General features: G+C 36.3%; 4 protein-coding genes and 1 long non-coding RNA gene across 6 annotated transcripts; 2 read left to right on the forward strand and 3 right to left on the reverse strand.

The window, feature by feature from the left end:
• Nucleotides 1-4,273: 4,273 nt before the first annotated feature.
• Nucleotides 4,274-5,541, reverse strand: LOC143616460 (uncharacterized). 2 transcript variants are annotated; one of them, XR_013150666.1, is made up of 4 exons: nucleotides 5,340-5,541; nucleotides 4,938-5,010; nucleotides 4,443-4,521; nucleotides 4,274-4,345 (listed from the first exon to the last, which is right to left on the reverse strand). It is a non-coding gene; the product is annotated as an uncharacterized LOC143616460 (long non-coding RNA). The 2 variants fall into 2 exon arrangements; XR_013150665.1 differs by having other exon boundaries at nucleotides 4,938-5,541.
• A 96-nt stretch (nucleotides 5,542-5,637) lies between these two features.
• Nucleotides 5,638-24,670, reverse strand: LOC143616461 (proteasome activator subunit 4-like). Its single transcript, XM_077089281.1, has 6 exons — nucleotides 24,453-24,670; nucleotides 6,383-6,464; nucleotides 6,173-6,297; nucleotides 5,995-6,087; nucleotides 5,754-5,907; nucleotides 5,638-5,679 (listed from the first exon to the last, which is right to left on the reverse strand). The coding sequence occupies exons 1-6, from the start codon at nucleotides 24,668-24,670 to the stop codon at nucleotides 5,638-5,640; spliced, it is 714 nt and encodes a 237-aa protein (XP_076945396.1).
• A 12-nt stretch (nucleotides 24,671-24,682) lies between these two features.
• On the reverse strand, nucleotides 24,683-29,359 carry LOC143616456 (uncharacterized). The gene is made up of 4 exons (XM_077089278.1): nucleotides 29,349-29,359; nucleotides 28,680-28,854; nucleotides 26,321-26,676; nucleotides 24,683-25,125 (listed from the first exon to the last, which is right to left on the reverse strand). The coding sequence occupies exons 1-4, from the start codon at nucleotides 29,357-29,359 to the stop codon at nucleotides 24,810-24,812; spliced, it is 858 nt and encodes a 285-aa protein (XP_076945393.1). The 3' UTR covers nucleotides 24,683-24,809.
• Nucleotides 29,360-29,418: 59 nt separating this feature from the next.
• On the forward strand, nucleotides 29,419-30,584 carry LOC143616457 (protein FAR1-RELATED SEQUENCE 5-like). The gene is made up of 2 exons (XM_077089279.1): nucleotides 29,419-29,425; nucleotides 29,926-30,584. Exons 1-2 carry the CDS (start codon nucleotides 29,419-29,421, stop codon nucleotides 30,582-30,584), a joined length of 666 nt encoding a protein of 221 aa, XP_076945394.1.
• Nucleotides 30,584-31,082, forward strand: LOC143616458 (protein FAR1-RELATED SEQUENCE 4-like). Its single transcript, XM_077089280.1, has 2 exons — nucleotides 30,584-30,741; nucleotides 30,830-31,082. The coding sequence occupies exons 1-2, from the start codon at nucleotides 30,584-30,586 to the stop codon at nucleotides 31,080-31,082; spliced, it is 411 nt and encodes a 136-aa protein (XP_076945395.1).
• The last annotated feature ends 41,007 nt before the right edge of the window (nucleotides 31,083-72,089 follow it).

The following is a 72,089-nucleotide window of genomic DNA, read 5'->3' on the forward strand; positions in this document are numbered from 1 at the left end:
TATATTATGTCAACTAATAGCAACATATATGAGCAAAGTTTTCGAGCCGAGGGTCTCACCGGAAGCAGCCTCTCTATCCCTATGGGGTAAAGGTAAGGCTGTCTACATCTTACCCTCCTCAGACCCTACTATAGCTTTGCTATTGGTGGGATATACTGAGTACGATGATGATGATGATGAGCAAAGTTTTTATAAGTGGACCGATTGTTTTACCGGTCTACTGGTCAGACCGGTTGAATCAGTTGAATGTGTTTGTTTAGAGTTGCATGTTTCATCGTGTAACACCCCGTAACCGCAGCGGAAACGTAAACGGGATGTAACAGACACCTCTGATATCAACCACATTGTTTATAAAGAAAACTGAATGCATTAATATACTTCAAAATTACATTATCTCGTATTTCATTACCGTCTAGGTGATACACACATCATACAATACGATACATAATTCTATTTATTATAATGTGTCCTAGCATTCCGCACGCAAATCTTACACACATCAAGCACTTAGCACGTAAGCAATCACTTCATCTTAGTTGTACCTGAAAAGCATGTGAGAAAACGGGTCAACTACGAATAGTTGGTGAGTTTCACAATTTGAGTAAACCATGATAAATCCATATCAAAATATAATATTATCTGGGGACACTGTTAACCCAGTACTGTACTCATTCCGGGGGCAATGTTAACCCAGAATTACGATGTAATTATGCTGAGCCCACAAGTGAAACCTCTGACTATCACACACAATCCCCGTGGCATATCCCCCGCCCACGACCCGTGGCATATCCCCCGCCCACGAACTGCCCCAAACCGCTATGTCTAACATTATATAGCAAAATATATATAACACCCAAAATAGACATGTGTAACTGGCTGGGAAACATCAGCAAATCCATGCCGGACCAGTTGGGTTTGTCAGACCAATAGTACTATCCACACTCTACCGGCTTTCAGTTAATCACTCGTGTTCCGGGGCCTTAGAATGTTAGCAACTCAGACAATTACCATCTTAGTACATTTCCGTACGATTCCCGTACAATAAAACATATATAAATCCACGCAAATTCATGCGTTCAGTATGTACTTGAACATTTCAATAAAAACATGCTTCCGCCCCAAGAAAATATTCGAAAACAGTTCAGAAAAGGGGGCTCGTGAAACTCACCTTAGCACATGCAAGCAGGTAATAACAATCATTATCAATTAACACGTCCAATCTGTAATATGATCCCTACGATCGTTATTATACACTTATTGTTTATATAATCTTTTAACCGTATCAACCGGTACATCTGGGGACACTGTTAACCCAGTACTGTACCCGAAATACTTCTCCGGACTCAGATTGTGATATCGTTTAGAGTTCCATGGTCACAATTACTATTAGTCGTTTTTCTCGTTTTGCGTGCCTAGCACGGTTATCCGTTTTTATGTTTCAAAAATGAGTTTGGTCACACACGACCCGAAAATAGTGGTTGACTGATAATTTAATTAAATATGTGAAATTATAGCTCGGTTTAGACGTCCCGATTGGCCGCGGGACCCGTTTCCGTCTTTGGCGTACCGGAAACTGTTAAAATAGGTTAAAATTACTCAAATCATCCGAATTATTTTCGGATGATTCATTTTTACTTGTTTAACTCATTTATATGAAAATAGTCCATTTTTAGGGTTTTTATACACCAGTCAGCTCGCTTAAGCGAACTTTACCGGTTCACTCGTTTTAAGCTTTAAAAGTTTGTTTTTGCACAAATAATTATCCGTTTAATCTCGGATCTTGAAATTTTGCACAAAAGACTTTTTGACAGTGGGAATTTTATAAAAATATTTCAGAATTAATTTTTATATTTAAAATTTATTTATCTATTTTTAAACACCATTAAACACTAAATATGTCGTAAATCCAAACGATCTTAGAAAAATCCCAAATTTCTCCTGGATGTCCCCTGCCATCCACTAGTCCCCTGTAATTTTTCCAGAACCAAAATCTTCTTTTACATGCCATTTTCACTAAAACCGAGCTAGAAAACCTAGAACTCGTTTAACCGAAAAGCCTACTTAGACTTCTCCAACTGACCTCAAATTTTTTGTGTGACTTATACATGATATAAAAAGCTTATCTGCAATTTTCCAGAATTTTTCATAATACTTAACTACTTTTCACAATTTTTGGCCAAAACCGAGCATTAAATTCACCAAATATTCATCATTTATCCAAAAATTACCAAAAATTCACGAAACTCATATTTTCATGTATCTAACACCTCTGTAAAATTTCATGAGCTAACTCTACACGTATCACAATCTGTCCAAATATCCCAAAACCGAACATAACCGAATATACCTTTCGTTTTCCGCCACTACAAGCTACAAACTCGTCTTTCCGCCTTATCTACCACTAAATACAGAACCTACAACCAACATACCACAATACCAAGCAAGTTACACTCACGATCAAGCCTCTTACACTATAGTTTCGGTTATGATTCAAAAACAAAGATTTAAACCGTAAAAATTCGTTTTTGGTCCGTTTAACTCCTTTCTTGTACCAAGATCCCTTGTATAACCCGTATACATCACTTGATCATGCAAGAATCGGTTTTCATCTTTGAAACCTCATTTTCTTGCAAATGAACTCAAGAAACGAAGATGGAAACGTGATTAACTCGATTCTTTACCTTGTTTTCTTGCTACAAACTTCGGTTTTAGATCATGATCTTGAAGAGGTTGATGAATGTTGAGAGTTTTGATGAGAAAAAAGAAAATGGAATGGGGAATGACCCCCTTGGGTCCGATCGGTTAGATAGGGGGTGGGGTGGGACCCACTTCTCTATTTTTAGCCACACAATTGGATTCCCGTAATCCGGATAATGTTTTGGATAATCTGGTTCAGTTCGTTTTTCGGTTAAATGTCTGATTCGGCTTAAAACGAGGTTAAAACGGTCGTTTTTCGGCTTCAAAATGAAATTTATATAAAACCGATTTAAAAACTTTAAAAACTTAAACCATGACATTTAATAACTTAAAACGTCATATTATTAATAATTGCTCATCTTTTTCGGCTTGATCGATCGTCTCTTGCTTGGTTTGGTATTAAAGGTTTCGTTTAACGCACCGACGTACTATTAAATCGAAATTCTTTTTCTGTGCTTTAATCCACTTATCCCGAAGCTTTAATACTTCGTAACATCACTAAATATCAATATCTCGTCTATAATTGAACCCTCGATTCGTTCGGGTTTCAATAACTATCGATCGATTGATCGCATATTCAATACGGTGAATTATATATTCACGTACAATCAATACAATGAACCATGTATCCTCGTATAATTACTATGGTAATTCATGTACCCGACATTAAATAAAACGTAACTATTGTCTACCGGTTAGGGTATACTTGGTTTCGTCGGAATCGTTACACATCGATAATCAGCGCATCATCTTCTTCACCATCATCTTCATCCTTGAGCCCGTAAGACGGTTTAGGTGGCGAACCTTGCTGACCATTGCTTTTGGTAAAGTTGAAATGTTAATCTTTTTGATATGGGCCCATTTAAAAGAAGCTTTCATAAGATAAAACCAATATGTACTGAAATGAAGAGACATTATTTTTAATTGCAGTCATTGCATAAAAATGAGCACAAATCACACAAATATATAATAAAGACGACGTAGAGATATCTAGGCATATTAACGAAGCAAACGTTAAACCGTTCTCTTACGTTTGTTTATGTTTGTTAGACCCGTTATAATTTAGTCTAGCTTTATGAAAATAAAGTATCATCAATTATATTTTTTTTCTAGTTTTATTTAGTTATTAGTCCGAACATATTAATGTTCATGTTTATTTTTAGTTAGTGTTTGCTCAATTATGGTCATCTATGTTCGGTTACGTGCATAAACTGTTCGTTTACGTTTGTGTAACGTTTGCTTATACTACTTACAAACAAACATGAGTATACTCATTTAATAAACGAACGAACACCACATACAAGAAAATCCATTCGTTTATTTGTTCGCTTTCGATAGTTTGTTCTGTTAAATTAAAGTTAAATGAACGAACACAAACACCATTTTTTAAACAAGTGGGCATAGACAAGTGACTCTATTCGTTTAATTTGTGTACAATTAAAGTCAAATAAACGAACACGAAAATGCCTTGTTCGTGTCCATTTGGTTAGTGTACATGGCTAGAGATATCTCTTGTTAAGTCAGCTGATTTAGTGACCCCAAAACAAAATAAATCATAATATTCACTTACAAAGTTGTTTAGTGGTTGAAGTTATTGGATCTGGAAGTCTACTTGACAAGAAGTTCTAAGTAATGAAGTATAAATAGCCTGCAATCATATGTATTCTCATGTTTTGGTACCAATAAAATCAAAAGTACAAGGTAAAAATACAAACTCCTAAGATTTTTTTTATATGTAAAATAACTACCTCGTGATGAATGAACCGCAAATACTTGAACTTTGCTGGAATATCTTGAGAAACACCATTATTCCTTTATGAAATGCTAAACAAAGAAATTTATTTCTTTAGATGCTATACGTACGAACCAGATGCTGAAAAGATCTCATGTGCTTAATTACTTAAGCATCAAGCCACTAACACACTCAAAAAACAAACAATATAATAACTACTTCATAAGATCTTTAAATATTTTTTTGGTACATTCAAGAATTGAAGAACAAAAAATAACTCTTTATAAAGAACGACCTAGTGTCTGAGCTCTGAAAAACAGCTCCCAAAATAAGTCGTTTCTAAAGAACTTGGTTGACTCTCAAAAATCAAACATGACATCGTCATCTTTTTCTATTAAGTGGTGGCCGGTTAGCTTTCATTTTTCAGTCTTTTACAGGGTTATCACATATTAATGTTAAAAAATTAAAATACAAATAATTATAATTTTGTGGCATAAAAAAGGTTCACCTTTACTGTGTGCAGGTGCACTTTTAGCAACTCTTAGAGCTTGCCCATACTGCTTCAACACCCGAGCACGCAACTGAAAATCAAAGGAAACAACCATAACCAATGCACCGTTGCAATTATCAAAACTCATCCTTCCAAGGTGTTTTAATAAGAAAACTTGCATCGGTTTATTAATAATAGGTTTGTAGTTATATTTAATATATTAACTAATAGCCGACCTGATTACTCGAACCATATACCTGGAAAATTTTAACGTTCATTTAGTAGTATTCTTACATGACCGATAAACATTATAAAAATTAACATAAATTTGTAAGACTATTTTACATGCTAACAATTTAACATAGTAGTTGCAACAATCATATATAAACATTATAAGATTTTAAATTTTGATGTGCTTACCATAAATGCAATCAACGACATACCCAAAAACATTGTTGTTTAGAAACGCCACTCACATCAACGGTTTCATGAGCCACAATTTCATTAAATTCAGACATTAGCTGCTGAACCTGTAAATTGTTTAAAAAAAAGGTATACAGTTTTAAAGTAAACAATTATTGGCTTAAATTAAGTGAAAAAAAAATTAACATAAATCAGGTCCAAACAGTTATTAAACAAGATCAAGCATTGCCATTGCCACCATCTTAAGCCTAACATTCTTAAAACTAAACTTTAGATCAAAATCTAAAACTCAAATTCAAGCAAAATAAGATGAAGAAGATGATGTATCCACCAACACCTGCAAGCATAAACCATAATTTTAGAAAATATTTTATTGGATTTTCTTTTTAAGAAGAATGTTTAAAATGTTACCTCAAGCTGTTCATCAGAGAATGAATCTTTCTGGACACTCCACGTGTCTGCGTGGGTCCGGCGAAACTCTGCAACTGCTTTTGTAACGGTTGATTTAACAGGTGATGGTTCGCCAACAAAACGCGCCAGTAAGGTGGCATGCTCAGGCAACCAACTAAAACAAAAAAATAAAATAATCTTTAAGAAAACATTTATTTATATATTATAAAAATACCATAAAAAAGTATGTTGAAGAGGGTACCTGGGCATATCATAAGGAACCGATAACACACAAGCAGCAAGAGCAAGAACACGACCATGTATGGAAGCTACAGAAGAACCACCACTCGAGCTTCTGCAATTTACAATAACAATTAAAACATAAATACATTTTGAAACAAAAAGAAGTAATAAAAATGATTTTAAAAAAGCAGAAAAACCTATGTCTTCGTCTTTTTTGAAGCTTCATAGCCTCGGTGTAAGCTCGTTCACGGAAGTCCTTTGATAATTCTCCATCCTCACCTTTCATTAGGCCTGCTAAAACCGCTACTGCATGCTCCCTCACCTGTAACAAAACAAATTATTTAATAACATAAATCACATGCTAAAACCGCTGCTGCATGAATTAGATCATCACATGTTAACAGTACCTCCACTTGGTTATCTGTAAGTAGCTTCTCAACTGTTTTCCATATTTTTTGTTTCTCATCATTCGAAAGTATGAATGTATGCCTGTGAAAATTAATAGTAGAACATTTTTACTATTAATACAAATATTAGATGATGAAAGTTAAAGTTACATTCAGATTCTGGTATCATACCATAACTGTTACCGGTTAATATGTTCTCACCTTGACTTGAACCATATAATAAAGTAAACTCAAACACATACGTAGCAAAAACATAACCTAAGCCAGCAACAATTTCAAAATACATAATTCAAATAGAATGATCGAAACCCTAATTGAAATCAAATCAATTCCAATTTAAACAGAAAAGGAATTAAGTGATTTTGGTTTGCGATGATTATGTTCTTCATAGGAATTGAATTGAAGTTTAATTGAATAATGTAATATAGATAAAAAGAAATTGAAGGCCGTAGATGATTAAGAGAAAACTGATGATAATTTACTGCAATTGAAGGTAGGCAAACATCACTTGCAACCTCGCTGGACTTCAGTTGAGGAAGCTGATAATTGATTGCACATATGATTATTGAACGCACGAAAGGTATTGTTCGGAAGGATGGCCGGTGGGATGAAAGGTTACCACCATCGATCGTTGTCGGTTAAGCAATTTCTAATTGAAATTGTTGATGAGCTTAATTAATCATTAATTTGAAGTTTTCGTCGATCAATTTTGAGTTTTGAGTTCTGGGTTTTGACATTGAACGTATTAACATTAAGTTTATACGATCTGCTTATACGTTCTGTTTAAACATATTATACGTTCTGTTTAAACGTTCAGAACATAATCAATTAAACTTTAAAAGTTCAGTACAAAAAGTTTATACGTTCTGTTTATACGTTTTTAAATAATGTTGTTTATAAGTTCAGTACAAATATTGTGTTTAAACGTTCTGAAACAAAACGGAATACCTTTAAACGTTCTGACCAAAAAAGAACATCTTTAAACGTTCTAATACATTCAAAGAAGATTTGGGTGTTCAAAAAAGTATTGAAGTTCTGATAAAGTTTAGAAGTTCTGTGTGTTCAAACTGGTAAAGTTTAGAAGTTCTAAGACGTTCTGTGTGTTCAAAACTGATAAAGTTTAGAAGTTCTAAGAAGTTCTGGGTGTTCAGAACTTCTAAAACTAACAAAAAAAAAATAAACACCTGTAAACATGAAATTGAACATTGAAATCACTTCATATAATCTCATAATCATCAAACAATCGCCAATCGACCGTTAATTTGATCATTGATTCGATCATATGAACAAAAATGGAACGTCTGCAACTGGGTTTACTCAAAACTCAAAATTGATTAATTGAAACTTCAAATTGATGATTAATTGGACCAATTTCAAAGTTTAATTGATCAATTAGTTCAACAATTTCAATTTTAATTGGTCAATTTTATCAACTGACCTGTGAAAATGGCGTGACGAGGAAGATGGTGTTCACGACAGTACCGTCGACGGTCGCGACGGTAGATGCAATCATTGGACGGTGACGGTGAAGGCGTACGGAATCGATGGAGCAGTGGAGCAGAGGATCAGAAACGGTCACGTGTTTTTTGAAAATCGATGGTGAAGAAACTCGCGTATCTATTGTATGATAAGGGATTATTGTATTCGATCCTTTATCTAGAGTTTATAATCTAAAAGTAAATATTTGAACACATGCGATTGTTATAAATACACTAGTTGTATGTAGGTATACATATATATAAAATAAAAGAATTTAAGGGTAAAGTGAAACTTGCGTGTGTATGGAGAGGTTTTATGCTTCGAATGGTGAATGATTTGGAAATTTGGTGAAGGGTGAGTATGTTTCGGTTGGCTTGTGTAGTTGGGTTTTCTTGAGTTTGATTTATGAGGTTTGTTGAGTTTAGGTCGTTTGAGTGGTTTAGGCTTGGATGCTTGTGTGAGTAGTGGTTGGGCTAATAGGTGAGGTTTTGCTTATTTGAGCTCGGGTTAAGTTTATAGGTTGGATAATTTTGATCTTGGCTAGTTTGGGTTGAGATTTGGTTTATACATGTATTTTATAAGGAGTGTTTGGGTTGCTATTTTGATATCAAACTCTATGGTTGGATGGGAAATATTGTGGCGATATGGTTTGTGACTCGACGTAGCATGGGTGGAAGGGTTTTGAGTCATAGTTGGGTCAACTTTGGTTTGTATATGTTTCAAGCATTCGTAAGTGTGTTTGTCGGTGTCTTTGAAGCATTAGGATGGTGAGTTTGATAGTTTTTTTGGCGTAGAAGTGTCGGTAGTTAGGGTCTTTTGTTGGGTTGATTTTTGTATATCTTGGACTTGCATGTGGTTTGGGTAGGTGAGGGTATACTTTTGGATGTCTAGATTTCGTTCATATTGAGGAAATATTTGAGTGCGCAGAAAAACTTTTGAAGTGTAAGGATGGTTTGATTTGAGGAGGTAGTTTGAGATGTGATACGGGTGTTTGGGAACTTGTGGTTGTGTTTAGGGAAATTTTGACTAATAGTATGTATTAAATTGAAAATATCATAATTTATAAATAATGTCTGAAATGTCCATGAAAATTTTGATAATTAAAATTACAAGTTAATATATATATATATATATATATATATATATATGAATATATATGTAAATATTATATAAATAGAATTTTTTTTTCTGAGATCCGAGCGTGTGAACCACACAAAATAATATTTTTTAAAAAGATTACAATAAATTTTTTTGTAAACGAGTTCACAAAATAAATATAATAATATTATTGCTAATAATAAATGATAAGAAATATAATTTTAATAAATAATAATAATATGATCTTTAATAATAATATTAACAACTTTAATAATTATAAGGAAATGATAATAATAATCATATTAGAAATGAATACATATAATAGTATATTAAAACATAATAATACTAATAATAATCTTTATGTAGTGGTATTAATATTAGTAGTAACAATAAATTTGTTAAGTATATAAAAATAATATCAAAACCGGTCTAGGATGAGACTCGAACCCGAGACCTCTAGTTTAATAACTAACGTACAAACCAAACGAACCAAGGTAATTAAACTCATAAGAACTTAATATGTCAATTACCCGATCGTTTATCTTTTACCCAAAACAAACCACTCCATACTCATCCAACCCGCTTCAAAAATATAACCAATAACAAAAACCATTATTAACAATTTAGATTCTGAACAATTTATAAGCGAAAACCGATAGCACAAACGCCCAAAATTAATTTACCTATTAGTCGTACACGAGTCGTGGCTCTATACCGAGGAATGAAACGAGTCGCACCTGCCGGAGACGGAAACCGCAACCAGAGTGAGAGGGAGAGAGAGAGAGCAGAGAGAGTGAGAGAGACGGTGAGAGAGAGAGAGAGCCGAGGGAGATAGAGAGTTAGAGGCACGGTTTTCCGGTCGCCGGATGTAACGATTCCGGCAAATCCAGGTATACCCTAGCCGGTATATACTATTTACGTGTTATTTAATATTGATTATATGAGTTATAGCACATTGATACGAGTATATATGGTTCACAGTATGAATCATACTCAATTATATAGTGAATCGTATTGGAATTACAATTAATCAATGATCGGTTATTGAAACCCGAACGGATCGGGAACTACATTATAGACGAAGTATATAATGTTTAGTGATGTTTACGAAGTATTAATGCTTCGGGATAAGTGAATTATAGCACAGAAAAAGGATCTCGATTTAATGGTACGTCGGTACGCTAAACGAAACCTTTAACACCAAACCAAGCAAGAGACGATCAATCAAGCCGAAAAAGATGCGTAATTATTAATAATATGATGTTTTAATGTCATGGGTTAAGTTTTTAAAGTTTTTAAATCAGTTTTATGTAAATTTTATTTTAACCCGGGAAAACGACCATTTTATGCTCGTTTTAAGCCGAATTACGAGTTTAAACGAGAAACGAACTGAACCAGACTATCCACAACATTATCTGGATTGTGTAATCCAAATATGTGGCCATGGTTTGAGATGTGGGCCCCCCACACCACCACTTAGGCCGGCCACCCCCTTTCACACACATTATACATTTCATTTTTTTTTAACATCAATTCTCTCCCAAAACTCTCTCAAACTCTTTCAAATCTTCAAACATCCATCCAATTCCTTGATTTCTAACAAGATTTTGAAGGTAAAAACATGGTTTAGTTGGTTAAATCATAGTATTGATTTCTTTATTTTGAGTTGTTTTGCAAGAACAAGAGGTTCCAAGTGAAATATGGGTGAAAACCCGAGATGGAACCGGTTCTCGTGTGATCAAGGGATGTATACAAGTTATACAAAGGATCTTGATCCAAGTGTTGAGTTAAAAGTGTTTAGAACGAAGTTTTACGGTTGAAATCGTGTAAAATGAGTTTTCCATGTGAAAGACGGGTAAAAGTCCGAGATGAAACCGACTCTTGCATAATCAAGAGATGTATACATGTTATACAAGGGATCTTGGTCCAAGAAATGAGTAAAAAGAGTCGAGAACGGATTTTTACGGTTAAAACCTTTGTTTTTACTAAAAAACCGACACTTTGAAAGAAATGGTTTGATTGTTGGTATAGTTTGCTTGGTATAGTGCTATTGTGCTTGTAAGTGTTGTATCTAGCGGCTAGCAAAGGCTAGAAACCGAGATCCTTGCGATCTAAAGCTAGAAAACACAAGATAGTTCGGTTTTCGTGTGTATATGAAATTTGGACAGATTTTCGTGTTCTTAGAGTCGGGTCACGAAATTTCACGGAGATGATCTACACATAAAAATATGAGATCTGTGAATTTTGGGTAATTTTTGGATAAAAGATGAATATTTGGTGAATTTAATGCTCGGTTTTGGCCAAAAATAGTGAAAAATAGCTAAACATGATGAAAAATTCTGGAAAATTTAAGATAAGCTTTTAATAACATATAAAAGTCACCCACAAAATTTTAGCTCAGTTGGAAAAGTCTAAATAGGCTTTTCGGTGAAACGCGTTCTAGGGCTTCCTAGCTCGGTTTTGGGTGAAAATGGCTTGAAAAATGAGTTTTAAAATCTGGAAAAATTCCAGGAAGTTATGAGGATGACAGAGATCATCCCAGAAAAATTTGGGATTTTTCTAAAGTGTTTTGGTATTTTTGACATATTTAGTGTTTTAATAAGATTTAAAAATAGATAAATAAATGTAAATATAGGAAAATAAATCTGGAAAAATTCCAGGAAGTTATGAGGATGACAGAGATCATCCCAGAAAAATTTGGGATTTTTCTAAAGTGTTTTGGTATTTTTGACATATTTAGTGTTTTAATAAGATTTAAAAATAGATAAATAAATGTAAATATAGGAAAATAAATCTGGAAAAATTCCAGGAAGTTATGAGGATGACAGAGATCATCCCAGAAAAATTTGGGATTTTCCTAAAGTGTTTTGGTATTTTTGACATATTTAGTGTTTTAATAAGATTTAAAAATAGATAAATAAATGTAAATATAAGAAAATAAATCTGGAAAAATTTTGTAAAATTTTCTTTCTGTCAAAATAAGTTTTGTGCAAAATTTCAAGACCCGAGACTAAACGGGTAATTATTTGTGCTAAAAAGAACGTAAAAACAAATATTTAAAGCTTAAAACGTGGTAAACCGGCAAAGTTCGCATAAGCGAGCTGACTGGTACACGAAAACTTTAAAAATGGACTATTTTCATAAATCTAAGTAAATTAAGTAAAAATAAATCATCCGAAAATAATTCGGATGATTTGGGTAATTTTACCCGATTTTACCGTTTCCGGCACCGAAATACCGGAAACGGGCCCCGCGGCAAACGGGGTGTCAAACCGAGCTATAATTTCATCACTTTAACTAAATTGACTGTCAAACTCTAAGCAATGTTACCATCTGAGTCCTTAGAAGTGTCGCGGGGTTAACGTTGTCCCCGGATCGAGTACAGTACTGGGTTAACAATGTCCCCAGATGTACCGATTAATACGGATTTAGTTTATGGGAATTATATAGTAACGACTAGATATTATATTACAGATCCAGGCACGTAGCTGTTCATTGTATTACCCACAGACTCACAAAAAGGTGAGTTTTCACGAGCCCCTTTTAATGAACTGTTTTAAATATTTTCCCGGGGCGGAAAGCATGATTGTGTTAAATTATCTAAGTACATACCGATCGTATGGAAACACTTGTATATTTATATATATATATATATATGGTATGATGCATAGAATAGATAATTTGTTTATCGGGTGGAATTGTTCTGGGGTAACTTAGTTCCCAGAGGGTTATTGGATATATTTCTGGGTTAACAGTGTTCCCAGAGGGTATTGGATATGTTTCTGGGTTAACAGTGTCCCCAGAGGTTACTGGATATGGTTCTGGGTTAACAGTGTCCCCAGAGGTTATTGGATATGGTTCTGGGTTAACAGTGTCCCCAGAGGGTATTTGATATGCGCTGGGTTAACAGTGTCCCCAGGGGTTATTTGATATGTACTGGGTTAACAGTGTCCCCAGGGGTTATTGGATATGTTCTGGGTTAACAGTGTCCCCAGGGGTCATTTAATGTGTTTTTGGGTTAATAGAGTTTTCATTAACGGGCTTAGCATAATTTCATCATTAACATATGATTTTTATACTGATCTATGGTTTATTTAAATTAGTGAAACTCACCAACTATTCGTAGTTGACCCGTTTTTCTTTACATGCTTTCTAGGTATGCCCAGGTTGGAATGATTGATATGTGCTTAACTATCTGTGCTACCTGTTGGAAGCTTGCTGCTCTGTATTTTGTAATGAATATATATTAATGTCTTATTGGTAATATATGTGTGTAACACCTAGACAGTAACGCAACTCGCAACAATGTAATATGTTATAAATTAATGTAGTGGTATTTTTTTTATAAGCAATGCTGTTGATATCAGATGTGTCTGTTGCATCCCGTGTACGTTTCCGCTGCGGTTACGGGGTGTTACAGAACTTGGTATCAGAGCCATTGGTTATAAAGATTTAGGATGTCTTTAAAAGATACCTAAAATATAACCAGTAGCTCAAGTATTATAGGATCTGAATATCAACTAATAATATATTGTGACGAGATCGGGATGAACTTGGATGGACAAGTGGGTTATTATGGTCCGGAACATAATGACAGACTTGTCTGCACGAGGGAATTCAAGGGAAGTCACGGGGGACTTAAATAGGTAAAATTGGCAACATATGTGTAAATGTATAATAATATTATTATGTGGCAAAATTGTATAAGTAAGTGCATGTTAATTTGATTATGAATTACACTATGAAAAGGGACTATATGTTTGTTAACTTGTGTGCAGGTAAAAATGGCAAGAACACCTAGTGTGTCGACGGAAGAGGACCCGGAAGAGGTCAGTTCCGGGGCCTCTGGAAGCCCAAGTTTAGCACCCAGCTCCGAGCCTTCAGAGGCTAGTCATAGTGCCTCTAGACAGACCACCCCAGCTAGGAGTGCTAGTTTACCCTCCCCTGCTAGGGTTACCAGATCTCCTACACCACCCGCACCACAGACCGCCCCGATTCCCCCCAGACACGGTCCCCGCCTCACGGCGCGGATCAGTGTCCCGTATGTTCCGCCCACTGTTACCCCACCCAGATCCACTTACCATAGGGGCGAGTCCTCCCGCCCCCAGCCCGAGCCTGCGACCCTACCTGTGTGGGGTCTTCCGAGGCAGGAACGGGACTTGGCGGCTTGGCTACGTGTTCTCACCGAACAGGTGAACGAGCACTCTGCCGCCCTGGTCGTGGGGGTACAGAGGCGGGCGTACCTCGGGGACAGCATACTGGACCACCAGTATGCTATTAACCAGTTAAAGAGGGAGTGCTCATACTCCCACTGGTTGATCGGCCAGATGGAAACCCGAATCCGGGTTATGGTGGCGGTGTTGGTGGTGCTGGTGGCGGTGTTGGTGGGGTTGGTTTACCACCATGTGTAGATGTGTTAGATGGTAGAATCTTGAACCGCTTTTTGATACTCCATGTGAGCAGTTAGTGGTGATGCTAACATGGAGTGAATCTTGTTTAGTTATGATACAACCACTGGCCCATAGGGGGTCTCTTTTAGGGCATATCATTATCGATACTTTTGGGTATCATTCAAGCACTGACCCATTGCGGGTTATGTCGAGATGATACCGACATAGGGCCCTTGTAATAAAACTTAGTTATGTAATGTTGACTGGAAAGTATGTAAACTGATGTTTGTGTAATATGTATCCATGTTTACTAATGAATGAAATATGTATTGTGTTTTATGATTTGAGATGGTATTGATTATATGTATTTCTTTGATGATTGTGTAGAATGGCACCGAAACGATCAACGAAAATATCGGAAGTAGATGTGAGCCGTTTGATTGCTCAACAGTTGGAGGCGGCGATACCGGATATAGTATCGCGCATCGCCGCCAGTATTAATAATTCATCTAATCCAACCCCTCCGAGCAATCAAACGCCCATAAATAATGGCGGGGAACATAATGCTAATCCTCCACCTACCGATAACACGATTCCGAGTAATGACGCACCGCCTACGGTGGTCGCTACCGACAGTAATGGCCCTATACCTACTGTAGAGACCAACCGCACTGGACCATCCAGGGGTTGTTCAATCAAGGACTTTATGTTATGCAAGCCTTTAGAGTTTAACGGGTCGGAAGGACCGAATGGGTTAGTGAAATGGTTAGAGAAAATAGAGTCAGTGGTGAATATCAGCAACTGTTCCGAGGATTGTGTCGTTAAGTACGCCACCTGTACGTTCACAGACCATGCCTTGACATGGTGGAACACCATAGTACAGACTCGAGGTCAGGCGGCGACAAACCGCATGACCTGGACAGAGCTTAAGGATCTTGTTTTGAAACATTTCTGCCCAAAGAATGAATTGCAGAAACTGGAACATGAGTTGTGGAACCTAGAGATGCATGGGGCGGACCACTTGGGATATACCAACCGGTTTAATGAACTGTCACGATTAGTGCCGTGGTTGGTCACCCCAGAGTCAAAGAGGGTGGAACGTTATATTTGGGGACTTACTCCAGTAGTGAGGAGTATAGTTAACGCGGGAGGACACCAGATGTATGAGGGTGCAGTGACACAGGCTGGTATTGTCACGTATGATTTCTTAAGGAGTGGATCGCTAAAGGCGACAGGAGAGTCGGCTGGAGGAAAGCGAGGTACGTATGACAATAGGATCCGGGAGAAGCAGCAAGGTAAACGTGCTAGACCCACTGCCCAGAACTACGCCATGACTAGTTCGGGCGGAAGGCAAGAACCGCAGAGGGGAACGTTTCCTAAATGTGGGAAATGTGGTTACCACCATGGTGGCGTGTGCAAAGAGGTGGTGTGCCACCGGTGTGGCAGGATTGGGCACTACGCACCCAGTTGTAGGACAAACTTGAACAACCTGAACCGTCAACCGCAACCTATCCGTGCGCAATCATTTAGGAACCAACCAACCCAACAGCAAAACCCCCAAGGAAACCAATTGGTGACCACCAGCCGTGCTTGCTACGAATGCGGTAGCACAGATCACTTCAAGAAAAACTGTCCGAAGCTGAATCAAGGAAGAAATGGGCGGCAACCCGCGGGTCAGGCATCGTCGTCCAACCCGGCGAGAAGCCGAGCTTTTGTGATAGGGACGAGCGAAGCACGTCAGGACCCCAGCGTAGTGACAGGTACATTCCTTGTTTCTGACCATTACGCTTCTGTATTATTTGATACGGGTGCTGATAGAAGTTTCGTCTCCGTTAAATTCCTGTCATTAGCAAACATGCCGGTTAGTGAATCCATAGAACCCTATACCGTAGAAGTTGCTAACGGTAAGACCATGATAGTCAATCAAATTGTTCGGAATTGTCCTTTCATTCTAAACGAACAATCCTTCCTGATTGACTTGTTACCAGTAGAACTGGGTAGTTTTGATGTGATAGTGGGAATGGATTGGTTAGCACGCAACAAGGTAGAAATATATTGTGAAAAGAAACTCGTCAAAATCCGGGTGTCGGATGACGAAGAAGTATTAGTGCAGGGTGATAAGTCGGGCAATATGATGCCATTTATATCTCACCTCAAGGCGCTAAAATATATGCGTCAGGGATGTGTGGCGTATCTAGCGAGCCTGACGGCCACTGATTCTGAGGAAAAACGAGTGGACGATATTCCCGTGGTACGCGAATTTCCACAAGTTTTCCCAGAAGAACTTCCTGGATTACCGCCAACCCGACAAGTCGAATTCAGAATCGACTTATTACCTCAAGCCGGCCCTGTTGCTAAGGCCCCTTACAGACTTGCACCGTCCGAGATGCAAGAATTATCCAACCAGTTGCAGGAATTGTTGGATAAGGGATTTATACGTCCCAGTTATTCCCCGTGGGGTGCACCTGTACTATTTGTGAAAAAGAAGGACGGAAGCCTTCGAATGTGCATTGACTACAGGGAATTGAACAAATTAACCATCAAAAATAGGTATCCTCTTCCCCGAATCGATGATTTGTTCGACCAACTACAAGGTGCGAGCTATTTCTCAAAAATTGATCTTAGATCGGGATACCACCAAGTTAGAATTCAAGAGGAGGATGTCCCGAAAACCGCGTTTCGGACTCGCTACGGCCACTACGAATTTCTAGTTATGCCTTTTGGGCTAACAAATGCGCCAGCGGTGTTCATGGATCTCATGAACCGAGTCTGTAAACCCTACCTCGACAAATTCGTCATTGTATTTATTGACGATATTTTGATATATTCAAAAAGTAAAGAAGAACATGAGCGACATTTGAGGTTAATTTTGGAACTTTTGGATCAGGAGAAGTTATATGCAAAATTCTCCAAGTGTAACTTCTGGTTACAAGAGGTGCAATTCCTCGGTCACGTTATAAACCACCAAGGAATACACGTTAATTCGAGTAAAGTTGAAGCAATTAAGGATTGGCAAGTGCCTAAATCTCCGAAGGAAATCCGCCAATTCTTAGGCTTAGCTGGATACTATCGTCGATTTATAGAGAACTTTTCCAGCATCGCCCAACCTTTAACCCTCCTGACTTAAAAGGATCGGAAATATGAATGGGGTGAAGAGCAGGAAACGGCGTTTCAAACGCTAAAGCAAAGGTTGTGTCAAGCACCAATCTTAAGTCTCCTCGACGGAGACGATGGATTTGTTGTATATTGTGACGCATCCCGTAAAGGGTTAGGATGCGTGTTAATGCAAAATAAAAAGGTCATAGCCTATGCGTCTCGACAGTTAAAAGTTCATGAGAAAAACTACACTACTCATGACTTGGAACTGGGAGCAGTCATCTTTGCACTTAAAATCTGGAGACACTATCTCTACGGTACAAAGTGCACCATATTCACTGATCATAAAAGTTTGCAACACATATTCGATCAGAAGGAACTGAATATGAGGCAACGAAGATGGGTCGAGTTGCTGAGTGACTATGACTGTGACATTCGATATCACCCCGGCAAGGCTAACGTCGTAGCCGATGCCTTGAGTAGGAAGGATCGGGTTAAACCATTGCGAGTGCGGGCGTTGGGGATGATAGTCCAGTCAAACCTTTCGGATTTGATTCGAGTCGCTCAACGCGAGGCGTTGAAAGAGGACCAATTGGATAAAGAAGGACTTTACGGGAATGAGAAGAATTTCGAACAGCGTGTGGACGAAATTCTCTATTTCAAAAGTCGGATTTGGATTCCGACCCTCCATGACCTTCGTGATTTGATCATGGATGAAGCGCATAAATCGAAATATTCCATACATCCGGGATCAGATAAAATGTACAAGGATGTGAAAGAATTTTACTGGTGGCCGGGTATGAAAAAGGATATAGCCACCTACGTCGGCAAGTGTACGACGTGTGCGAGGGTTAAGGCGGAACACCAGAAACCCTCGGGGATGTTACAACAACCGGAGATTCCCGAATGGAAATGGGAGCAAATCACAATGGATTTCGTGACACACCTCCCTAAGACATCCCGGGGAAATGATGCAATTTGGGTAATCGTGGATAGATTAACCAAATCGGCACATTTTATTCCGATTAGAAACAATTATAACACCGAGAGACTTGCGCAAATTTATATAAATGAAATAGTGTCTCGTCATGGCATCCCCATCTCGATCATCTCCGATAGGGATAGCCATTTCACCTCCAAACTTTGGCAAGCTGTTCAAGAAGCATTGGGAACACGTATTGACCTAAGCACGGCTTACCACCCTCAGACCGATGGTCAGTCTGAGAGGACCATTCAAACTTTGGAGGATTTGCTTCGTGCCTGCGTACTGGACTTTAAGGGAAATTGGGATCAACATCTCCCACTCGTTGAATTTTCCTATAATAACAGTTACCATAGCAGTATAAAGGCAGCACCTTATGAAGCATTGTATGGGCGGAAGTGCCGATCACCACTTTGCTGGTCTGAAGTGGGTGACTCGCAGGTCATTAGATCGGATCTGGTCCAGGAGACGACCAGCAAGATTCTTGAAATTAAGAACAACTTGAAAGTCGCGCGGGATCGACAGAAGAGTTATGCCGATACCCGTAGAAAACCGTTATCATTCGAGAAAGGTGATAAAGTGTTTTTGAAAGTATCACCGTGGAAGGGTGTGGTTAGATTTGGCAAGGCGGGGATGTTAGCCCCGAGATATATTGGACCATTTGATATTATTGCAAAAATCGGTCCTGTAGCTTACCGATTAGAACTGCCTGATGAACTAAGTGCAGTTCATAATGTGTTTCATGTGTCAAATTTGAAAAGATGTCTGGCGGATGAGACATCGGTGTTACCCTTAGAGGGTGTTCAAATAAATGATAAGCTCAACTTCGTAGAGGAGCCCATTGAAATAGTGGACGGTAAGATCAAGCAACTTAGACACAATAAGATCTCGTTGGTCAAAGTTAGATGGAATTCACAACGAGGCCCAGAATTTACTTGGGAACGAAAGGATGAATTTCGGAAGAAATACCCCCACCTATTTCCTCAAAAGGAAGTAGTTGACGCGTAAAATTTCGAGGACGAAATTTTTATAACGGGGGGAGAATGTAACGATTCCGGCAAATCCAGGTATACCATAGCCGGTATATACTATTTACGTGTTATTTAATATTGATTATATGAGTTATAGCACATTGATACGAGTATATATGGTTCACAGTATGAATCATACTCAATTATATAGTGAATCGTATTGGAATTACAATTAATCAATGATCGGTTATTGAAACCCGAACGGATCGGGAACTACATTATAGACGAAGTATATAATGTTTAGTGATGTTTACGAAGTATTAATGCTTCGGGATAAGTGAATTATAGCACAGAAAAAGGATCTCGATTTAATGGTACGTCGGTACGCTAAACGAAACCTTTAACACCAAACCAAGCAAGAGACGATCAATCAAGCCGAAAAAGATGCGTAATTATTAATAATATGATGTTTTAATGTCATGGGTTAAGTTTTTAAAGTTTTTAAATCAGTTTTATGTAAATTTTATTTTAACCCGGAAAACGACCATTTTATGCTCGTTTTAAGCCGAATTACGAGTTTAAACGAGAAACGAACTGAACCAGACTATCCACAACATTAACCGGATTGTGTAATCCAAATATGTGGCCATGGTTTGAGATGTGGGCCCCCCACACCACCACTTAGGCCGGCCACCCCCTTTCACACACATTATACATTTCATTTTTTTTTAACATCAATTCTCTCCCAAAACTCTCTCAAACTCTTTCAAATCTTCAAACATCCATCCAATTCCTTGATTTCTAACAAGATTTTGAAGGTAAAAACATGGTTTAGTTGGTTAAATCATAGTATTGATTTCTTTATTTTGAGTTGTTTTGCAAGAACAAGAGGTTCCAAGTGAAATATGGGTGAAAACCCGAGATGGAACCGGTTCTCGTGTGATCAAGGGATGTATACAAGTTATACAAAGGATCTTGATCCAAGTGTTGAGTTAAAAGTGTTTAGAACGAAGTTTTACGGTTGAAATCGTGTAAAATGAGTTTTCCATGTGAAAGACGGGTAAAAGTCCGAGATGAAACCGACTCTTGCATAATCAAGAGATGTATACATGTTATACAAGGGATCTTGGTCCAAGAAATGAGTAAAAAGAGTCGAGAACGGATTTTTACGGTTAAAACCTTTGTTTTTACTTAAAAACCGACACTTTGAAAGAAATGGTTTGATTGTTGGTATAGTTTGCTTGGTATAGTGCTATTGTGCTTGTAAGTGTTGTATCTAGCGGCTAGCAAAGGCTAGAAACCGAGATCCTTGCGATCTAAAGCTAGAAAACACAAGATAGTTCGGTTTTCGTGTGTATATGAAATTTGGACAGATTTTCGTGTGCTTAGAGTCGGGTCACGAAATTTCACGGAGATGATCTACACATAAAAATATGAGATCTGTGAATTTCTGGTAATTTTTGGATAAAAGATGAATATTTGGTGAATTTAATGCTCGGTTTTGGCCAAAAATAGTGAAAAATAGCTAAACATGATGAAAAATTCTGGAAAATTTAAGATAAGCTTTTTATAACATATAAAAGTCACCCACAAAATTTGAGATCAGTTGGAAAAGTCTAAGTAGGCTTTTCGGTGAAACGCGTTCTAGGGCTTCCTAGCTCGGTTTTGGGTGAAAATGGCTTGAAAAATGAGTTTTAAAATCTGGAAAAATTCCAGGAAGTTATGAGGATGACAGAGATCATCCCAGAAAAATTTGGGATTTTTCTAAAGTGTTTTGGTATTTTTGACATATTTAGTGTTTTAATAAGATTTAAAAATAGATAAATAAATGTAAATATAGGAAAATAAATCTGGAAAAATTCCAGGAAGTTATGAGGATGATATAGATCATCCCAGAAAAATTTGGGATTTTTCTAAAGTGTTTTGGTATTTTTGACATATTTAGTGTTTTAATAAGATTTAAAAATAGATAAATAAATGTAAATATAGGAAAATAAATCTGGAAAAATTCCAGGAAGTTATGAGGATGACAGAGATCATCCCAGAAAAATTTGGGATTTTCCTAAAGTGTTTTGGTATTTTTGACATATTTAGTGTTTTAATAAGATTTAAAAATAGATAAATAAATGTAAATTTAAGAAAATAAATCTGGAAAAATTTTGTAAAATTTTCTTTCTGTCAAAATAAGTTTTGTGCAAAATTTCAAGACCCGAGACTAAACGTGTAATTATTTGTGCTAAAAAGAACGTAAAAACAAATATTTAAAGCTTAAAACGTGTAAACCGGCAAAGTTCGCATAAGCGAGCTGACTGGTACACGAAAACTTTAAAAATGGACTATTTTCATAAATCTAAGTAAATTAAGTAAAAATAAATCATCCGAAAATAATTCGGATGATTTGGGTAATTTTACCCGATTTTACCGTTTCCGGCACCGAAATACCGGAAACGGGCCCCGCGGCCAAACGGGGTGTCAAACCGAGCTATAATTTCATCACTTTAACTAAATTGACTGTCAAACTCTAAGCAATGTTACCATCTGAGTCCTTAGAAGTGTCGCGGGGTTAACGTTGTCCCCGGATCGAGTACAGTACTGGGTTAACAATGTCCCCAGATGTACCGATTAATACGGATTTAGTTTATGGGAATTATATAGTAACGACTAGATATTATATTACAGATCCAGGCACGTAGCTGTTCATTGTATTACCCACAGACTCACAAAAAGGTGAGTTTTCACGAGCCCCTTTTAATGAACTGTTTTAAATATTTTCCCGGGGCGGAAAGCATGATTGTGTTAAATTATCTAAGTACATACCGATCGTATGGAAACACTTGTATATTTTTATATATATATATGGTATGATGCATAGAATAGATAATTTGTTTATCGGGTGGAATTGTTCTGGGGTAACTTAGTTCCCAGAGGGTTATTGGATATATTTCTGGGTTAACAGTGTTCCCAGAGGGTATTGGATATGTTTCTGGGTTAACAGTGTCCCCAGAGGTTACTGGATATGGTTCTGGGTTAACAGTGTCCCCAGAGGTTATTGGATATGGTTCTGGGTTAACAGTGTCCCCAGAGGGTATTTGATATGCGCTGGGTTAACAGTGTCCCCAGGGGTTATTTGATATGTACTGGGTTAACAGTGTCCCCAGGGGTTATTGGATATGTTCTGGGTTAACAGTGTCCCCAGGGGTCATTTAATGTGTTTTTGGGTTAATAGAGTTTTCATTAACGGGCTTAGCATAATTTCATCATTAACATATGATTTTTATACTGATCTATGGTTTATTTAAATTAGTGAAACTCACCAACTATTCGTAGTTGACCCGTTTTTCTTTACATGCTTTCTAGGTATGCCCAGGTTGGAATGATTGATATGTGCTTAACTATCTGTGCTACCTGTTGGAAGCTTGCTGCTCTGTATTTTGTAATGAATATATATTAATGTCTTATTGGTAATATATGTGTGTAACACCTAGACAGTAACGCAACTCGCAACAATGTAATATGTTATAAATTAATGTAGTGGTATTTTTTTTATAAGCAATGCTGTTGATATCAGATGTGTCTGTTGCATCCCGTGTACGTTTCCGCTGCGGTTACGGGGTGTTACACCGGAAAAGCGACCGGAGAGGGAAAGAGAGAGAGCGGCTAGGTTAGGGTCGCCGGAAAAAAGAGGAAGGGAAAGAAAGGGGTAGCTGCGGGTTCCAGTGATGTTAGGGGCGGCTGAGATGGTGGTGGTACAGTGGGAGGTGGTGGCCGGCAGAGTGGCGGCGGCCGGAAAGAGGAAGGAGAAGATGGGGGTGGGATGTGGTGATGATGTTTATTAGGTTTAGGGTTTTATGTTTGTGTTTATATATATAATATATATTTTCAAAATACCCCCCTCAAGTTTCATCAAAGCTTAAAACGAGTTTAAAGGTTCGTAAAAACTTATAACAACTTTACGAAAAAATCGTTTTGAACCATTTATGTTTTTCTTAACGACGCTATAATATGGCAAACATCAATTTATTGATGATCGAGATCTATAATAATATTATATAATAATTAAATAAAGTTCTAAAAATGTTGAGTCGGTTTTACAAAATAAAATGTTACAAAACGAATACAACTCGAGATCTGAATTTGACGAATGTCACACAGTAAATCTCACAAATAGACTAGCTATGGTAGGGTCTGAAAAGAGTAAGATGTAAACAGTCTTACCTCTAACCCATAGGAATAGAGAGGCTGCTTCCGGTGAGATCCCCGGCTCGAATTAATATATTAGAAAATTTATTTAAATAATAGGCTTGTTAACCAGTTCAAGCTTGACAAGTGAATCTTGACTCAACTCGATTCAAGCTTTTAACCGACCGACCTCAAATAGCTCACAAACAACTTGGCTCGTTCACATGCCTAATAATTGGTGTAATAACCACTAAACAAAGAAGACTGAAGTTAAAAATAAAATATTTATCATGGGTAATTAAATCATAATAAATTTTAGAATACAAACATACTGAAATAATGAGTTTTTTCCCAAAAGAATGTTGAGAGAAAAAATACTTACCAATATAGTGTTCCTTTAAAACTATTTACCCAGAAAGTGTTACTGAAAAAAAAGGTATATTTCCCACTCCTAATTTAATTGGTTAACCTATATCAATAAAATAAAGCATAATAAAAAAAAAATACACACTATCATTAACAACCACCTATGAAGTTTTAATATTTTGAAAAATGTTTTATATTTGTGGTCGGTAAATATAAAAAAACTCCTGAAATAATGTTCAACAAATATATTCATCTGACTTTGGGCCTATAAAAAGCCTTGATGATAGTCACAAAAAGTAGATTTATGCATCTACAATCACCAACCACACATCAACTTCAAAAAAAGGATGCTACCGTGTTTACTTAAAATGTACACAAAACAAGGCATGCTTAGCATCCAAAACTCCCAATCAAAAACAGATGAACAATGTTTTGGTTAGCACTATATATTATGAAGCCCGATATTGAGATCCGAGGATATGGAAATGAGGAGAGGTAGAGATTGGTGCCAGGCAGCTTTGAAAACACGTTTTTTGTGAGCTTTAATGAACTGCGAGGGTTGACTACCATTGTATCTGATGTCAAAGATGTGGATCATCGGGTCTGCAGAACCCGATGTCAGGTACAAACCATCAGGGGACCAAGCTTGATTTATCAAAGCCGACTGTGACGTGCTGCTTTCTTGATTCCACCCGAATTCATGAACTTGTGACGCCTTCAGCCTCATGTCAAACTACAATCACCAACCACACATCAACTTCAAAAAAAGGATGCTACCGTGTTTACTTAAAATGTACACAAAACAAGGCATGCTTATGCATCCAAAACTCCCAATCAAAAACAGATGAACAATGTTTTGGTTAGCACTATATATTATGAAGCCCGATATTGAGATCCGAGGATATGGAAATGAGGAGAGGTAGAGATTGGTGCCAGGCAGCTTTGAAAACACGTTTTTTGTGAGCTTTAATGAACTGCGAGGGTTGACTACCATTGTATCTGATGTCAAAGATGTGGATCATCGGGTCTGCAGAACCCGATGTCAGGTACAAACCATCAGGGGACCAAGCTTGATTTATCAAAGCCGACTGTGACGTGCTGCTTTCTTGATTCCACCCGAATTCATGAACTTGTGACGCCTTCAGCCTCATGTCAAACAGTCGCAGCTGCCTTTGCGGAGCACTAATTGCAAAAATATATCAACAAATTGTAAGGTATTTGTTATAACAAATTATTTGTATGTAAGATAATAGTTAAATAATAACCAAGTTTAATTTTTGTTCCATTTTGGGATCCCTAACTTTGAAAAAAGTTCAACACATGTGAGTGACTTTAAGGAACACTAAAGAAAAAGGAGTACTTAAAATTAATATTTATCCAACAAAAACTATAATTATCATATATACTAAACTTTCTTATATTTTTACTTGATGGCCATTCTACACTTATCATTATATTTGTTTAAACCCAATTTTTATATGGCTTTTTAGTTAACATAAGCAAGCAAAACAAACCATCATTTTTCTTGTTTTTTCTCTCGATGGCAGATGATCGAATCAGGTATCATCACATGATAATCAAACGAAAGCAATCTAACATTTTGAGAAAACTATTGTTTATGGGCAAAAAAAAGAGGGTAAAAATGAGATTCAAGCTAAAAATGGGCAAATAAAAAGATTTTTATGTGAAAGATAGGCATATATGAAATATTAAAGTAATAGTAAACAAGGGTGAAACGGTCATTTATTAACTTGTTTTAATGAATTGGGTATAATTTATATATCAACTTTGTAGTACATATGACATTTTTTTATTTTACATGGGAATATGTGATATTTTCCAAGTTTGTAAATTCATATGTATGTAATTTACATGGGTATAATTTATTATATCAACCACTTCGTAGCTCCCAAGATATTTGATTATTTGGTGGAATTAAAGGTGTAATCGAGCCAAGGCCAACTGTTAGCTACTTGAGATCGGCTTGTTAAAAACTTTACTCGAGCCAAGCTTAAGCGAGCTTGAGCTTTTACTAAAGCTCATTTAATAAACAAGCTTGATCCGGCACACAAGCCTACACGAGTTTTTTATTTATATAATCTGTATTTAATATATTTATATAATAACTATTATTATATAAACATGTAATAAAAATAATTAAATAACTATATATATATATATATATATATGAAATAATTTATTATTAATACATAAATAATAAATGACCCGAGCTCGAGCTTTAGAAATACAGCTCTAAACAAGTAAAGCTCGTTATTAGCCGTTTACACCCCTAGGTGGAATATTCCCTATCGTTTACATCCCTAGGTGGAATATTCCCTAAAAATAAAATATAAAAAGCTAGGTTAGGTTAGGTTACCGGGTCTGAATCATGAAAAGATTCGAGTCACGAGGATTTGGTAAAACACTCATACACTTGCTTTCTATCAGATGCTGGTAGGCTGCAGTTTGAGACTCTACATCAAAACCGATAATCCTCTTGTCCGAGCCAACAAAAATCACCATACGTTTTTGTTGCATACCAGCTACTCCCATAACAGCCGAAGAATGCAAAGTTGCATGCAGCATTGTCGGTTTCCAAGAACCATGTTTTGAAGTCCAAAGAACAACAAGATGATCATTCCCACAAGTACTGAAACATGTGTCGCCCCATGGCATGAACATTACATTGTTAATCACTCCCTTAGTGTGAGGTTTATCTTCTAAGTAAACCACCTGTTCACACCAACATTGTTAACATCATATCTATCTAAATGAAAATAAAAGTTGAATGAAAAAAGTGCACAAATAGCCCCCATGGTTTAAGCTATTGCAAGTTTGGTCCCCCAGATTTTATAATTTGCAAACTTAGTCCAAACATCTGTGAGAGGGTTGGTTTTGATTAGGGGTGTACATGAGAAACCAAAAAAACGATCTGACACGGAAAAAACCGAACAGAAACAAACACCGACAGTTCGATTTTATGTTTTCATAAAAACCGAACTTACATTTCGGTTTTGGTTTTGCATGAAATTAAAACCGAACTGATCCGAACTTATAAAAAAAACCACACGAATTTATAGAATTTCATTTTTTATTTTATTCTTTTAAGTATTTTTTTAATAATTTAACCGAACAGAAACAAACACCGACAGTTCGATTTTATGTTTTCATAAAAACCGAACTTACATTTCGGTTTTGGTTTTGCATGAAATTAAAACCGAACTGATCCGAACTTATAAAAAAAACCACACGAATTTATAGAATTTCATTTTTTATTTTATTCTTTTAAGTATTTTTTTAATAATTTAACCGAACAGAAACAAACACCGACAGTTCGATTTTATGTTTTCATAAAAACCGAACTTACATTTCGGTTTTGGTTTTGCATGAAATTAAAACCGAACTGATCCGAACTTATAAAAAAAACCACACGAATTTATAGAATTTCATTTTTTATTTTATTCTTTAAGTATTTTTTTAATAATTTAATATATAGTATCACCCAAATATTTTGACCTAAATGTATAATTGTTAACGGGCACAGTTTTGGCTAACTTGTTTTTCGGCCCAAATGGTTAAACCTAAAAAAAACCGAACTGAACCCAAACCAAAAACGAACAATTTTCAAAAACTCAATTTGGTTTGGTCTTAATCCCAAAACCGACCCATGCACTGATGCACATCCCTAACTTTGATTTTAAAAAAAAAAAGCAAAAATGTTTTGGCTTTTGGTTTTTGAAAACTATTCATTTTGGTTTAAACGAGGTTTCGACTCGGTCTCTTTTTTCGATTTTGTGATTTAAGGTTAAAATATTTTAGGCGAAAAACAAATAGGTCAGAATAATAGAATTAGAACCAAAAACTTTAGCTCTAATTATTTTCATTATATAGTATTTACATGTTATGTCTTAAAATATTTTTTGCAGCATCTTTTATTATTTTTTAAAACTTACTTAACCTATAAAAAGTATGCTTGTGATCATTTGTGCAATTTTCTCAAGTTAAATGGTTAAGGGGTGGCGAACAAGAAACGTTGTGTTTCGCGAGAGATTAGAGGTGGCGAACATAGCAGACAAGATAAGAGAGTGGAGATTGAGATGGTTTGGACATGTAAAGAGAAGACAGACGACGAATCCTGTTAGATCCGTAGAAAACATTACTATAGAGGGGAGGAGGGGTAGAGGACGACCGAAATTGACTTGGGATGAGAGGATTCGGCATGATTTGATAGACCTAAACCTCTCCGAGGACATGGTTGAGGATAGGAATTCGTGGAGAAGTAGAATTAAAGTTAAGGATTTTTAGAGAGAATTGAATACCTTAGGGCTTAGACTTAACTTATTTAGGTCACAAACCATAATGGTATTTCCCTTACATATATTATTATTATTATTATTATTATTATTATTATTATTATTATTATTATTATTATTATTATTATTATTATTATTATTAGCTTTTATATAGCTGTTAAACTGTGACCTTATTATTAATATTATTATAATTAGTAGTAGTTTTTATATAACTGTTAAACTTTGATTTCCTTTATTTTGCTTCATACACATGTACTTAGAGCCGAGGGTCTCTCTGGAAGCCACCTCTTTATTCCTTTGGATAGAGGTACGGTGTGCCTACATCCCACCCTCCCCAGACCCTACCTATAGCTTTGCTGTCGGTGGGATTTTACTGGGTATGATTGATTGATTGATTGATCTCAAGTTAAATGGTCTACTCACCTCTTTTTCTTTGTTATTGAGGTTTAAGACTGCTAACTGAGATTGCCCGGAATCTGCTGTGTACACTGATATCAAGCTGTTTCCATGAGGATGCCAGGCAATATCTTCGGGCCATCTCCTTTGTGTAGATGCAGCATTGATCGAACTAACAAGATTTGCATCTGACCTGATCCATCTCAAATTACCAAGTAATCATATTAATTACTTACCATTGTAAAATAGATAGAAACTGGTTGGAAATATAACAAAAGTACAAAAACATAATTAGTAAAAGATGTGCAATCTAACATCTCCGCAAGTGTATGGTATTTAGTAAAAGATTTTCATGCTTTATATGTCATGTGATGACAGTTGAGTATTTATAAATACCACATTTGTAGTTAATCAACTTACGAAGCAAGTATGTGTGTGTGTGTGTAGGGGAGGTTCATTAGAGAACCACAAAAAAGTGGAGTAAAAACCTCATAAATCCCTTAAATCTTTCACTTTGACCATTCTTATCCAATTCTTCAAAAATAAAAATAAATTTGTAAGAATGGTGAGAACTAATAAAATGTTGACACATAACATTGTTTTATATTTAATATAAATGGTAGTTTGGTAAATTTAACAATCCATTAAAATTTAAGAAAATCGGTTTCTTTCCTAATAAATAGATAAAATTGTAACTGTCTACCCATCTTCAATTTTGTTTACGTGACGACGCTTTTCAAAACCCTAAACAAGCATGAATTCGATGATGGATGGTGAAAATAATAAATCTTTTATGTAATGTTTGTTTGCAATTTGCCATTGTTAGCACTAATTAATATTTGCCAAGGCATACAAAGTGGCTTTTGAATTCCGATCGCATTCTAGGGTTATTCAACAAAAAACACAAATACTGTTACCCATTAGATATGTCGATATTGTTAAAGGGTTATTTTAATATTATTTCAATTTGACCTTATTATTTAAGCTGGCATAGTTGGAGGCATTTTTAGTTCGGTACTTTATAAATTAAACAAATGAAAAGATATATTATGTTATTTTTTAATGAATGTCGATGGCAAATTGAATTTGTGGTGTGTTTTTTTGCTTGATATAATCATGTTATTTCTTGCTATAGTGCAATAGGGAATTTTTTTGTTACTCAAGTATTGTTTTTTTATTTCCATATTCAAAGTACTGTTCTTTATGTTAATATATTACTCTTTGGCAATCTCATTAATTTGTGTTTGTTAAACTACTAATTGTTTTTATACAGATGGTATTGCATACCAACCAGTTGGCATTGAACACATTTCGCCTATATCAGGAAAGAAGTCTTACTATCCAGAATGTGGTGCATCAATTAAACCTATTGAAGATATGATATTTGACAACCTAGAGTTTGCACAAGCATTCTACAATAGATATGCTCTAGCTTGTGGTTTTTCAATAAGGAAAACAACTCAGTGGAAGTCTCGGGGTATCATTCAATGTAAGTATTTCGTTTGCACAAAAGAAGGTCAAAAGGCGGTTAAGGAAGTTGATACGTTAGATGAAGAACACCAGACCAAACAAAAAAGGAGGAAACCTTCACAACGTACAGGATGTGAAACACGGATTAGGTTAGAGTTAACGACTGATGTTAAATATCAAGTATATAATTTTATAGAGGCACACAACCACCCTTTCGTTGTAGAGGATGATATGCACTTTATTAGTGCTGCTCGCAATCTGTCGTTTACCAAGAAGACACTTATGAGTGATTTTTCTAACATTAATATTGGACCGGTTAGAGCGTTCAATATAATGAGGACTATTTTTGGTGGGTTCGACCAAGTGGGGGCAACAAAGGTTGAGTTTGAGTGCAAATTTTTAAGAGAGACCAAAATCTCTATATTAGTGAGTATGATGCAGAAATGGTGGTTCAACGACTAATGAGGAAAAAAGAGTATCTGCCAAATTTTTCATGTGAATATTCTACTACTCCGGATAGTGTTTTGAAGGGGTTATTTTGGGGAGACGAAGATGCTAAGAGGAACTTCTACACATTTGGAGATGTTGTATCCTTTGATGCCACGTACCGACACAACAAGTAAGTTATATATGTATTTTTCTTTACTCACCAATAATTCAAAGTTTAGCTAGTCTCATAATACTAAAACTACATATCATTTTTTTAGATACAAGATGGTGTTTGTACCCTTTACCGGCATTGACAACCATAATTGTAACGTTACCCTTGGTGCTGCTCTGCTTGGCAACGAAACGGCAGAAACATACACCTGGTTATTGAAGTGTTTTAAAGATGCATTTGGGTATGGACCTAAATTTTTTGTCACTGATCAGGACCCTGCGATGAAGAGGGCGATTGGAGACATTTTTCCTGACACTAGACATAGATTGTGCATGTGGCACATAATGGATAAGCTTTGAGGAAAGGTAAATACATTGTTTTTTAACAATAAACAAAGTTAATTTTTAGTATATTTTTTTATTCAAAATTTTCCATTACTATGTAATGTTAACATCAGGTTGGATCAAAGATATGCAACGAAACCGATTTTAAAGAACGGTTGTGTGACATAGTTTGGACAGATCAGATAACCACTGATCATTTTGAACAAAAGTGGGCCCGTATTATGCATGATTTTCATCTAACCGAACATGAATGGTTGACCGATATTTACCAACTTAGAAGCTCATGGATTCCTGCATTATATCGCGAGGAAGACATGTCTGGGTTGATGCGTACCTCATCCAGATCTGAAAGCGAGAACCATTTTTTTGGTAAGTTTTTCAACCCACGTTGTACTCTGGTAGAATTTTTGCTCACTTTGATTCTGCAATTGAACATCAACGACACGAGCATAGGAGAAATAATCACGACAGTAGGTACAAAGCTCCGGGAATATGGAGTAGATTCCCTCTAGAGAAGCAGGCTGCTGATATTTTTTTTGCAGTTGTAAAAGGTTTGAGCAATTTGGTCTACTATGTCGAAATATTTTTTTTGTGCTTCAAATGGGAGAGGTGAGTGTTTGTCCTCGGCAATACATACTCAGGAGGTGGACAAAAGATGCTGTTGCTAATAGTCCGCTACATGTTCTGTAACATCGAGAAAATTTTGAGTTCAAAATGTCAACTTTCCAAAGTTAAGGGAGTAAATATGACAATTCCAAACCTTAGGGTTTAAAATGAAAATTCTGAATTCTTGTCATCTCGCGATACGCGAAGGGACAAAAGACAAGCCCATCGCGTATCGCGATGGGGCTTGGTCAAAGTTTATGGAAGAAGTCAACAGCGATACGCGATCGTTGTTGACCTAACGTCATCGCGTATCGCGATGACGTGGTCTGACACGTTTTGACACGTGTGCCACGTGGCACACGGTGGTACTATGTGCTGCCACGTGTCACCACGTGGCAACACTGCTGCCACGTGTCGCCACGTGGCAGGCCTACTCTGTGACTCATCTGACCTATATCGCGCTACGCGATAGGTCAGTCTAAGGACCCATCGCGTATCGCGATGGGATCCAAAATTTTGTCTATAAATAGCAACCTCCGGGATTTCATTTGATGCACACCAAAACTCACACACATTACTCTCTCTAGCTTCTCTCTAAATCCCGACAATCGTATACTCGATCCACCTCGATAATTGTGCCATAATTCCTCGATTTGCGTGCCCGATCAATCGATTTCCGTGTCGATGTTTTCTCAAAGTTTGTGACACCCTCCACACACATCGAACCAAGAAGGTGTTGTTATTATGGCGATGAGTCTCGAGAAACGTGCCAACGAGTGTTGAAGAATTGGTGATATCGTTTGGCGATAAGGAGATACGTTGATCAAGACAACGAAGGAAACCAAGCGGCGTTGGAGTGCTGCTCAAGTTCATAGGGTTTCCAATACGCCAATAAAGGTTAGGCGTAACGACAAATCAATATAATATAATATTATATTCAAGGCTTAAGCCTAAAGTCGAGGTTATACTCGATACCTCGATAAAAGAGATATGAACATAACGAAGAAAAGAATAAAAGATAGAATTGTAAATATGTATATATGTCTGTAAGTATATATGTATATTCTTTGTTATGAAATTATTATTTAAGCAATAATGAGTATTCTTAAATAATAAAATAAAAAGAATACGTTTCTTAAGAAGAAGAAACGTCGGGTTTTTATATAAACTAAAGGTTTATAACTACTTTTAAACTAAAGGTTTTCAAGTAAATGAGATATATGAACTAAAGGTTCATCGAGATATAGAACAAGACTAAAGGTCTTAAGCCGGATTGTATATCCGACTAACAAATGGTTATACTCGTACTATAGGTGCGAGATAGCAAGGGAAAGACCCTCGGACGGTGTTTGAAGCCGATCCCAAAGTGATAAGGTGAATACGCCCCCAAACTTTTATAAACTTGTTTTTTTCAAATAAGTCAAATATGTTATATGAAAATTGTTTACAAGGAACTATGTGTTCCTAAAATCGTTATAAATAAGAGTATAAACCTAGCCCTCAGGCTGTGGTATACGTGTGTCTGGATCCTTACATAGGTGGTACTACGCGGTGGGCACACTGCACCACCCTTGGTCGCAGGACGCTCTCCTGCAGGGAGTACGACCGTTGTGTATATTTACGGGTACTTAACTAAGTCGAACGCTGCGGTGTTTGCTGAGGTGACCTAGAGTAGAGACTCGAGTTTATAATGTGTTGTTTGACTTTGTTATTCCTAAGCCACGTTGGGCCGAGGCGGGCATAGTCTCGAGGGGTAATAAAGTAAAAGAAATTATTTTAGCGTCAGCGTGTTCACCAGCATTCGTTGCTGACGAATTTTATTTACATTTTGCAGGTGAACAAGATTAGCGCTTGGATGTGTCGAAGTGCTATATTTAAATCCGATGGCTTGGATCTTTTGTTAAAAACTTTAATATGTAAATGGTGGTGGTTTTGTAATGTAAAACAAATAATCTTTTGAACTAGTTCGGGAATCTTTTATAATCCCGACTTTTGTATTGTAAATATTTACATCTTTAATCTACAAGTTTTATAAGACTTCCGCTAAATTTACGTAACTCTGATTTATTACAAATGTGGTACCAACATATGTGTCACGCTCCTAGGCCATGTTTTGGGGTGTGACAAGTGTTGGTATTAGAGCCATCGATTTTAGCGAATTGGGTTTTATAAAACAATACCCAAGCTTTGATCCAAGTATAGGAAATAAATGTTTATTTGTTTTTAGGGATAAGATAGGCTGGTAACCTTTCTTTCCCTCTCTACATTCTAAACCACCCATAATATTAGATGTCATTCAAAGCTCATATAGAAGACTTTGTGCGCAAGGCAAAAGAGGCTGGAATCGCCGAACCTTACCCCGAGGATAACATGAGTGATGGATACTATGAAGCGTACTTTGACCAAGATGTGGAACATGACTTGACCAAACCTGTATACTATCCCGGATCCAAACACTACCCAATAGACGTTCCTGATAGTCCACCAAAACAAAGGATTGAGCCACCAAGGCACTCAAGTTACCATCCACCAACAATGCCGCTGTATCATCCTTCTGAAGTACCGACGTACCATCCATCGGAGATCCCTACTTACCAACCCTCGGAGATACCGCAATACTACCCAACAGGATACCTACCACCAAACCCTCACCCATCCTATGCCTTCCTTTCCAACCTACCCATCAAAGAAGAACCAAGATCCCCATCCTCTGACTGGATGCAATGCCACTCCGATCAACGGCGATGGCATACCGGAAGCTCCGCTTTCAATGAAGTCAACTCCCAACCAAACAACGGTGAAGTACCATCCCATAAACCTAGAATGAGGGTGTTGATGCCCTGTGAAATTTTCCAGATGCCTCCAATAAACAATGAAACCACACAACCCATGGATGAAGATGAACCGGAAGAAGAAGAACCAAAAGAAGAGGAGGATCCCGAAGAAGAAGAGGACCCCGAAGAAAAAGAGGATCCTGAGGAGGAATCCGAACCGGAAGAAGAGCATCCTGATAATCCCAACGAGACATCAACATCAATGGATGGATCACTCACTTCCCACAACCCAAGTTACGGTTATGTTGATCCATATGTCCAGTATCTCGAGAAACTCAAAACCAAGCTTCATCAAGTTTTTCGCCGTTCCAAGGCATGATCCCATCAATTGAGGAGCAAGTTAATGAGATTCGAGAACAGAACCAAGCTGCTAAAACTTTCCTCTACCTTGCATCCGATATGACTTACGTTCCGTATCCAGAACCAAGAAATCACTATGAGATGGTGACATTGGGTTACCGCGACCCACCTCCACAATATGGATACCCCAACATAGTTCCACAATCATACTAAGAACACTTAGACCGTGCTCTGCATGAGACAAATTATTGGAGGAAGAAGATATCCATTGAGGGAGAAAAGAAGAAGAAAATTGGGAAGACACTTCTTCACAAATGCAACAAGTTAACGAAAGTGGTGAAGAAGTTTTTGAAGGATTAAAGATAGTGAAGGAAGATGAGATGTGGAAGTATATGTGTATAATGTAATTAATTGTGTTATGTGTTGAATAAAGAACGTATGAAACGTTCTCATGTAATGATAGGATGATCAATATATATGTATCCATCAAAACGATATATATATATATATGTATTGTAAAATAAAATATATATATCATTTGTGATATATATATTAATGTGAAATAAAGATATATGTTTAATATAAGAAATTTGTTAAATTTCAGTTAAAGACATAATTAAAAGAAAATGTCAGAGCAAACTAATAATGAGAATGCTCGAAAAGAAAAAGAAATAAAAGACAAGGGGAAAGGCCTCGAGAATGAACGAGAGGAAGAAATTCCCGAGAAATATATGAATAAAATACAAAAGATGATTAAGGATGCGGTTAGGGAAGAATCCATGAATAGAACCCATTCTAGACAATCTAGAAATTCTCGATCTGTTAATCCTTCCAAATCTGTTAAATCCCGTCCAAACCCATCTCGTGTCGAGGAGAGCGTTCATGAGTCTAACGCTGATGGTGAAGTTAGGCGAGAGTTCAAGAAACTTAAGATTAGTGGGTGTTCGTTTAAGGACTTCAAATACTATGGACCGAAAGAGTTCCACGGAGACAAAGGAGCCATCACAACCGTGAGGTGGCTTGAGGAAATGGAAACAATTATGATTACAAGTAAGTGTTCTGATGAAGAGAAGATTCAGTATTCCGCCCTGATGTTTAAAGGAGAGGCACTTGAGTGGTGGAATGCCTTGTTGATGAGCAAAGGGAGAGAGGTGATGTATGGCTTAAGTTGGGAAGAGTTTAAAGCGTTGTTGATGGCAAAGTTTTGTCCAATGCATGAAACTGACCAGATCCAAACGAAATTTCTAAATCTTAAGGTCGTGGGGACGAACCTTCGTGAATACAATACCAAATTCCATGAGTACTGTCGCCTTGTTCCCCAGCTGGTTAACCCTGAGTCTAGCAAAGTCACACGATACATTTGGGGATTACCGCGGGAAATCCGCGACATGGTGAGGTCTCATTTACCTCAAACCGCCGACTCCGCGATGGAGTTAGCTGGTTATTTGATGGGCGGCATGGTTCGTAACAAAGAGGAAGATAAGAAGGTCACAACAACAACAACTCAAGGAAGAACGAGTGGAGGAAACAATCGATTCAAAGGCAAAGACGTAAATCAAAACCGATTCAATTCAAACGCCACGCCATGCAAGATTTGTAGGAGATATCACAAGGGACGATGTAATTTCGCTCCGCCTCCTAAAGTTTGTGAATCATGCAATCGCACGGGTCATGATGCTGCTGATTGCTGGAAGAAAAAGATGACTTGCTACAACTCCAAGGAGATGGGCCATCTGAGTTTCGAATGCCTAAAGAACAAACCCACTGCTGGTGGTGTGGGTGGAAGTGGCAAGGACAAGAAAGGAAACGCTCGAGTCTTCATACTCGACACAAAGAAAGCCGCTGACATGCCAGAAACCATCACCGGTACGTTTCTAGTCAACGACACCTATGCTAGAGTTTTATTTGATTCGGGTGCCAACTTGAGTTTTATAGATTATAGTTTTTATAGTCTATTAAACGAACCATTAACAAAATTAGATAAAACTCTAAGCGTCGAGACTGCTAGTGGCGAAATCGTTAAAATCTCCGAAGCCCTTGAAAACGGAAAAATCCTTCTAGCTGGTTATATTTTGCCTATATGTTTGTTGCCTATGAGTCTAGCTGGTTTTGATATTGTACTTGGTATGGATTGGTTATCCGATAACCATGCCCGTATCATTTGCAATAGCAAAACTGTTGAACTCCAAGCCCCTGATAAATAAACAATTCGAATTGAAGGGGACAAAGATGCTGGCCAAGTTAGCATAATTTCTATGATTAGGGCTAACAAATGTTTAAATCAAGGATGCTTAGCATTCATGGCCTACGTCACTGAAGAATCAAAGCTAAAGGAGATAAAGGACATACCTATAGTCTCCGACTTTTCTGATGTCTTTCCTGATGAACTTCCCGGAATTCCTCCCGATCGCGAAGTAGAGTTTAGGATCGATCTCATTCCCGGTACTGCTCCGATCGCCAAAGCTCCGTATCGCTTAGCGCCAACTGAAATGAAGGAGTTGAAGAAACAACTCGATGAGCTTTTGGAGAAAGGCTTCATTCGACCAAGTTCATCACCTTGGGGAGCGCCAATTCTATTCGTCAAGAAGAAGGATGGATCTATGCGAATGTGTATCGATTATCGTGCGTTAAACAAAGTCACAATAAAAAATCTTTATCCACTCCCTCAAATCGATGATCTTTTCGACTAACTTCAAGGTGCTAGCTTCTTTTCTAAAATCGATCTTCGTTCCGGCTATCACCAACTCAAAGTCCAATCCAAGGATATTCCAAAGACGGCTTTTTGAACAAGGTATGGACATTATGAGTTCACGGTCATGCCGTTCGGACTTACTAATGCTCCAGCTACGTTCATGGACATGATGAATCGTATTTGCAAGCCTTACTTGGATAAATTTGTTATCGTATTCATCGACGACATACTTATTTATTCTAAGTCAAAAGCTGATTATGAAGTCTATCTTTGAACTTTGCTTGAAATTCTTAGAACCGAGAAGTTGTACGCCAAGTTCTCGAAATACGAGTTCTGGTTACACGAGGTGCAATTTCTTGGTCACATCATTAACGTCAACGGTATTCAAGTGGACCCCGCTAAGATTGAAGCTATCTCTAAGTGGGAGGTCCCGAAGTCGCCAATCGAGATTCGAAGTTTCTTAGGTTTGGCAGGCTATTACCGTAGATTCATTGAAAATTTCTCTCATATCGTCGTTCCCCTAACTTCCTTAACTCATAAGAACATCAAGTATGAATGGGGAACGAAGCAACAAGAGGCGTTCGATATACTCAAACAAAATCTTACTCAAGCACCTATACTGGCCTTGCCAGAAGGTACTGAGGATTTTGTTGTCTTTAGTGACGCATGTCACTTCGGCTTGGGATGTGTACTAATGCAACGTAAGAAAGTAATCGCTTACGCCTCTCGTCAACTCAAAGTACACGAGAAGAACTACACGACTCACGATCTAGAGTTAGGCGCCATAATCTTTGCACTTAAGATATGGAGGCACTATCTCTATGGAGTAAGATTATCGTGTACACCGATCATAAAAGCTTAAAACACATTTTCGATCAAAAATAGCTTAATATGCGCCAACGACGCTGGATGGAAACTATTAACGACTACGAATGTGAGATCGTTTATCACGAGGGTAAATCCAACGTTGTGGCTGATGCCTTGAGTCGTAAAGAGCACGAAAAGCCAAAAAGAGTCCGAGCGTTAAGGCTAGAACTTCAAATCGATCTTATTGACCAAATCAAATCTGCCCAAGTTCAAGCGATCAACGAAAACAAGATCTTCTATGAAAAACGTAACGATACTATTGACTCGTTAGTCAAAGGTGACGATGGTATCCTTAGAATGGGAAACCGGATTTGGGTACCAATCATTGGGGACTTGCTTGAAAAGATTTTAAATGAAGCTCACAAATCTAAGTACATGATGCATCCCGGAAGTGATAAAATGTACCACAATCTCAAAGAAAACTATTGGTGGAATGGAATTAAAAGGGATGTCGCTTCGCATGTTAATGTTTGACATGTTTGAAAGTCAAGGCTGAACACCAAAAGCCTTCGGGATTGCTTCAACAACCCAAACTTCCCGTATGGAAGTGGGAGTTAATAACCATGGATTTTATTACCAAACTCCTAAAGATGACTCGACAACACAATGCTATTTGGATAATTGTGGATCGATTGACAAAATACGCACACTTTATACCCATCAATGAGTCGTACTCAATGGATAGACTAGCGCGTATTTATGTGAACAACATCGTTGCTTTGCATGGAGTACCGTTATCTATAATCTCTGATCGAGACAGTCGTTTTACGTCTCACTTTTGGAAAAGCTTCCAACAAGCACTCGGTACAAAGCTAAACCTTAGCACCGCCTATCATCCACAAACTGATGGGTAAAGCGAAAGGACAATTCAAACGTTGGAAGACATGCTTCGGGCTTGTGTGATTGATTTAGGTGGAAGTTGGGATGACCACTTACCCCTAATGGAATTCTTGTACAATAATAGCTATCACACAAGTATCAAGCCGCACCATTTGAGGCGTTATATGGTCGTAAGTGTAGGACGCCCGTGTGTTGGTCTGAAACCGGAGATAATCAATTATATGGACCCGAGATAGTCCAAGAAACCACCGACAAGATTCTCGAAATCCGAGAACGACTTAAGACGGCACGTGATCGCCACAAGAGTTACGTCGATGTCCGTCGTAAGCCGTTAGAGTTTAATATTGGTGACAAAGTGTTATTAAAAGTCTCGCCTTGGAGAGGCGTTATTCGCTTCGGTAAGAAAGGAAAGTTAAGTCCTAGATTCGTTGGACCCTTCGAGGTACTTGAACGAATCGGCACTGTTGCATACCGTTTGCGAGTGCCCGAGGAAATGCAAGGGATACACGATGTATTCCATGTTTCGAATCTGCGTAAATGCTTGACTGATGAATCTTTGGCTAAGCCATTAAAAGACGTCGAAATAAATGAAAACTTAAAATTCGTAGAATGTCCAATTCAAATTGAAGATTCGAAAACAAAGAAGTTGAAAAGAAGAACGTTAAAAATTGTGAAAGTAAAATGGGACTCGCGTAGAGGGCCCGAATATACTTGGGAACTCGAATCGGAAATGAGAAAGAAATACCCCCACTTGTTTTTGTAAAGCAATTTCGAGGACGAGATTTGTTTCAAGGTGGGGAGGATGTAACATCGAGAAAATTTCGAGTTCAAAATATCAACTTTCCAAAGTTAAGGGACTAAATATGCCAATTCCAAACCTTAGGGTTTAAAATAAAATTCTTAATTCCCATCGCGTATCGCGATGGGGCTTGGTCAAAGTTTCTGGAAAAAGTCAACAGCGATACGCGATCGCTGTTGACCTAACGTCATCGTGTATCGCGATGACGTGGTCTGACACGTTTTGACACGTGTGCCACGTGGCACACGGTGGCACTATGTGCTGCCACGTGTCACCACGTGGCAACACTGCTGCCACGTGTCTCTACGTGGCGCAACGACTGCCACGTGTCGCCACGTGGCAGACCTACTTTATGACTCATCTGACCTATATCGCGCTACGCGATAGGTCAGTCTAAGGACCCATCGCGTATCGCGATGGGATCCAAAATTTTGTCTATAAATAGCAACCTCCGGGTTTCATTTGATGCACACCAAAACTCACACAAATTACTCTCTCTAAATCCCAACAATCGTATACTCGATCCACCTCGATAATCGTGCCACAATTCTTCGATTTGCGTGCCCGATCCCTCGATTTCCGTGTCGACGTTTTCTCGAAGTTTGTGCCACCCTCCACCCACATCGAACCAAGAAGGTGTTGTTATTATGGCGATGAGTCTCGAGAAACGTGCCAACGAGTGTTGAAGAATTGGTGATATCGTTTGACGATAAGGAGATACGTTGATCAAGACAACGAAGGAAACCAAGCAGCGTTGGAGTGCTGCTCAAGTTCCTCGGGTTTCCAATACGCCAATAAAGGTTAGGCGTAACGACAAATCAATATAATATAATATTATATTCAAGGCTTAAGCCTAAAGTCGAGGTTATACTCGATACCTCGATAAAAGAGATATGAACATAACAAAGAAAAGAATAAAAGATAGAATTGTAAATATGTATATATGTCTGTAAGTATATATGTATATTCTTTGTTATGAAATTATTATTTAAGCAATAATGAGTATTCTTAAATAATAAAAGAAAAATAATACGTTTCTTAAGAAGAAGAAACGTCGGGTTTTTATATAAACTAAAGGTTTATAATTACTTTTAAACTAAAGGTTTTCAAGTAAATGAGATATATGAACTCAGGCTGTGGTGTACATGTGTCTGGATCCTTACATAGGTGGTACTACGCGGTGGGAACACCGCACCACCCTTGGTCGTAGGATGCTCTCCTACAGGGAGTACGGCCGTTGTGTATATTTACGGGTACTTAACTAAGTCGAACGCTGCGGTGTTTGCTGAGGTGACCTAAAGTAGAGACTCGGGTTTATAATGTGTTGTTTGACTTTGTTATTCCTAATCCACGTTGGGCCGAGGTGGGCGTAGTCTCGAGGGGTAATAAAGTAAAAGAAATTATTTTAGCGTCAGCGTGTTCACCAACATTTGTTGCTGACGTATTTTATTTACATTGTGCAGGTGAACAAGATTAGCGCTTGGATGTGTCGAAGTGCTATATTTAAATCCGATGGCTCGGATCTTTTGTTAAAATTTAATATGTAAATGGTGGTGGTTTTGTAATGTAAAACAAATAATCTTTTGAACTAGTTCGGGAATCTTTTATAATCCCGACTTTTGTATTGTAAATATTTACATCTTTAATCTACAAGTTTTATAAGACTTCCGCTAAATTTACGTAACTCTGATTTATTTACAAATGTGGTACCAACATATGTGTCACGCTCCTAGGCCGTGTTTTGGGGTGTGACATGTTCCATCTTATAATCATGTTGATGCTGCTGGTAATAACGATGTTTACTCCGTTGTTCGACAAATGAACAAGGCGAATGACCATGTTATAAATCAGTTGGTTGGTGACATGGAGAAGTTAAGCCATTATGCTGAGTATATTAACAATTATAAAGCTAAAGTTGACGAGATACAGATTATTGCCCCACCACCTAGCAAAAAAGATATGTTTGCTGACATGCTTAACACCACTCAACCCACGCATGTTAATATTCATGCTCCTACGGATATAAGGAACAAAGGTTGTGGTGTTCACAATCGAATAAGATCACAACGCGAGCAAGCAATTAGCCAAGCTGGGAAGCCACGTAATCATTGCAAAATTTGTGGTGAGGCTGGCCACGATTCACGTAATCATTACAAGATTCACCCTGAGGATGCTTCGTCTAAACGTCGTACGCCTCCACAAAATGAAGAATAGTAATCGATTTGTATTATTTTGTTTTTTTCCGTAGTTGTTGGCGTAGAACTAAAACATTTTGGCATGATTTGTTATCTGTTTTGACTATTTCTTATTACTTTCTACTTGTTGGATTATCATATTTGTGACTTTTTTTACATTCATGTTTGTAACATAAAGTTGTTTCTTTTGTTCGCTTGTATATTATGTCATTTGCTACCAATTCATTTTTTTCACCATCTTCATTGAACATCAAAAATAATATAATGTCTCACTTTAGTTTAAATTAGGGGTGTTCATGTAACACCCCGGCTAAAGTGGAAACGCATGAGTGTGACGTACAGATTGCTCAAAACACACGTAACACTATTAAGTGACAATATTATCATTAATTAATTTAAACATCAAGTACACAAGTTTGTAACATGAAATACATGAAAAAAATATAAGAACAATTTAACAACTTGTCTATTTATTGAAATACCCTAAGTTCTAATGTCTTTTTCTTGTTTCAACTTCGAATAAATGTACCTGTAGCATATATATAAAATAATATCAACTAAATGAATAGTTGGTGAGTTCACACAAGTTTTGATATACGTACAAAAAATCATACAATTCCATGAACAAACGTAAATGAGCAAGTAATGTCATTTCCAACTGGGATTGTGCACCAGCGTACTCAGATAAGCGCAAGTAAGGTCCTTTCCAGTTGGGATTGTGCACCAACGTACTCGGATAATGAGGCCATTTTCCACTCATAACAACAAATGTATTGAGCGCAAAGGGGGACGTATAATCATACTATCTTGAAGTAATCCATGAGCAAGTAATTTGTAGCAAGTAATAAGTAAACACACAAGTCCATGTAGCGAATTGTAGTTTGTAAATAATAAATAAACGAAATTGTAATTTGGATAGGATATATATGCTACCCCCAAAAGTAGTAAAAGAGTAAAAAGGGGGTGTGAGAAACTCACCTTGAAGTTGAAAACAAACTTGAAATACAACCGAAAGTGCATAAATGAAACCGAAGCAATTGAACTTCACGAACTAAAATTAAAAGTACAAAATAAATATTAACTAACGACTTATAACAAGTAGACAAATCGGGATGTCGGGATTTAGGAGTATTGAATGTCCATTTTATTATGGAGTTGAATATTATAGTATTATTTTATGCATTAACGAATTTTAACGAATTAATATTTTAATATTAATTTTCGAGATTAATATCGAGTTTGGATATTATAACGTTTATGGGATTTTGATGTCAACGGCATATTTTATTTTGACAATAAATATGTTAACAAAGTTTATAGTTACGAACAAAAGTATATTTAAATAAAATATGTTTTACGAGTTTTAAACAAGGCTTGACGAGTTTGAAAATCTATAGTGATCATGAATTATGGATCTTTAATGAAATTTTATGTAGAAATAATTTCGTTGTCGTGTTATAAAGTTTAACGCAATAATGATTATTTGTAACATTAATCGGGTTTTCTAACGAGACTTATCAGAAACGAAAGTCGGGTTTTTATGTGAAATATGATAAATATAACTTAAAACTAATTTTTATTTAATATAAAGAACTTTATATGATTTATTGTAATTCGTATAAAATATATATATTTTTATAAGTTTTGTTTTGGCTATTATATAAAAGAAATGATTAAAAAGAAATTGAAAAACAAAAACGGGCTGACCCGGGTCCTTCTGCCCACAATCCCATGAACTAACCAGTAGACCAGTTTTGTTTGTTTGTTAAAAGATCATAAAAGAAAATATTTAAATCAATATAAATGTTCATCCTCTTCACCAAACAAACCCTAGGATTAAATCCTTCAACTCCATTCCATGTCTGCCCGATTTGTGTTAGGGGTTTTATCATACGCTTGTAAACAATAAGATTTCATATAACCATTACCTCCAGATGTTACAGATTGACGGAGAACGGGGCTCGCCGGAACACGAACTTAGGTGAACGGATTATAGATCATGGAGAGTTTGTTTGTGATAATTTCTGTTTATAAAAAGTTTAAACGAAGATTTGCGTTCTATTTATAGTTTCAATTGGGTTATTTGATGTTTAATTCGAGTTATTAAGTTTTTAATTAATTCCGACGGTTTGGTGATTAAACGAGTTAATTAGGTCAGTAAATGGTAATATAATTCACGTAATAATGCTTATCTATTAATGATAAACAAGATATTAGAATACATTGAAACGACAAACTGAGTCAGTTTGACGAATATAAATACCAAAAACCTATACATAAATGAAACGAAACTTAGGACATATATAATATATATATATATATATATATATATATATATATATATATATATATATATATATATATAAAACAAAACCGAAAATCTAAAATGGGTCGGGTTTTCGGGTTTGAAAAGTAACAAATGTTACAGTTCATGGTTTGGTTTGAAACCGTGAAACCGTCCAAACTGGTCGTCGGTTCGGTTTTATGGTTGGTTTTTTATCTTAATTTTCGGTCGGTCGGTTTCAAATATTTCAAACCGTAATGAACGGTTTGGTTTACGGTTTATATAAAAAAACCCGTGTAAAACCGGACCGGATCGTTTGAATTAGATATACTAAATATTTTAATTATTATATATACATATATATATAACTAAGTTTACGTTGTTGGTGTAAACAGACACAGCCAATACTAATCTGTTTTAATTACTAAATAATAAGGGGTTAAGCCAAATTCCAAACGCAAATGCACCTTTACCTTTCTTTAAAATTGAACCACCAACCATACAATTAATTTATACAGTCTCGTCACTCCTGTTATGTCGTCTGTATCAAACCCTTATTCGATTTTTCTTCCATAATTTCGTGTATTAAATCCTAGTTTACATGTCAGTTGATTACTTGAACTCTTGATGAACACCTAACAACTCTTAATATCTGAACTTATATTATGTTAATTGTTAAAATTGCTTATGTTAATTCTATAAAAGTCCAACAAGCCAATCCGTGAAACCGAACCGGAACCAAACCATTAGTAACGGTTTGGTTCGGTTCGATTTAAGAGTTGTACAGTTTGGTTTTGGTTTACTTTAGACCCACCAGTGAGAAACAAATACAAAAATATATATCATAAAAAAATCACAGGAAGGTCAAGAAAAACAAACAAAAACCACAACATCCATCACACCACATCATATGTGCAGACTTGTCTATAAACAAAAATAAAAAATAATTAAAAGAAATTGATTGTCCCAAAAATCAATTCACACAAACTGTCTAAAAACAAAAACATCCATTATTTCAAACACACCACAGAAAATTGTTTGACTAAAAACAGAACAAAATCAAACTTCTTGCTAGTCAACATCTGTCAAACGAATCTTTATCATGTTCAATGCGTTGTTAAACAAGGCGACTTTATCAGATGAAGGTAAAGCATCAAATATTAATGTGCGACGAACAACGTCATCTTTTACCTCATTGATGTTACTTAACAAGATCTTTGCAACGTATTTTCTTCGTAACTCATCAAGCTCCATTTGTTGCTTTGTACAATATAGCCCTTAAACTCTTTTAACAGATTGCAACAAGCTTCCCATTCTTTCATGCTGCCACCCGTGTACGTTTCCATGTGACGCATTGCAAAAACTCCACAGTCTACAAAGTTTTTTTGTGTTCTCCAAGGCATATCAACAACTACCAACTTGGAATCCTTAATCATGGCTGCCCCCCGATGTTTAACCGAATGTAGGTACGCTGCAAAAGTATCACGTTGCAGCGAACACAAGATAATGATTAACAATAAGTTTAAAAAAATATTAATATACATAGTTAACATGAATACGCATACCATTACAACAGGCCAGTTGTCGTATAGGTCTTCGAAAATTGCATCGCACTTTATGTTATCAAGCAGTTCAATCTTCCCAGTTTTCAAGTTGAACACCATAAGATAGTAGTGTGAACGAACCGGGTAAAGAATTGGTATGAACACCAAATCTACTCCCTTTATATTTGGAAGACCTTGTTGTTTCAGCACCGACGCCATGTTTGATGTAAAGTGATTGAGCCTTGTTGCTTCGTCCATTGCGTAGTGATCGGGGACTGTGTGTTGTAAATTTAATTAACTAATATGTGTCACACCCCAACCTACGACAAAAATGTCGGGGCGCGAACTGATTGTCACAGCTCTCAAGGTTACTATCATGCACCATATAAGTTTCAATATCTATTTAATTATTTCAAACAGTATTCATGTATATCAAAGTTTTAAATAAACAATTACATTAAACATCCAAAATTAAGTTCTTGTATCTTTTTTCTAACATGCATCCTAAGTCTCTTCAAACAATCTTGATAATCATGTCACACGATAACCTGCATATGCGTTGAAAATAATATAGTTTGTCAACACAAGGTTGAGTGAGCAACACACCAGTTTAAATGTACATATAGTATATAACAAAAATATGTAGTTGCAACATGTCAGATGAGAATAACAAATTAACCAAATGAGCAAGTATAGCTGAGATGTCCAGAAGCACAAAGGCTAACGACTGGCGTATGATCATACTGACTGAGATTATGTTGGACCTCTCCGAATGCGGAAGCATACGAAGCAAATAAGCACATAAACAAGTAAGGTATAAGTTGTTAACACATAAGACAAAGTTGCAGTTTTGTGTATAAGTATATATGAAAAGTATATTTACGCATATGTCCCCAAAACGTGAGAAAACAAGTAAAATAGGGGAATGTGGTACTCACCTCGATAGACGAACAAAAGTGAAAAGATAATACTAAGAACGACGAAAGCGGATCACACCTTGACGATATAGCCTAAGAAGGAAAATAGCATGCGGATACGCTAAGTTAATGAACTAGATTGATAAGAAAGCTCGATATTTATTATTATTATTATTAAGTCAAATTTTATTTTTTTTACTCATAATTAATATAATATTTTATTTTATTTAAAGAATTTATATGTAAAATTATTAGTTTATTAATCCGTTTAAAAATATTATATGAACAAATTACATCTTAAAAAAAACTATAAGTTTGTTAAAGTATATAAATATATTTATAAAGTTTACTCGTGGTATATATACATATATTAAATCATAAATATTAGTTTGCGTGATGTTATATATATATACGTATATGTTTGCATATACGGACAAAAAATGAGAAAAACACAAGTTCAATAATCGGCTTTAACAAAAATATATTTTAATTACTGATTTATTATTTTAATTATATATTAAAAATTATTAAAAATAACAAGTTATTTTTTTTAACCAAAAAAATCCATAAATTCCATTATAATTTACTATAAAATGATTACAATAGAGTGGCAGGCAAACGGGCAACAAGCTGCGTCGCAACCCCCCTTTTGAATAGCAAAGCCAATCCTGCTAAAAATGAAGTTTTGGGACCTAGAAGCTGAAGAGGTTCCGTGTACGACGCGCTGAACCCTACTCAAAAATTTCACAGCCTCTGGGGCCAGGAAACCAAATGTATCAAAGGAAAATGGTAGAAAGACATGTTGATTATCTAAACAAGTTTTCTCGTGTTTAACAACTTTGCCCGATTCAGCCTTCAACGCAGCCTGACCCACAACAAACCCACGGTCTCTGAGCCCAACAAGATGAGACACTCCTGTAAGATCCACACATGTGTGTTTCCCCCCTGTCCACCCGAACATAAGAATATCAGCTGGTCGTAAAGTGGACCTCCCTTCAAGAGGATCCGTGAGAAAGTTAACAGGGGCCTCATTTTTAGCAGAAATCCCTGCCCGTTTAAGAACATCACACAGAACATCCCTAACCAAATCATGTCTGTATTTAAAGCCAGACAATTCTTTGCAATGCACCGCATGGTCACCAAAAGAATCCAAACAGACCTTGCGACAAATTGGGCAAGGTTCATCAGTCGGGAACATAGGGATCATTAACCGGTACTTAAGGATAGTCCGATACTCCAAACCCGACATACGTTGGCCTAATCCTTCAATGGGGATGGCCGTTAGAAAATCCTGAGCCCGAGGAGCCCGAAGGCATTCAAACACCGCCTTTTGGATAGGGGATAGATCAAACTTCACTTCTAAACTCTTGACGATTCCACTAAATAAGGCACTCGCCACAACATGTTGGGATTTGGGGGGGGGGGGGGGGGGGCGGTGTCCTTATTAGAGAACCTGCTAAGATCAAAATCTGGAAGTGAAGTACATAAACGATCTATCGCACACCCATAATCAGAGTCCAACCCATAAATATCACAACCCCGAAGAATATGGTCTTGCAAACACCACGACTGTGCTCTCGAAGCCACAAAAGCATATGTAGATACATCCTCGGCCGAACAGAGACCCAAACCCCCATAACGGGTCGGAAGTGATGCCAACCTCCATTGGAGATCCCCAAAGAACGGACCTCCACAAACCACGATGTCCTCAATCGCCCTTTGAAGACCATTGTCAAATATAGAAACAGCTTCCCCCACATACATAGGTTGGCAAGTTCTCAAACCGAACAAAAGCTTGGCGACTCCCATACATGAGCGAAGCAAAAGAAGCTCGCATTGAGGATCCCGAAGTCTTGGGAGACAGCTCATCAGTTCCACAGCGCTAGATGCCCTTTTCATAGCCAAACTGCTGATAAACCCCGCATCCCAGCTTACAGCACCACCAAGGAGTTTCACGCCAATCACCGGCCTTCCAATCCCGCAAGGGAACAACCCCTCCTGAACCTTCACCCCATTGCATGTTGGCCAAAATAACTCTGTTTTCTTAACGTTTAATTCAAGACCCAAATGAGGCCCCTCAGACCTGATAATATCTAATGCTTTCGCCACTTCTCTAGTATCCCTGATAATCGTGCCATCATCCAAGTACCAAGCATGAAAGAGAAGCTTGCACCGATCTCTGATTTGGTGAACAAGTGGGTGCAAAACTAAGGCAAAAAGGAGAGGCCCAAGAGGGTCCCCCTGTTGAACCCCAGTGGTGGATTTAATGTAAGTATCACCCACATATAACCTAGCCGACTGCCCATATAAAAAATCCACCCAAAGAGAAATGGAAGGACATCGACTCCGTACCTCGTGTAGAAGGGTCGTCATATCTACCAAGTTGAAGGCATTGGAGAAATCAACAGTTTGCATAGCCAATGACCCATCCGAATGAAACTGATTCAGAAACCTGTTCGTGTTATGGAGCACGGCCTCAGACCCACTGGGGACTCCCACCCCAAATTGAAAGTCACCGAGGTATTTAGCCATCTCCTTCCCGACACCCCTCATAGCCACCTTTGAGACCAATCGCCTCCAAATGGCCCCAACGGCAATAGGTCTAATCCAATTGTCCGGTTTAAGCAACGACGTAAGTGGGGCAGACGCAACAAACTCTGCCAACACCTTAGGACACCTTCCCCCCAAAAACAAATTAACCACCGCAGAGATAGCCTTGAGCAAACCATCCGCAATCGGAGACCCCTCTCCGCACAACGCATCTAAAATGTGTTGGGCTCGCAAACCGTCCCGCCCACACGAAGTCCCTTTAGGGAAAGATTTAATGCACCCAAGCACACTATTAACGTCCACGACAAGGGGAGACTCAGAAAGCAAGGAAACAGGCATAATCGGAGGTGCCATGATGGGATGCTTACAAAGCGTTCAAAGTATCCTTACCGAAAGGTGCAACCCCTGAAGAGCATAATACCTTGACCGCAGCAGTGAAATGCCCGTCCGCAACTTTCCGCAAACATTGTTTAACATTGGCGCCCCACCCGGCGTTGTCAGACTCAGGAAAAAAAACATCACCACCCGGGGCATCCCCAAGGGGTTGGTCAAAAAGCGATATAAGGAGCTCAAAGAAACCGTCACGGTCACCCCAAGCGGATAGCGACCGTTGAATAATTCGGCATTGCTCAGACTTTCTATTTCCAGACCTGCGTTGCTGACGATTAGAAGGTCTGAAAACTCGTAATGTGCCACGTGGTAACAACAAAAGTTTCACCCACGCCTCAACAGACTCTGGCATAGCCGCCACCTTACCCAGAGCACCCACTAAGGCTTGGGAAAAAGCCATACGACAACTATGAGGAATGTTTTTAACAGTCGTAATAGGAAGAGTGAAGACACGCTCAAGGAGAGCTACATCCACCTCCACCCTTCCCACCGCGATGACTTCCCTCCCAACATGTGGCTTCGCAATCCCCACTATAAATTCCTCCACATCTCCCATGACACACTTGTACCAGACCGACTCGTCATCATGATGCACCCCTGACAGAGAGCATGTGACTCCATACACGCTCCACACATCCACCTACGCGAGACCTTTAAAGCCTCACCAACCGAAATAAACAAATCCAAATTCATCGAGATCGCCTCTCGTAAGGTCTCTTTCTTGTCATCCGATGACAAATGAAGCCACTTAATATGTGCGGCCAATCGAACCCCCTTGGACCCCGGTAATCCATCCGGGCAACAGTGGAAACCTCTAAACGGACACGGCCAAACAACCTCCTCGATAACCCCGGTCATACCACCCCTGCACAACAAAACACCCCGGTAGCCACCTACCGCACCAAGAAAAATAATAATAAAACAAAACTCGAGTTGAGTTTGAGGAATGAACACCCGAACGAAAGGGGAAGGAGGAGAGCAACCACCCGTTGCCCTCCCCTCCTCAAAACACCAAAAACAAAGATTATTTCATTGAGGCATTTTGTCGAACACCTAGCGGGCAAACTATTTTCTTCAAAATTTTAGTTGATGATAATTCCTTTTGAATGTACAAAGTGAAAATGGGAAGCTACGATATGAACTTAGAAGCTGAAGAAGCTCACTGCAACAATTTGAGAGGAAGATGATGACGGCGGAGCTATGAAGTAACTACGCTAATAAATATAATAATTAGCTATCGATTGATAAGTGACTCAAGATTCGTTTGTAATACACAATTAATACAAGTTATCAAGAATTAACTAAAAAGACGGGCTGGGGGGGATCGAACCTGCGGCAATCAACCAACAAACACGCAGACCAACTGAGCTAGATGCATGTTTGATTAAACGGTGATACAGAATTAATATATCTACACGTATACAGACCCAATATTCATAAAGAACCCTAGAAATCTTAATCGGCCAAGTTGTTAATCAATTGGTCGATTAACCATGGGGGTATTAATCAGCAGATTATGACGAGTTCGAGCATACAATCAATTACCTGTAACTGATATGAATAACGTGTTAATTGCGAAGACAACCATCGGCCCAAATAGAAGCAAGTGCAGGTACCAAACGACAATTATATTGTAATTGATGACATGGGTTTGGACGACGAGGGTTAAGAGGCTGTGAATCCAAGTTTAATTGCGTTTTTATGATCATTTATATGCATAATGCTTTAGGTTTAGGGTCGGCTCGTTACTATATCAATTGCAGATTCGTTTTGATTTGATTAACATATTAATAACGTCGGTTAGGCCGCGAATAACATACACCAACTAACTACGAGATCAATTACTAAAGTTAATGCGATTACTGCGGTCCAATATAACAAATTTTGGATTCGGGTACAAGAAACGATTATGGGTCAGGTTTGCTAAACGAATATCCAAGTTATAAATATGGATTATAATAATATTTACAGCTAGAACCCTGATGTTTGAGGTTGGATACAAAAGAGATTAAAACTTTATATTTTGGGTTAAATATGTAATAACAATAAAGATTTAATTATAAACAATTTAATATTAATAAAATAATCAAACTAGCTTGATAAATGCAATATTTTTAATAAAAAAATAAATACATTCGAAAACCCGCGTTGTTACAATATGTAACATAAATTTTCACATTTATTTTTTGTGCACATGGTAGTATAGTATCTTACCAACATTACAGCAGAGCAAAATAAGCGGTGTGTCGTGCAATTTCTGCTTAGACTCTCCTCATTGTTTAATATTTCAGCCCATGCACTTGTAGCCATGATATGTACGAATAGACCTGGTCGCAATGTCTCCATTACAACACTACCCACGGCGATACCTTCAGCGGTTTTAAACACCACATCCCTGTCACAAGAAGTTTGTTAAAACAAGAAGACCATACTATACAATTTTTTACACTAAAATTTTATTACCATGTTTCACCATACGCCGCATAAATCATATCTGACACGAGGCTCTCAGCTTTTACTATCGGTTGCTTCAATTGGACAACACGCTGCTCATACTGAGAACACATGACTTCGGCAAATGTTCCAGGTCGCTTAGCTCTTTTTCCTTCACGGTCACCGGATATCTCATGATTAGCCACTAGACTTATTTCACAAGCACCATTTGACTTATCCACATCACCAGCTGAACCGAGGTCAAATTTTGATAGGCTAGAGACAATGCTTTGTTTCACAAGCGTTCTATACTTGGAATCCATATATATATATATCTTAACATTTGCGTCTATTCGCTCAGCTGTTCTCTGTGTCAAAATCACGGGGCTTGTGTCAAAATTATTCACCCGTTCCCCTCCAACAGTCTGTTTGTTTTCCCCGACGAAATACTTCCCAATCGTATACTTCCATTGTTTTTCAACTTCAACAATCTCTTCTCTGTTTTTGTATTTGTACTTTGCTTCTTCAAGGCTGAGCTTAATATCACTAAGTTTGTTCTCAAATTCCTGTATTTGCTCGAACAAATTATGCGCTGCTAGCTACAAATTTTACACCACAAAAATTGTTACAAATCTTATATTAATACATAATTCAAAATATATGAACATTGTTGGTAGTCATTATATTTATAAAATTCAGGTGTACCTCAATATCGGTTTGAGTGAGTTGAGTATCCGTTTCATATTGCGTAAATCCACTCTCTCCAATAGGCGGCACAGTTGTTTCATTTGCCACAACACCAGGCTCCTTGTCCTTGATTATCTGATCGTCACCTATGTAGTACCTGCAACTTTTATAACCTCCCAATTCGGTTACATCTTCGTCTACATCCACCATGATCCCCTTCCCTTTTGAATGAACATCAACATCGCATATAATATCTTTATCCACATTAACTTCTTTCGTATTTAACATGTCTGAAATTAGTTTTTGTTTTTTAGCAAATTTAACACCATCCCCATCCAACAACGTTTTTATTTGCTGTTGTTTTTTAATATCTGCACTCACAACTTGTTTCTTTATTGTTTTTTCATCCTTTATCTTCACCTTATTTCCTTTGATGGACTTCCCATAGTATATCCTTGCTGATACATCAACCTCTAATTTATCCAGAACATCAAAAGTAAAACGAGTAACTGCATGGGGCAACTTGTCTGAATCCTTAACTTTATCATGTACCCAATTCGCTAACGTCAACTACAACAAACATTAATATAAAAATTTATTATCTTTATAACAATCCATATTAAAAAAAATATATTCTAAGCAATTTATAAAAAAACAACAATATGTGGTGTTTTTCTACATACCACATGCACCATCATTGATCCGTTGTATTCCTTAGCCTCATTCCAGCTTTCCTTTGCTCGCTCCATTAGAGTAATCATGTATTGGCACCAGTTGAGATTCTTAATTTCTTCGGTCGCATTAATACATGTAAGAAACTTTCGGTTTACACAGTTGTTACTGGTTACTCCCCCCAACACGGTGTTAAATGCAACCAAGAAGTTTAGCACAAACAATCGATCACTAGTTGTTTTACTCCCCAAATATTCAAAAAACCTTGACGGCCTCAACATTTGGTTCGCCTGCTTAAACTGGCTATTCCATTCATTAACTACTTGATCCGAGTTACGGGCTCTAATCATCTCGTTCACATTAGTTTCACCCATCGGTATTCCTAGCAATCTATGTACCAGTTGTGGTGCTATGTGTATCTTAGCTACCCCAATGTCTAGGATATTGGTTACATGGTTATAGTTCTTCACCAACCAGTACCCGAGACTTGTTGGTATCTGGTCTATCTTAAGTTCAAGTATTGCGCCAAACCCGATCTCTTTAACAAGTCTTCTTTGATTTTCATTGAGTTTTCTAATGAAATTCAAAAATTTAAAGGTTTTAATCCTCGGTCGAATTTTAGTACCATCATACTGAAAAAAAACAGGCTGAACAACTGCTGATGTTGATGTTTTCGATCGCTTATTCGGCGGCGGTGATACAAAATCATCATCCGAATTAGTTTTCTGCGGTAGACCTGAACAAATAAATATAACCATAAAAAAGTATTATCCTTAACATTACAACTTTTTAAATATCTACATACTCATATAAAATCACCTTTAAAGAAATCTTCCGTTTCTTTCGTTGGTGTAGGTGTCTTATTGAAAATTGACACACAACCAGCATTCGGTGAAATACTTTTAATTGGTGTCATCAAAGTACGACCATCAACATTTGCCAAACTTAGCTCAGCTGCCATATATATCATAACATAAAATACAATTACAAAACATCAAATATCCTAACTCATTTTAAACAACTAATTTACCTTCTTTTCTCACAATAAATTGCCTCTTTTTACTCCCCTCACCTGAATTGTTAAAAAGTAGCAACTAAATTAGAACTTCTTGTTTAATTACATAAAGATGATTGTTATTATTACGGGAATTTTCATGTTTACCTTTTCTACTTCTTTTGTGTATTGTAGACCTGTCGGATTCCATAGTCAAGTCAACCACGATTGCCAAAGTGTTCGTCGACCCAATACGGGGGCTCCTCCTTAGTGTGTTAGCTAATAAGATCATTATTAGAAACACACAACATCAACATAAGTAAATCAACCAACTAAGGTTTTGAAAACAAGTTATACTTAGATATAAGAACTTTTTTTTAAACAATAGTGACATTTGTTAACAATTATAAGAACTTAAATCTTATTATTATTATTATAGAATAAACTTAATTTTTTTTTTTTCGAAACTATTTATGATTTTTTTTTATTTTCTTTTTATTTCATAGAAACATCCAAACGATTTACAACGAAGTGGCAGGTAAGCGGGCAACAACCCTAAACCCTAAACCCTAAACTTAAATCCTTAATTGCAAACTAGCTGGTCCTTAACAAAAGTAGTAACAGTTTTGATCACAAACTTACGTGGCGAAAGATAGTCACATAAGCCAAAGCACTAAGTAACTTATTTGATCGATTAAAACAAAACCTATACCCATATTACATATAAAACATATTGAATGGACAAAATCCGAAAAATTTATTATGGTTCACCGTCGACCACTCAGGGCTAACGTTTCCGGGTTGCAATCAATGGCCACGTCTACCTTACCTTCAATTGCAATATTTATGGCGCAATCAATCATAACAAAAACCGTTGAATATTTGAAAGGCATCAATCATTGATACACGATGGCTTCAAATCAATCTCTAATAAATTGAAAGGCAGCATGAAGGTATCAATTGAAGCCGGCGATTATCATCTGTTTCAATGTAATTAATCCCATTTGTTATCATTCTAATCCCCGAAAGAAATTCGATTAGGGTAAGGTAATTTCTGTGGGATTACTGACCACACTCAAGGTTAGTAGTCATTGTACAACCATTTGATTTTGTAGTTAAGGTACTATATGTATCCCACTAATCGGTTTAGCATCCACTTTGACTATCACAGGACAGGTACCTTTAATTTAACGTATTTGGTTATATTTTATTGATCTCTTGTTGATATTGTCAATTTTGTTGAATCCCCACATGTGATTTCAGTTTATTCAGTAAACATCTGTTTTATGATGCGATGCGTTTCTTAATTTAGACATGCTATGAGATTAGACTGGTTAACTCAGATTAAACACGGTATACTGGTTTAGTTTGGCTAAAGTGATTAGATCATTGGATATTGTGATTCCTTTAAAGCATATTGCATAGACAAAATGGTCATTTGACACAACTGAGGGGAGATGCAGTTATATTTATTGCATTTCCTGCCAGCAACTTCAATATAACGGACGGTTTCGGGCAACTTCAAATTCAAACCGGCGACCTAACTTGCTCTATCCATATTCATTCATTGCTATTAATCATCTTCAATTTGGTGTTACAACTATTCTTCGCTATTATTAAATGTTAATTTGTTGTTGGTATTCTCAATTTGGTCGAATCTGTATGTTCTCCCGATTCTGGCTAGAGATGAGTCGCCCATCGTCACGATTGTTGGTGCTCTGGTTGTTTAAGAATCTTCATGTTACTAATCTCAAGATGGATGGGGCAGCTCAGGAGATTGGGAAGAAATTCATGTATAGTTCACATAATCTATAATCAATTTATTTTTTATTCCTTTAGAGTTTTACTGCATATATATTTGTTGATTGAACTGTAGATTAATTATGAAAGCATTACAGATATTGTTACAAATAACACAAATATTATTAATTCATACTTGGATGAGTTTCTATGTTTAATTTTAGTTTTGTTTTAGTTTCATGTTAACTGTAACATACAAATAACATTTGAGTCTCAAAAGAACATGCTACTATTTACCGAGTGATCCATCATTCGGGTGTGATATTGTTCTTATATAGAAAGTTGTTACCTGTCATGTGACCTTATAAAGTATCATCATCATCATCATCATCGTACTCAGTATATCCCACCAATAGCAATGCTATGGTAGGGTCTGAGGAGGGTAAGATGTAGACAGCCTTACCTCTATCCCATAAGGATAGAGAGGCTGCTTCCGGTGAGACCCTCGGCTCGATAGTAGTTTTGAATCAAGCCTTGGACATAAGACACATAACACTCAATCATCGGGACACCGGCTGATTGGTGCATGTGCCCTTGTCTTTCGGCTATCAACGCCACCACATGATGCCTGATTAACCTTCCGCCACTTTTAACGTTATTTTCACGTGATTAGTAAAATAACGTCAAAATTAGTGCAATTTTACTTTTGCCCACCCAAGGGTTCACACATATATACATTATATGTGCGCACCGCAAGCAGGGCGTGACCTTATAAAGTATGTACTTATAAATTATCTTATCTTATTTATTATCGTTACCTGCCATGTGATATTTTTTATTTTTTCCAAACCTCAGTTTCCTATCGTTACTCTGATAGATTTGGAAGAGCCATTGAACTCCCAAAAGTTTAGAATCATATCAAAGAAATCGAGGGGAGATTTGGTAGTCGAAAGGTGAGCTAAAAAAATTGTCTTTTGCATGTGATTTGATTAAATACACTATTTTTGGTTTGCACTTTTCATCCAATAACATATCATGCAAATTATATTTGACAGGTAATGCTAGGTGTCGACCGCCTTGACATGGTTAAGGGAATTCCACAAAAGTTGTTGACATTTGAAAAGCACCTTGAAGAAAATCCAAGTTGATGTGATAAAGTTGTCGTGCTGCAGATTGTTGTCTCAACAAGAACTGATGTCTCTGAGTGTAAGTTGACCATGTTAACCAATTATTTTCTCACATTATTGGTTCATTAATCTAATGGAGTTTTTGTTTTTTTACACACCAAAAGCTTGCATGTCAACTTCATGAAATTGTTGGAAGGATTAATGGAGTTTTGTTCTACTTGTTCTTGAAATCTGAGGCACGTTGCAACATGCTTTTTAGTACACCACTGAACGAATGCCATGACCTTACTATGATCTTCGTGATACATCAATCATTTGGAATTACAAGTATCCAAGTTTGCACCCAATCGCACATTTCATATGTGCAATGTTTTTGTAACCACAGTTAATTATTATTTTTTTTTTGCTATTTTAGTTGTTTATTAACAAAACTTACGATTTTGGTAAACTTCAGGCAAAGGACATGTTGCAGCATTTCCATACTGGGCCCAAATCAAACGCCTTGGTAGAAGTGGTCCAAGGTGCGCGGTTTGTTGAGGTTCAAGCCAACGGAGTGTCAAAGGTTTGACTTTTATCGAAAACCTAATGGGTGGCGTGTTATACCACGAAACCACCATTTATCATTGACAACTTTTTTTTTATGAAATCCTATTTCGGGTGTGAGCATAAGTGGCTTTTTAGGTCAAGTTATACATGACAGATATACAAAACGCTCCTATTGACTATGTACTGTATGTTGGCCATTCCCTTTCAAAGGTAATATTGGTTAACTTTTTACGAAGATTAAAGAATGTTGACTTTAATATTAGGAGTTTCGTCACTGAAACAGGGACAATTTGGTCTTTTTTCTTTAAAAGAATTAAACCGCCATCATCTCAAAATATAACCTTTTTGGTTTTTCCCGCAATTTTGAAGACCGGGTGGATTCAGTTTGTTTTTATTTACAACGGGGCAAATGATTAGTTTAAAGGGAAATGGATCAAAAGAACGGAAGGGAAATAAAGATAAGTTTTTTAACCAAAAGATACTTTTAATAGAAGGACAACCTTTTGATGATCGAGTGGATTCGGTTTACGTTTGATATCAACCAAGAGATAACCTTTTTGGCCCATTGCTTGACCTGCTTCCATTTTAACCATAAGACACTTTTACATTTTTGTAGTACATAATGTTTTGTGTTTTTTACATTTGAAGTGTTTGTTTCAATATTATTGGCCATCAAGTAATTTCATATTTTTAGAATAAAGGATTGTGGTAGCCCTTCAGTTTAAATCATCGAAAGTACGATATGTTGTAAAAGTCTCTTCACTTGAGTACACAACAATCGATAAACTAACGGAAGACAAGCTGGACATGATATTTATAGTTGAATTATTCATTAACTAACTTTTTAACTCGATACTTTGTACGTTCTACTCGTAAAAAAACGCAAATATTACCATGGGCATCGCTAAATACAAATAATTATTTTTGCCATTCAAGATTTTGAGTTACTACTGTTTGTAAAAAAAATCAATTACATACATGATGTAACCGTCAATGTGATAACGACCAAATCCTACCAAATTAAGGGAAAGCGTAACACTTTAAATTCGAATGCTTCGATCCCTACCCGCATCTTTTAATAGATGGGCCAAACTTATCTTCTCATCATCCACATCAAAACGCTCGGGTTTCCAATTTCTCTCCAATTCCCACAACATTGCACTTTGAGTTTCTAATTCTAACCCTATCATTTTAAAAAAAATTATATTTATAAATGTAATGAATAAGTTATCTAAGCCTCTGCAGTTGCATAAAAATATATTTTTGCATAAAAATAGTTCAATGGAATATTTCTCTTCCATGATTATATAAAAAAAAATTATATTTTTTATTTATATAAAATGTATTTGTTATATAAATTTTAGATGTAGAGTGTAGTGCGAATATATACCTCGTCGTTCTAAGAGTTGGAGAGGAACCTTTAAGTTGCTAACTATATATCTTCAGTGAACTTTTCGTCACGAACTATCTACAAGTAACAAACAGAGAAATATATAAACATAAAAGACATTAATATAAAACGGAGACATGTTTTTTTTCCTCATTTAGCCAGTTATGATCCATTGATTATTAGTTGAAATCATGAAATTTAGTTTGTTACTGCATAAAACTTGGGTGAAAGTTCCATATGCGGTTTATAATATAGTCTTAGCTGAGATGTGAATGCTTTAAAAGAAAATAAAGACTTTTGAGAATTCTTCATGAAGGCTGAAATTGTCCTGGTACGATGGGATATTGTCACATAAGAACATCCATGCATACATGTTGCCTCCTCACTTTCATACATGAGTGTTAATTGATATTTTCAATTTAAGCGGCAAGGCACGCTCTTGCTTTTTAGTAATTTTTTTTTCTATCGTGTTTCCTAAACAAATTTGATCAGTTATGTTTACTCATAAGTTAAACGAGTCATGCTTGAAACACTAGAAGATCACTATTTATTTAACAAGTATTGGACGGTGACCGAGGCTTACCTTGCCTTCAAGCTAGCCTCACAATATATCACGAGATGATAAACTAACATAAGCGAGTATTGCGTTACAAATTGTTGTGGTCACAACATCACACGGGTTTTTCTGCTAGATAAAACACAATCGGAACCGACCCATTTGCGATTCCGAACAAATGTTGAATCATTAATACATAATGCGGTCAAAAACGCCTCCATTTAATCATAGAGTCATGTCTTGTTCAAAGTTAAATCATTATATCAAACTCTAATCAAAATCATTTCGTTTTTTATTCAACTATATTAATAATTTTTCATTTACAAGGCCCATGAGTCTAATCAAGCCCAATCAAATGCCCGTCGAGTTCCCGCCGCAACGCGCAGGTACTTTTACTAATTATTAAAATCATGACAGAATTACAAATTGTGTCCTTTAAAAAAAGCCAAATTACGGTTCGTGTCCTTTTTTTAGTTTCTTTGCAGACGGTATCCTTTAAACATTTTTTCATACACGTTTTGTCCTTTACGCTAACTGGGTTAGAAAAACTCAGTTAAATACCCTCACGTGAGACGCATGTGAGGGTATTTTGGTCTTTTCAATGAAGTGGTTCAAATATATTTAATAATTAATATTTATAAAATAAACTCCCTCTCTCCAACCCATTTCCAATTCATCTTCATCTTCATCTCCATTTCTTCTTCCACCACTCTCCCGACCACCATCACCACCGCCACCACCTGCAACATGTGTCACCGTCACCATCTCCAAACTCTTTCTTCATCTCCATTCCACCTCCAACATGTGTCACCATCTCTATGACCGCCATTAGATCCGACCACCCTGCAACACCAAACGGCTTAGATCCAAACTCCGACGAACCCAGATCCGACGAACCCGGATCCGACTAACCCGGATCCGACGAACCCAGGTTCGACGAACCCAGATCCGATGAACCATATGCAAACTCCGACGAACCCAGATTCGGCCACCTCTAACCCATCCACCACCGGATCCGCCCACCTCCAACCCATCCACCGCCACTGTTCTCACTTATCAGATTCTATTTTGGAAGACATAATTTTTTCTGAAGAATTCGCCATGATATATCTGATCCATGCATAATATCATGAAAAATGGATACAAATTTTTGGCTGCTACTTAGTATCGGCAATAGGTATGAAAAAGTATATAAAAATAAAAACTTTAGATATATGTACCCTGTCGAAGTAAGTAACCATGACATATATGTTTGGAATAGATTCCATTTTGAGAGAGTTGAATAAGCACTATCTCGTTGAAAAGTTCTATACATCTGCCCTTTCTCAACGCATTTCTTTAGACAAAGACTCCGTTTTTTCCTCTTTTCGGATGGTAAAGATTTCTCAGAACATGGAGTGTGAATCAAACCCATGTTTGAATTGAAATTGAGATACTGATACAAGTTCTTCCCTTCTGAATCAGATAGATTCATATCTGAAAGAGGTTGACAATAAGTTCTTTCAAAATTGACTATTTGTCCCTCTGTTAGAGGTGTTCCAGAAATGTCTGCGATCGAGTAAATAGCTCTACGAACGAATGGATTGGATCGAGTTGGAAAATGGAAAGATTTGTACAAGTTATACGTTTCGTCACCACTTTGTGGAAAAGCTTTAGGTATGAATATGTTAGATACCTGTGACTCGATTGCTGACATAGTATCTCTCCCCCAAAAAGCATGTTTTTTTTACCGACGCACAAAGAAAATATTTTGTTGCGAATGAACAAGATATTGAGGAATTGTCCATACGTAAAATCATAATTATTGATACAGGCCTTTTCCCCTTTTTGAATAGCCATGGCAGATCTAGCGAACAAGAAAAAAACATCCCAGATCTAGCGAACAAGAAGAAGGATGGTTGTTGTTGTGCATGAGAAGAGACGGCGACAAGGATGATTAGGATGAGTAGAGTGACGGTTGTTGTGATTCCAGTGGTGGTGGTGAGTCCGGCGGGTTGTTTAGGGTGGATTTTCTCAGCCTGTGATGGAGAATTGGTTGGTGAGATTGGATGAATAATGTTTAGGGTTGATAATGGTGTGTGGATAGAGATTGATGATGGTGATTGAATAAGATGTAGTTATGTTATTATTATTGTTATTATTATTAATATGATTATATGAATCTGTTTTGAAAAGACCAAAATACCCTCACATGCGTCTCACGTGAGGGTATTTAACTGAGTTTTTCTAACCCAGTTAGCGTAAATGACATAACGTGCACGAAAAAAATGTTTAAAGGATACCGCCTACAAAGAAACTATAAAAAGGACACGAACCGTAATTTGCCTTTTTTTAAGGACAAAATTTGTACTTATGTCTAAAATCATTATTATTATTGCACCATTCCTTGAATTCAAAATACATACTGACATAACAAAAAATAAACAAAAAACACAATATCACCAACACAATAAACACACCTTTTTGCATAGCCATATCACGCTTCTCGAACTCCTCAGCCATCCTAAACATCTCGATTTCAAACAATACAGCAATACTTTCAGTATACAACCTTCAATAGTTAAACGAATCAATCAATTTGTTTTCAATGAATTACCTTTTGACTAATAGTTCGATTGTTCTTCAAACACTGTGTTGGAGAAAACTATATTGAATTTTACACCGATAATATGTTTTAGGAGGTTATTAATGATAAAAATGTTGAATAAAATCCTTCAATTTAGTGATAAGATTTTTTTTTTTCAAATTTCCTTGATTACGAATACATAAAACGATATGGCAATTAAAATAAATGGTGGTTTTATAAACTAAATTAACAAAAATGCCCCTAAGAAACTTCAAGGAAAAATGAAAGTTAAGAAACACCATGCTTTTTTAATGGTTTCTAATCTAAGCCTTTAGATTAATCAATCTAATGGTCAATATCTATTCTTATCATTTCTAGGAAACAATCTATTATTACCATAATCTTACCCTATATATATATATATATAGTTGTGTATGTAAATATGGGGTTGATATTTTTGTGAATTTAGGAAACAAAGTTTGCTTATATTTAGTTTTTAATATCTGTTGAATTGGTTGTCACTAGAGAAGGAAGAATTGATAATAAATATATATAAAAAATATTATTTAATTGAACATGAGAGATGTCACACCCCAACCTACGGCGGAAATGCCAGGCCGTGAGCTGATTGTCACAGCTCTCAAGGTTACTATCATGCAATATTAGATATTTCAATATCTATTTAATAAATTCGATTAAAACCAAATATTCAAAGACATTATCCCAACAAAAACAAATAGTGCATCAAATAAACATAAAAAAAAAAACATAAGTCTCGTTAAATTTCTCTAACATTATTCCTTAAGTGAGCTTCAACTTGAACTAACTTCACATCACACGGTGACCTGCATATGCGTTAAAATAGAGTAGTTTTGTCAACACAAGGTTGAGTGAGCAACACACCAGTTTTTGTGTACATATAATATATATAAAAATAGATAGTGCAACAAGTCATATGAGATAAACAAATTAACCAGTGAGCAAAGATAAATGAGAAGTCGAGAAGCACAAAGGCTATAACGACTGGCGTATGATCATACTATTTCTGAGATTATGTTGGACCTCTCCGAATGCGATTCACAATGAGCACATAAGCACGTAACAAGTATGGTATAAAATTCGTTAGCACATAAGACAATAGTTGCAGTTTGTGTATAAATAATATAGGAAAATATATTTACGCATATGTCCCCAAAACATGAAAAACGGTAAAATAGGGGAATGTGAAACTCACCTCAACGGACGAACAAATGTGAAATAAAGTATTAAGAATGCGGATATCACGAGCTAACGATAAAGCCTAAAATGAACAAGGAGAATACGAATACGTTTAATCTAATGAACTAGATCGATTATGAAAACTCAATAATTAAGTTAATATTATACCCTTTTAATCATAATTAACTTAATAATTATTAGTTTATTAAATTATATACATAAAGTATATTATAATATTTTATCATATAAAATTCATCTTTTTAAAGTATTATTATTAATATATTTTATCAAATAAAAGACATCTTAAACATTGTTAGTTTTATAAATATATTTATATATATAAAGTTTTACTTATATATTAAACATAAATATTATTTTTATATATAAATATATATATACATATATGCTTACATACACGTATATACACGGACAAAAGATGTGAGAAAACAAGTGTTACATTGTCGGTTTTTAATAAAATAGTTTTAATTAATTATTATTATTATTATTAATAACATGTTTATTAATGGATTAAAATAAAAATAATAAAAATTTTCTAAAAATCCGGGGTTGCAAGGGATCGAACCCACGACCTGCACCCCCGTGACTCAAAGGTTTAACCAGCTGGACTAACCAGCCTTGCGCAAATAAATTTACAAACCATTAATTTAAAAACAGAAACAGATTCAATCATATTTTGATTACAAACCCTAACCATTAGATCGATTAAATCCGTTTATGTAAATCAAATTAGCCTTAGGGCTTTTGATCCTTACTGAAACGCGATCCTAACCATGTATAACAATTACCTTAAAACGATTTGATTGATGGTAAACTAGACCAACCGATGCCGGCCAGAAAATGATAACGAACCAGCTAGTAAATGGCGATAATAATATAATTAGTTATAGGGGAAAGATTGGCGACGAGCGGAGTGTGTTGAGTGTGATTTTAATTGACTCATAACACTCGTTTATATAAGAATCGAAGTTAGGGTTTAGTTTGAAATTCAAAATCGGATATTGATGATAAATTAGAGATAATAAACATGTTTTTCTTCGTTTAACAGGCCGCGAATATGATAATAGGATAACGATGAGATTTAGATAACGAAGATTCGAAGTTCAAATTATCAGATACGGTTTCGGGTTGCGATAGTGGGTATATGGGTCGGGTTACGGATTGGTTGAACCAACTTGATATAATTTAATTATTTAAATCTATATTTCACTTCTAGTCCTTATTGTTTAAGGATGGTTACATGTTTTAAAAGTTTAGTCTTAGGGTGAAACTTGCCAATTCATGAAAGTTATAATTATGAATAAATAGATAAAAATATACTGATAAATGCGAAAAGTTTTATTGATGATAAAGCCCGGACCCGCAAGTGGGTCGGGTAACAGTTACAAATGAAAAGCGAGAAAAACCCTAATTGTTACAAGAGAGAAATGTACGTAATGCTTTTTAGTGTAATTATAGAAATATGGATAGGGGATTGTTTGAGAATGCTCTTACATGAATAAATAAATATAGAGAGGCACATTAAATTTCTCATTCGGTTTGGTTTGGTCAACCAAGGTCAAAACCGATTTATGATCGGTTTTGGTTTGGATTGAAAGCAGTTTCGTGACAAAGTTAAAATTGGTTTTCGTTTGGTTTTTGTCCGGTTTTGGCCTATTTCGGTTCAATTAACTGGTTTGGTGGAGAACATTACATACGGTTCCAAACCTACGGTTTCAATCGATTCCAAACCGGTTTCTATATAATCGGTTTCAAATCGGTTTGGACCGTGAATAACTGAAATCAAGACCGTCTTTGAGGATTCAAGCGTTCAAAATAATAACCCGATTTAATATAAACAGACTAGTTGTTAAATTACTATGCCTTTTCTTCATATTTTTGTGGTTCAATTAAGCATAAACGAACTAATTATCAAACTAGTAGGCTCCTTTTTTAGATTTTTGGGCCTAATTTTACTAGTTAATGTTTTAAAACTATTGTTGTACGTGTAAAAATTAAAAAAATCTATGCCACCACCGAAACTGTGCCCTAAACGTCCGCTGAACCCATGATCGGGTTTGGGCAGGCACTGACTAAATTGTTTGGTTATTTTATTTAGTATGTCAGGTTATGAATTCGATTAGGTTTTTATACATTACCTAAACTAACAAAATGATAGTTGGTTTTGGAAAACATGTACCCAAAATTGGTTCGGTTAATAAATCAAAACCAAACTTAAGCTACAATTTTAAAACTTAAGATAATGGGTCAGCCAACTTTTTGCATAAAAATACATGAAATTGAGATAAAAAGAGAAAAAAACATGAAATGAATGTGTAAAAGCTAAAAATATATGAAAGTAGAGATATAAAAGCTAAAGACATAGAGAAATATGAATTGTTCGTTTTGTTGTCAGTTAACTGAAGATACATAATCAATTTTCTCTTATTTCAGTTTTTACGTAATTGGTTTTTGGTTAATTTCGGTTCGTTTTTGGTTAATGATTAGGTTATTCACCCCTAATTTGATTCTTAATTAACATCTCTATTTTTATAAAGTTTCTATTTTTATAAAGTTTAATCAATGATATATGTGTGTTTTATTTTAACATCTTATCTTTAGCCGAATTAAATGGTTGGAGTACTCGTATCTTTGAGAAAAAAGATATATTATCTCTTAACAACCTCTTGTGTGTTACTCGTTATGATACCCGCCATTCATTACCAACACTTAGGCCTGACATTTTTATCTGTAACTCGAAATTTGATCTGGGAAATTGGTAACATGAACCAGAGAGTACCCGTATCATTGGAACCTGGCCCCGAAGTACCCAAACTCAAACCGAAATCGTTCTAATTGGCCATTGATTATTTGATTATTATGTTAGTGAAGTATAGTTTTAGTAGGTAACTAATTTCATTTCCCTTACATCCATGTAGTTTTATTTTAGTTTTTTTTATATCCCTATTAATAAGCCGTTGATAATTATGAAAGGTTAATGAACTGAATATGATTAAATGGTCTAGTCTCTTGGTCTTTTCTAATTCCCATTCTAATTATATAAATCAAATTGAAACATATTAATTAGTGGCCATGTTCAATGTGAAAATTGTCACACCCGGACCAAAGGTGGCGGAACATGCCTGGGTGCAACGGATTGCTCAAGAACACAAGACAATATTAAAGTGAAATATTTAAACAACTCATTAAATTCATTCAATCACCAAAAGTAACACATCTTTTTCATACAAAATAACACCAAATATAAGAATTTAATTGTTCATCTTCTAATAATCTAAATGGTTTCAAAATAAGATAACATCTTCATAACCCAATCAACCAATAAAACCTGTAACAATACATAAAATAATATTTTTCAACACGTATGTTGGTGAGCAATTTCATAGTTTTGAGTATATATATATATACATATGTATATATATATATATACACATATGTATATATATATACATATGTATATATATACATATGTATATATATATACATATGTATATATATATACATATGTATATATATATATATATATATGAGGCAAAATCCACAAATCGTATATGAAACCATAAACAAGAGCAAGTATTGTGGTATATAAATCATAAATAAATTAGGATCCTTTCTAATTGGTAACAACCGACATACTCGGATAATGAGGCCCTATTCTACTAGCACAACGCTAAAGTAGTTAGGGGTGCGTATGATCATACTTATTGAGGCTCAACAACAACATCAATATAAACACTCGTGCAGGTAAAGCATATGAAACATATAACACACAATAGAGCAAGTATTCTAAGTATCATACACCCTGGAGTTTGTGGTTTGAGGAGCGAGTATATTAAATCATTCTTGTTTTGAATAAGTATGCATGTTACCCCCAAAGTATAAAAATGGAAAACGGGGGATGAAATGTTCTCACGTGAAATAAATAACTTGAAGGATTAGTTTGCGATAAAACGGGAAGGTAAGTTCAACGGGAAAGACCTAAATTAAAAAGGGTCTTGAGTTAGTAGATTGATCTTAAAAGCTTAAAGTAAAATAACATAACAAGTAAGATAAATAATTAAAGTTTGAGAGTTAAAGTGCAAAGACATAAGAAATTAAAGTAATGGTTTTTGAAAAGTAAGTTTACTCGAAATCGGGTCTCGGTATTCTATTCGTTAGTTTTACTTAACATTTGTTAAGTATATATTTGGGTATAATTATGCTATTGCAAGACCCTTTGTTAAACAGATACTAAGACGAGATTTTATGAGTGTTCGGATTTGTCCAAATTCGAGTCTTGGTAATTGGTCAAGCCCGAAGTCGAGATTCCACAGTGATAAATGTTATGAGATAACTCAATGAAATCAAACGAGGCTTAACCAAGTGTGTAGTTCTATTAAAAAGAACCTTAACGTCCGTTAATCGGGTGTTTGGCTTTGTCGGTGTAAACTTGTTATAAGATCAAGTTGGATCCGACATACCAAGTATTTTGAGAAAACAATTTAAAATTAGTTTATAATATAGTTTTTGAAGAAATATGAGATTCGGTGGCTCAAAACACACTAGTGTGTCTTAAGCCGGTGAACTCGGTTTAGTTCGGTCTTGGTTCGGTCCTTGACTCGGAATAAGACCGAGGATGGTTACCACATACCCAATACCATAGAACTTATTAAAATAAATTTAGAAATAATAATACTCAAGTCTTACATACAACATGATAATAATAAAGTATTTAAACAAGAGTTCGGTTTTGGTTTGGTCCTTGACTCGGAATAAAATCGAGGATGGTTACCACATACCCAATACAATAGAATTTATTAAAATAAACTTAGAAATAATAATACTCAAGTCTTACATACAATATGATAATAATTAAGTATTTAAACAAGAGTTCGGTTTTGGTTCGGTCCTTGACTCGGAATAAAACCGAGGATGGTTACCACATACCCAATACCATAGAACTTATTAAAACAAACTTAGAAATAATAATACTCAAGCCTTACATACAACATGATAATAATAAAGTATTTAAACAAGGGTTCGGTTTTGGTTCGGTCCTTGACTCAGAATAAAACCGAGGATGGTTGCCACATACCCAATACCATAGAACTCATTAAAATGATTTGGAAACAAAAGTAATTAGAAACTACAACATTAATAAGCTTGCATAAATTAAAGCATAAATTAAAGTGTTTAATCAAGGACTATAATAGTCTTCCATGAAGCCTTGCCTAGCAATACACCTAAACCAACATGGCCGGAGAAGGGAAAGCCAAGGAAACAAGGGGAGTATGTTTTAAACAAGTTATAATAACAAACTTTAATTAACAAGAATTAGTTAGAAGAAACTATTAGCATTAGTTTGACCTTGAGAAGTCAAATTATCAAGAGTTTGGAGAGAATACTTAGATCTAGATTGGGGAGAGTTTGAGGTGAATGAGAAAACCCAAATGGGATGCATTGGCCTTGTTTATATAGGGAAAGAGTGAAGGGTTGGCCATGGTGTTGCTTTTAAGAGGTTTCATGCATTTGGATGGTTTAAGTTAGTCAAACAAGGTGTAAACAAACAAATATAAGTTAAATCCAATATTTCATTAATAACGACGTGTCCGAAAGATCAAAACGGGGCGGGTTTTTGATACAAATACAAATATAAGTTAAACAAAAAATGACGAATGTTACAAAAATTATAAATATATAGAAGCTAAATAACTTAGGATTCACAAAAGGTAATATCGAGTGTCTTAACTAGATCATACCCTATTAACTTTATAAGAAGATAACTAAATATTTACAAGAATAATCAAGAATGAGGTTGAGAGAGTGAATAAGAGAAAATTTCTACTTACTTGCTCGGCTTTGTTAAAATAGTTCAATGTGTATCTAGACAATAGTCGCATATACAAACACGATGACAGAAGTGGTCCCTGAGGAGACCATTACCTATCCCTTTCTAGGAAATTCCTTAGAACAATCACGGTCCTATTATGATAATGACCTCTAATCATCTCGTAGTGGGATCACTTTTGTCTTTTCCTTTGTAGATGCATTTACTTTTGGACTAAATTTTATGATATCCCTGCGTATCAAGCAATACAAACAAGTGACTCATAATAAAACTCCTCCTATAAACATGTGTCACTTATTATACTAAAATCTATGAGAAGGGGGGGGGGGGGGTATTATTACTTTTTAAGATGTTTCTTGTCACGTTACCTGTTACTTTTTCTTATTGTACAAACCTACAACGTTGATAATTGACCATCTTAAAAGAATGATTAGAGACTTTCTCTGAGGAAGTTTAGTGAAAGCAAGAAAAATACATTGGGTCATGGATTGTTAAGCGTTATAAATCATAGCTTGCTAAAAAAACAGGGGATGGAGAATCAAAACGGAGCCGGAAAACCTTTGGCCTAAAACTTTTGGGAAAACACTTAAGTAATCAAAAGGTCAACCTATTTATTTGTATAAGTTATTGACATATGACATAAAATGAATAAAATGGACTTATGTGAAAGTTGCATGTTAAAATAGACTGTCATCTATTTTAAGGATTATTCATATTACCCATGAGTGAATGGTAAGATTAAAACTATACTTTTTAAAGAACCATAAAAGAATGCATTCTAATCCTATCACATGGACTATTAATATACTTAAGTTTTATATGAAAACTAATGGAATTAATATTTAACACATATATTTAGTTACACAGAATAATAACGAAGTCGATTGACCCAACTTTAAACTTTTGTCGTTTATACTTTGGTCACTAAAATTAGTAATAAATGCATGGTATTGAATAATTGGTCGAGTTTTATTCATCATAATACCCCAATATATAGGGAAGAAATACAAGGAATAAATAAGGAATAGATAATTACAAATCTTGCTAAATAATAATATCACATAATATAATCTACTAATATTCCCCCGCAGTTTGAACATGAGGAGTTTCAACGCTCAAACATGTTTAGAAATCTTGAAATAACTGACAAGAGAGACCCTTAGTAAAATGTTAGCGTACTAAAGGGAGGATGGGACATGAAGGACCCGAACATGTCCAAGACGAACCTTCTCCTAGACGAAATGGATGTCAATCTCTACATGTTTCGTACATTGTTGCTGAATAGGATTACCGGAAAGGTACACCACGGAGACATTATCAAAGTACACAATGGTCGCTCTCTGTAAGGTACCCCAAGCAAGAATAGAAGGTTATGTATCCAAGTGGTTTTATAAATAGTATTAGCGACCCCACTATATTCGGCCTCAACATTGGAGCGAGAAAGAGTGGCCTGCGCTTGGACGACCATGAAAGCAAATTGTTCCCCAAGAATGCACAATAACCGGAGGTAGAACGGTGATGGTCGGTTAGTTTGTACATTTTTAGTTCGCTAATTGTATATATTTAGTTGTGTATTTCATGAAATTTGGTACTTCATAAGTGTTTGTTATATTTCAGGTCATAGGTGATTAATGCAGCTATTTTGGACATGTACGAACACAAGATGAAGACCAGGGATGAGCAGCACACAAAAGGAGACAAGAAATGAATTCTGATGGTGAGAAGACTCGTCGCACTTTTTGAAATTTGAATTTTTGGTCCATCGCACTACGCAATGGACCTGGGAAAAACTCATCGCGATGCGTGATGGTAATTAGAATCCGGAAAATTAGGGTTTGATATAATATTATGTTTTGAAGACCCTAGACTCATTGCTAACATTCCAGAGCCGTTTCTAGGGCTTGAGAGATCATTTCCATCCTTCCGAATCATCCAGAGATCATCCGTATGGCTTCCATCATGAGAATTGAAGATCTTTCTATGTCGAGGCGCGACTAATCTTCTCGAATCATACCCGAGATGTAGAGTATTGTATGTTTCAGTTTTCTCATGTGTTAAATAACAAACTAATTGTAATTGTTTTTTATTAGTCTATGAGTATTGATGTTTGCCACAATTAGTTTGCCAATTGCTGTGATACTTGCTTATAGGGTTGTTTGATTAGTTTTAAAAATTATGAAGCTTACATTGCCCTTAGTTGAGTCACACTGGCACGGACTGTTTGATAACCAGTGTCGTGTGTTAGAGATTGTTGATGCCTAAGGATTAACTAGTTAGCCAATCTGATTTGATCTTTGACAAATAATATATTAAATGAACATGAGATTACTTTTGTTACATACAAGAAACCCGGGTGTGATTTGTCTTTGTTAATTGATTGAACTCTGCTTAATTTGTTTGTTTAATATTAAAACCAAGTCTTTGCTACTG

The sequence above is a fragment of the Bidens hawaiensis genome, unplaced genomic scaffold (assembly GCF_021521415.1).
Source record: "Bidens hawaiensis isolate Kalapana, Puna unplaced genomic scaffold, B.hawaiensis_p1.1 tig00047485_1, whole genome shotgun sequence".
Lineage (NCBI taxonomy): Eukaryota > Viridiplantae > Streptophyta > Magnoliopsida > Asterales > Asteraceae > Bidens > Bidens hawaiensis.

Bases quoted from the DNA above. Each gene is read 5' to 3' on its own strand.
- LOC143616461 (XM_077089281.1), bottom strand. From the start codon at position 24,670: ATGAGGCTGAAGGCGTCACAAGTTCATGAATTCGGGTGGAATCAAGAA. The intron at 6,298-6,382 runs GTACTGTTAACA...GTTTTGTTACAG, and splicing joins TTACAGATAACCAAGTGGAG to GTGAGGGAGCATGCAGTAGC. The intron at 5,908-5,994 runs GTACCCTCTTCA...TTTTTGTTTTAG, and splicing joins GTTCCTTATGATATGCCCAG to TTGGTTGCCTGAGCATGCCA.
- LOC143616458 (XM_077089280.1), top strand. From the start codon at position 30,584: ATGAGGAAAAAAGAGTATCTGCCAAATTTTTCATGTGAATATTCTACT. The intron at 30,742-30,829 runs GTAAGTTATATA...TCATTTTTTTAG, and splicing joins GCCACGTACCGACACAACAA to ATACAAGATGGTGTTTGTAC.
- LOC143616456 (XM_077089278.1), bottom strand. The intron at 26,677-28,679 runs GTGAGTAGACCA...TGGTGTGAACAG, and splicing joins TCAATAACAAAGAAAAAGAG to GTGGTTTACTTAGAAGATAA. The intron at 25,126-26,320 runs GTAACCTAACCT...TTTTGCAATTAG, and splicing joins CTTTTCATGATTCAGACCCG to TGCTCCGCAAAGGCAGCTGC.